Consider the following 72,089-nt stretch of genomic DNA (forward strand, 5'->3'; position numbering starts at 1 on the left):
TAGGGTATTAGGAACCCTAAGAACATATGTTATCATGAAATGGGTCAAAATTTAACCCATTAGAGCACAACACACATGATGATAAGGGTCCTAGGACCCCTAGCAACATATGTTCTTGTGTAATGTGTCAAAAGGGGTCATAAAATACCCTATGACCCCTTTCTACCCATTGGAATATAAGAGGCATGTCACTAGGGGTCATAGGATACCCTATTACCCCTTTCTATCCATTGGAACACAACATATCTATCCCTTGGGGCCCTAGGATCCCTAGGAACATAAGTTGTCATGTATTTGATTGAAATGGGTCACAAGTTATCCTATGACCCCTTTCAATCCATTTCAACACAACATGCTTGTCCCTAGAGGTTGTAATGTCCCCTTTCTAGCATTCATAGAATGATGTTGTCATTAGCCTATTTCCCCATAGTATCATAGGCTAACTAGGACATTAAAGGGGCTTAGAGGCCATTTGGCCTAGATAGTTTCAATTGCAGGTCTTTCTGAGGGGTTCTGGAGAAACTTTGGGCATACTTACTATTTATAGTAAGTCATCTTGGACATGGCCAAGCATTCAGTCACAGTGGTATGTCGATGGTAATTGTTTAAAATCGATAGGAAAACTTATTTATCATTGATAAGATTTGTTATGCATTGATAAAGCCATTTTATAAAGTTAAATTTAAATATTTATCTTTATTAATGCATAGACTATAGTTTGTGGGAAATATTTAAATTAAAAAAGTTCCCTTTATTTTTATAACACATTGGAGACATAAGGTACATAAAGGGAGTTATGTTTTATCCCACATTGAGAAAATGAAGGATTGAGCTCTTGTGAGAACACTATAAAAGAGATGGAAGAGTTTTTTTTTTGTATGCTTGGATGAAGATTAATGTTATGTTGCTGGATATCTAATTATCGGGCTTGGAGGACGGAATTCCTCTTTGCTAGCATTCTCTTCGCTGTTGGAAGACACATTCGAGAGGATCAAGGGTGTTTTCACTTTAGGAAACACACTGGGTTTCATTTGGGGCGTTCACATAAAGAAATTTACAAGGGTTTGAGGTGCAGATCTGAAGTTAGTTATCGCTATAGTGCCGCATGAACAATATTTTGCTACAGTCGGCATGAACAGTATTTTGCTACAGTACGGCATGAACAGTGTTGGTATCAAGTTTACTTGTTTTTCTGGCTGATTAGAAGTTTGGAGGGCTGCCGACTACATCTGCAAAATACTACAGAAACTAATTTCAGGTTTCTTCTGTCAAATTTTGATACTTTGCATAATAATTTTTGAATACAAGTCTGAATAGTTGGTGCAGCCTTTAAGGCAGCTGTAAGTGCACATCTACATTTAAAAATCACCCTTTATCAGTATATTGAAAGAGTTTCTAGGTTTTTCATATACTGTTGAATGTGTGCCAAGTGTTTGTGAAAATGTTATGATGTGTATTATGCATTTTAATGTCACTTCATAGTTGTTCGTAAATCTACTCATTGGAAAGCAATTTATTGAGGAAATCAGCTTTATGAGTTTTCATACAAAGTGTTTGACAATATTCCTTAAGTTAAATTTCTACAAGTCAAAGTTCAAATCAGGGGAGGATATTACAGTGGTATCAGAGCTATAATTCCTGCCATCCTGTGGAGGTCTTATAGGAAATTTGAAACTAGCGGATAGAGGGGAAAGTGTTTGATGAAATGTCAAAACACTAAAATTAGAGCATTTATGTTTGAGCATGTGATAGGGGCCTTATAATTTCTGCAATACCAGAGCAAGACAAAGTCAGAGTTCAGACTTGCAAAGCAAACAGTCTAGTTCATCCGTACAGGGGGGTATAAAATCCAGTCATACAGACACAGCAAAGGTATTCTTTGATCAAGATAGCAATATGGGTGATCGAGATGACAGGAATACAAGATTAGGTGGAGGCGAGAATGCCAGTCTAGAGCTTGGAGAGGAAAGATTCTTACAGTTATTTGAGACCTTGGTACAGGGTCAGTGAGTAGCAGAACAAAGGGCACAGGAACAGAATCAGAGATTGGATCTTATGATGCAGATGATGGCTCATCAAATGGGGTTGAATGATAACATGGGTGGAGGAAATAATCAGAATGGTAACAATCAGAATGGAAATGATCAGGATGGGACACATAATGGAGATGAACAAGTTGGGAACAATTTTGGTCATGCACCCCAGTGAGCTAGGACAGTGAGTTCAAGGCCCATGATTCCTACATTTCCTCCTAGAGCTCCAGAGTAGCTTGTACCAGAGCCCTGGATTACTGATATACAGGACTAGTTGAGGAGAGATTGGGAAGTCAGAGGGCTAGATTTTACTGCTGCAATTACCTTTAGGGAGTATATGGATGTGTGGATGAAACATATGCCACGTGGACATGACAGGAACCAGAGCTATGAGCTATGGAAGAAAGTAGGGAGACTTGAGTTACCATATTATGATGGCTCAGGAAAGTCTACAGCAAGAGCTTGGGCTCAAGAGCTTGACACATACTTTCAATTGAACCCTATGCCCGAGGAAGAAGCTATTAAGTACGCAGCAATTCATCTGGATGGGTTAGCACATGACTGGTGGCATCATGGTATGGTCACTATGGGACATGCACACATTACCTCATATGTGGAGTTTACAGAGAGGCTGATTGAACATTTTGATAGGAAGGATCCAGAACTCCATTTCAAGGAGTTAGCTCAGCTTAAACAGTGGAGATCATTGGAAACATACATTTCAGAGTTTCAGAAACTTGCAGTGTTAGTAACAGATGTATCTGAACAAAGGATACTAGTTCTATTTATGGATTGGTTAGCTGATCCGTTGAGAGGGTGGATTAAAGCTCTTAACCCTCCCACTTTGCAGGAAGGCATTAAGAAAGCTCATGACATGGATTCCTCCTCATCTTCAAAAAATAAATTCCAAGCAAAGAGTTTCCCTTCAAGGAAAGATAAGGACAGGAAACCTTTTCATAAAGAGGTTCAGCCAGCTAAGGAGGAAAGTAAGAGGTTGGACAATGAGACACTTAATGATCTTAGGAAGAAGAAGCTTTGTTTTCATTGCAGGGAGCCTTGGGATTTGTCACATAAGTGTCCATTGAAAGCAAAAGCTAAGCAGATGGAGTACTTTTCAGCTGAAGAGTCAGTAAATGGAGATTAAGAGCAGCCATCTGAATCAGATGGAGATGATGATAGTTCTTCACAGGAGGAAGCACGTGGTGATAGCATGATAGCTCAGCTGTCAAGTATATAGGAGGCCATCACTTTCAAATTTAGGGGAACCTTGGATGGACAGAGAGTTGTGGCACTTATTGATACAGGGGCGACACATAACTTCATTGATGAGAAGTTTGTGACACGCAGAGGGCTACATATAGAGGAGCGTAGGGGATTTAAGGTGATGGTTGCCGATGGCTTCAAAATTGAATGTACCAAGAAAATCTCCAACTTGCAGCTTCGTTTGGGAGATTATGACATGAAAAGAAAATTCTTTGTGGTCAACATTGGTGATCAGAATATGGTGCTTGGGATGAACTGGATGAAGTATTTGGTAGAGTTTACATTTAACCTTGAGAAAATGGAAATGAGGTTTGACGAAAATGGTAAGAAGATAGTGCTCAGAGGTTTTTCAGATGGGAGACTTCGAGTGGTGTCACTCAAGTGGATGCAGAGTTTCTTTAGACATGATCAGGTGCAGTGGGCAGCAGAGTTTAGAGTAATGCCTGAGATGACAGAGCAGCATAAACAAGAGTATCGATAGGGAGACCCCCAGATAGGGGAATCGAGCATGTTATTGAATTAGAGGAAGGGGCTAAGCCAGTTATCATCACACCTTACCACCATCCAAAGAGATGTAAGGATGAAATAGAAAAGGCAATTAAGGAGTTGATTGACATGGGGCACATACGGACAAGAAAAAGTCCTTTCGCTTCTTCAGTAGTATTGGTGAAGAAGAAGGATGGTACAATGAGGATGTGCATTGATTATAGGGAGCTAAACAAGAAGACAATCAAGAACCGATACCCTATCCCACACATCGATGAGCTTATTGATGAATTGCATGGTGCATGCTACTTCTCCAAGATTGATTTGAGATCCGGCTACCATCAGATACGGGTTAGAGAGGTGGATGTGGAGAAGATAGCTTTTAGATGCCACTATGGACATTTTGAGTTCTTAGTCATGCCCTTTGGGTTGACAAATGCCCCTGCCACTTTCCAGTCCTGTATGAATAGAGTGTTCAGAGATTAGTTGAGGAAGTTTGTGTTGATATTTTTTGAAGATATACTGATATACAGTCGTACTTGGGAGGAACATTTGAAGCATATTGATGCAGTGCTTAGTATTCTAGAGAGGGAGTCATTATATGCCAAGATGATTAAATGTGAGTTTGGGATGACAGAGTTGCTCTATCTAGGGCATATTATTAGTGTAGGAAGTGTTTGAGTTGATCCAAACAAGATCAGGGCCATTCTGGATTGGTCACCACCGAGGAACACTTCACAACTCAAGGGATTTCTCGGGCTTTGTGGGTTCTACCACAAATTTGTGAAGGGATTTTACAGATAGCAGCACCACTTACAGATTTGACATGGAAAGATAGTTTCAAGTGGTCAGAGAGGGCTCAGGATTGTTTTGACAGGTTTAAGGAGCTGATGAGTACATGTCCTATTTTAGCCATTCCAGATTTCACTAGGCCCTTTGAGCTGCAGTGTGATGCCTTGGGAGAGGGCATAGGAGCTGTTCTCATGCAAGAAAAACATCCCATCGCATATGAGAGTAGAAAATTACGAGGTGTGGAGAGAACCTATAGCATTTACGACAAAGAGATGCTAGCAATCATGCACGTGCTAGCTAAGTTCAGGCAGTACTTAGTGGGAAGCCGATTCACAGTAAAAACAGATCATAATAGCTTGAAACATTTCCTTGGACAGAAGGACCTTAATGACAGGCAACAAAAATGGGTGAGTAAATTATAGGCCTATGATTTCGACATAGCCTATGTCAAAGGGAAGAAAAATATTGTTGCAGATGCTTTATCTAGAGGGCCTCATTTGCTTGTTGTTGGCATAGTCATGGATGATTGGAGAGAGATGATCTTGGCAGAATATGCTAAGCATAGTTGGGCATCTAGCATTATTGAGGGAGCTATTCAAGATAGTCGATACACTATCATAAATGATCTGATCATCTACAAGGAAAGGATTTATTTAGTACCCGGGTCTACTATGAAGTAGAAGATTTTGAGGGCATTTCATGATTCACCAATGGCAGGACATCCCGGATTCTTTAAGACATATTGGCAGGTGAGAGAGCGCTTCACTTGGAAAGGACTCAAATCAGAGGTGCTTTAGTTTGTAAGGGAATGCCCTGTGTGTCAGCAGAACAAATAGGAACATTCTTTCTCGGGTGGTTTACTACAGCCCCTACCCATACCAGAGAAGAAGTGCGATAGCATTTCCATGGATTTTATCAGAGGCCTCCCCAAGGCATAGGGTCGGGATTGTATCTTTGTTGTGGTAGACAAATTGATGAAATTTGCACATTTCTTTGCAATTTCGTCTACATATTCAGCAGCACAAATAGTAGAACTATTTTTTTGAGAGGTATTCAGACTACATGGGATACCACAAAGCATAGTCAGTGACAGAGACAACAGATTTATGAGCCACTTTTGGCAAGAGTTGTTCAGGTTATGTGGAATAGAGCTCACTTCGAGTACCAGCTACCACCCCCAAACTGATGGGCAGACAGAGATAGTGAACAAATGAGTTGAGGGGTACCTTCAAAACTACATTGCAGGAGAGCAGAAGGCTTGGGTGAAGTGGCTACATCTAGGGGAGTACTACTATAATACCTCTTTCCATATGTCTATTCAAATGTCCCCTTTTATGGCACTGTACAGGTATGATGCTCCTAATTTTTTGGATTTGTTATTTGGGGACAGCAGGGGTATCCGATTTGGGGAATGAGTATCTGATTTATGTTCCCAAATTATGGCACTAAATTCAAATGCAAAGGGAGTAGGGACCAATTTTTAAGATAAATATTGATTTTTGTTTACCAAACTCAAAGAGTGGACCAATTTTTAAGCTGTATAAGGTCCTAATATAATATAGTTATAACATAATTGAGGGGGGGACCAATTATTATATATAGTTACTAAAATTTATTATATAGTATTAAATAATTATTATTATTTATTATATAATTATTTAATATATAGTTATTACTTATTATATAATTATATAATTATATATCATATATATAATTATTATATATTATATATATTACTAACCTAAGTTAACAAACTATATGATGATGTATGTTCCTAGGGATCCCCATAGGGACATACATGTGTTCCAATGAGTCCAAATGGGTCATGAGATACCCTAATTATATATCATATATATTATTATTATATATTATATAAATCAGTAACCTAAGTTAATAAACTATATGATGATATATGTTCCTACGAGTCTCACTAGGGACATACATGTGTTCCAATGAGTCCAAATGGGTCATGTGATACCCTATGACCCATTTTGACCCATTATACAATAACATATCTTCCTAAGGGTCAAAGGATGCCTAGGGACATATATCTTGTGTTTTGATGGGTAGAAAGGGGTTATGCAATATCCTATGACCCCTTTCAACCTAATACATGATAACATATGTTCCTAAGGGTCTTAGGACCCTTACAAACATATATGTTGTGTTACAATGGGTTGAAAGGGTTAATAGAGTATCCTATGACCCTTTCAAGCTATTACATGATAACATACATTCCTAGGGGTCCTATGATCCGTAGGAACATATGTTGTCATGTAATGAGTCAAAAGGGGTCATAGGGTATCTAATGACCCCTTTTGACCCATTGGAACACAACATGTAGACCCTAGTGTATTAGGAACCCTAAGAACATATGTTATCATGAAATGGGTCAAAATTTAACCAATTAGAGCACAACACACATGATGATAAGGGTCCTAGGACCCCTAGCAACATATGTTCTTGTGTAATGTGTCAAAAGGGGTCATAAAATACCCTATGACCCCTTTCTACCCATTGGAATATAAGAGGCATGTAACTAGGGGTCATAGGATACCCTATTACCCCTTTCTATCCATTGGAACACAACATATCTATCCCTTGGGGCCCTAGGATCCCTAGGAACATAATTTTTCATGTATTTGATTGAAATGGGTCACAAGTTATCCTATGACCCCTTTCAACCCATTTCAACACAACATGCTTGTCCCTAGAGGTTGTAATGTCCCATTTCTAGCATTCATAGCATGATATTGTCATTAGCCTATTTCCCCAGAGTCTCGTAGGCTAACTAGGACATTAAAGGGGCTTAGAGGCCATTTGGCCTAGACAGTTTTAGTTCCAAGTCTTTCTGAGGGGTTCTGGGGCAACTTTGGGCATACTTACTATTTATAGTAAGTCATTTTGGACATGGTCAGACATTCAGTCACAGTGGTATGTCGATGGTAATTGTTTAAAATCGATAGGAAAACTTATTTATCATTGATAAGATTTTTTATGCATTGAAAAAGCCATTTTATAAATTTAAATTTAAATATTTAACTTTATTAATGCATAGACTGTAGTTTGTGGGACATATTTAAATTAAATGAGTTCCCTTTATTTTTATAACACATTGGAGACATAAGGTACATAAAGGGACTTATGTTTTATCCCACATTGAGAAAATGAAGGATTGAGCTCTTGTGAGAACACTGTAAAAGAGATGGAAGAGGTTTTTTTTGTATGCTTGGATGAAGATTAATGTTATGTTGCTGGATATCTGATTATCGGGCTTGGAGGACGGAATCCCTCTTTGCTAGCATTCTCTTCGCTATTGGAAGACAATGTCAGGAGGATCAAGGGTGTTTTCACTTCAGGAAACACACTGGGTTTCATTTGCGGCGTTCGCATAAAGAAATTTACAAGGGTTTGAGGTGCAGATCTAAAGTTAGTTATTGCTATAGTGCCGCATGAATAGTATTTTGCTATAGTCGGCATGAACAATATTTTGCTACAGTATGGCGTGAACAGTGTTGGTATCAAGTTTACTTGTTTTTCCAGCTGATTAGAAGTTTGGAGGGCTGCCGACTACATCTGAAAAATACTATGGCAACTAATTCCAGGTTTCTTTTGTCAAATTTTGATACTTTGCATAATAATTGTTGAATACAAGTCTAAATAGTTGTTGCAGCCTTTAAGGCAGCTGTAAGTGCACATCTACATTTAAAAATCACTCTTTATCAACAGATTGAAAGAGTTTCCAGATTTTTCATATACTGTTGAATGTGTGCCAAGTGTTTGTGAAAATGTTATGATGTGTATTATGCATTTTAGTGTCACTTCATAGTTGTTCATAAATCTACTCATTGGAAAGCAATTTATTGAGGAAATCAGCTTTATGAGTTTGCATACAAAGTGTTTGACAATATTCCTTAAGTTAAATTTCTACAAGTCAAAGTTCAAATCAGGGGAGGATATTACAGAGGTCTTAGGGCCCACAAAAATATATTTTGTCATGTAAAGGGTCAAAATGGATCATGGGATATCATTTAACCCAATTCAATTCATTGGAACACAACATGTATGTCTCTAGGGGTCCTACAAATCCTATGAACATATCTTGTCATGTAATATCGTGTCATGTAATAGGTCAAAATATATCATGGCATGCCCTATGACCCCTTTTTACCCATTATAACACATCATGTATGTCCCTAGGGGTTCTAGGTCCCCTAGGAACATACATCATGCCTTTGAATGGGCTAAAAAGGGTCATAGGGTTCCCTATGACACCTTTTTACCCACTAAATGATAATATATGTTGATAGGGGTCCTATAACCCTTATGAAAATATATCATGTGGTCAAATGAGTCAAAAGGGGTCATAGAGTACCCCATGACTCCTTTCAATACATTATATGACACCATATGTTCTTAGGGGCCCTAGAACTTCTAGGGACATAAATCATCTATTTAAATAGGTTGAAATTGGTCATAAGGTCACTTATGACCTATTTTGACCCATTAAATGACAACATATGTCTCTAGGGGTCCTAGGACCCCTAGGAACATATTATAATTATTTATATGGATCGAAAGGGGTCATAGGATAACCTATGACCCCTTTTGACACATTTTATTGCAACGTATGTCTCTAGGGGTCCTAGGACCCCTAGGGACATATTATAATCATTTATATGGGTTGAAAGGGTTCATAGAGTAACCTATGACCCCTTTTGACATTTAATTACAACATATCTCTCTAGGGGTCATAGGACACCTAGGGACATATTACAATCATTTCTATAGTTTGAAAGGGATCATTGTATAATCTATAACCCCTTTCGACACATTTCATTACAACATATGTCTTATAGGTCCTACAACCCCTAAGGACATATTATAATCATTTATATGGGTTGAAAAGGGTCATAGGATAACCTATGACTGCTTTTGACACATCTCATGAAAAGATATGTCTCTTGGAGTATTAGGACCCCTAGAGAATCATTTATATGGGTCAAAAGGGGTCATAGGATAACCTATGAACCCTTTCGACACATTTCATTACAGCATATGTCTCTACGGGTCCCAAGACCCTTAGGGACATATTATAATTGTTTATATGGGTCAAAAGGGGTCATAGGATTTCAACACTTTTCATGAAAAAATTTGTCTCTAGTGGTCTCAAAACACCTATGGACACATTATAATCATTTAGATGGGTTGAAAGGGGTCAACGAAAAACCTATGACCCCTTTCGACACATTTCATTGCAACATATGTCTTTATGGGTCCCAGGACCCCTAGAGACATATTATCATAATTTATATGGGTCAAAAGTGGTCATAAAATAACCTATGACCCCTTTTGACACATTTCATGACAACATATGTCTCTCAGAGTCCTAGAAACATAAGAACATATTATAATCATTGATATGTGTTGAAAGGAGCCATAGGATGACCCATGGACCCTTTTGACACATTTCATTATAACATGTCTCTAGGGGTACTAGGACCCCTAGGGACATATTATAATCGTTTATATGGATTGAAAGGGGCCATAGGATAACCTATGACTACTTTCGACACATTTCATGACAACATAAGTTTCTAGGGGTCCTAGGACCCTTAAGGACATATTAGAATTATTTATATGGGTTGAAAGGGGTCATATGATAACCTATGAACCCTTTTGATATATTTCACTGCAACATATGTGTCTAGGGGTCATAGAACCCCTAGGGATGTTTTATAATCATTTTTATGGTTTGAAATGGGTCATAGTATAACCTATGACACCTATCGACACATTTCACAACATATGTCTCTAGGGGTCTTAGGACCCCTAGGGACGTATTATAATCATTTTTTATGGTTTGAAATGGGTCATAGTATAACCTATGACACCTATTGACACATTTCACACCATATGTCTCTAGGGTCTTAGGAGCCCTAGGGACATATTATAATCATTTATATGGGTCAAAAGGGATCATAGGATAACCTTATGACCCCTTTTGACATGTTTCATGACAAAATATGTCCCTAGGGGTCCTACTACTCCTAGGAACATATTATAATAATTTATATGGGTTGAAAGGAGTCATAAGATAACCTTATGACCTCTTTCGACATGTTTCTTGACAAAATATGTCCCTAGAGGTCTGAGCATTCCTAGGAACATATTATAATCATTTATTTGGGTTGGAATGGGTCATGGGATAACCTATGACCCCTTTCAACACATTTCATTACAATATACATTTATAGGGGTCCGAGGACCCCTAAGGACATTATAATCATGTATATGGGTCGAAAGGGGTCATAAGAAAACCTATGAAACCTTTCGACACATTTCATGAAAAAAAATGGCTCTAGGGGTCCTAAGACCCCTTGGGACATATTATAATCATTTATATGGGTCAAAAGGGGTGATCCAAAAAGCTATGGCCCCCTTCAACACATTTCATTACAACATATATTTTTAGGGTTCCCAAGACCCTTAGGGACATATTATAATTGTTTATATGGGTCAAAAGGGGTGATAAGATAACCCTTTCAACACATTTCATTACAATATATGTCTCTAAGGGTTCTAGGAGTAATGAAATGTGTCAAAAGGGATTATAGGATAACCTATGACCCATTTCGACACATTTCATGACAACACATGTCTCTAGGGGTCCTAATAGCCCTAGGGACATATTATAATTGTTTATATGGGTCGAAAGGGGTCATAAGATAACTTATGACCTTGTTCAACACTTTTCATTACAACATATGTCTCTAGGGTTCCTAGGAACTCTAGCGACATATTATAATCATTTAAGTAAGATCCTATGACCCCTTTCGACACATTACATTACAACATATGTCTCTAGGGGTCCTATGACCCCTAAACCCCTAGGGAAATATTATAATCATTTATATGGGTCAAAAGGGGTCATAGAATAACCTATAACCCCTTTTGACATATTTTATTACAACATATATGTCTAGGGGTCATAGAACACCTAGGAACATATTACAATCATTTCTATGGTTTGAAGGTGGTCATTGTATAACCTATAACCCCTTTCGACATATTTTATTACAACATATGTCTTATAGGTCTTAGGACCCCTAGGTACATATTATAATCATCTATATGGGTCGAAAGGGGTCATAGGACAACCTGTGACCCCTTCCAACACATTTCATGACAACATATGTTTCTAGGGGTACCAAGAACCTAGGAACATATTATAATCATTTATATGGGTTGAAAAGGGTTATAGGATAACCTATGATTGCTTTTGACACATCTCATGACAAGATATTTGTCTTGGGGTTTTAGGACCCCTAGAGACATATTATAATCATTTATATGGGTCGAAAGGGGTTATAGGATAACCTATGAACCCTTTCGACACATTTCATTACAAGATATGTCTCTAGGGGTTCCAGGACCCTTAGGAAGATATTATAATTATTTATATGGGTCAAAAGGGGACATAGGATTTCAACACATTTCATGACAACATTTGTCTCTAGTGGTCCTAAGACCCCCAGGGATATATTATAATTATTTAGATGGGTTGAAAGGGGTCAATGAAAAACCTATGACCTCTTTTGACACATTTTATTGCAATATATGTCTCTTGAGGTCCTAGTTATTATGGTTTATATGGGTCAAAAGGGGTCATAGGATAACCTATGACCCTTTTTGACACATTTCATGACAACATATGTCTCTCGGGGTCCTAGAACCATAGGAACATATTATAAACATTGATATGGGTTGAAAAGAGCCACAAGATGACCTATGAACCCTTTTCACACATTTCATTATAAAATATGTCTCTAGGGGTCCTAGGACCCCTAGGGACATGTTATAATCATTTATATGGGTTGAAAGGGGTCATAAGATAATCTATGACCCCTTTCAACACTTTTCATGACAACATAAGTCTCTAGGGGTCCTAAGACTTCTAAAGAAATTAGAATCATTTATATGGGTTGAAAGGGGTCATATGATAACCTATGACCCCTTTCGACATATTTTATTACAACACATGTTTCTAAGGGTCATAGGACCCCTAGGTACATATTATAATCATTTTTATGGTTTGAAAGGGGTCATAGTATAACCTATGACCCCTATTGACACATTTCATTACAACATATGTCTCTAGGGGTCTTAGGACTCTTAGGGACATTATAATCATTTATATGGGTCAAAAGGGGTCATATGATAACCTTTTGACACCTTTTGACATGTTTCATGACAACATATGTTCCTAGGGGTCCTAGTACTCCTAGGAACATATTATAATTATTTATATGGGTCAAAAAGAGTGATAGGATAACCTTATGACCCCTTTCGACATATGACAACATATGTCCCTAGGGGCCAAGTACTCTGAGGAACATATTATAATCATTTATTTGGGTCAAAATGGGTTATGGGATAACCTATGACCCCTTTCAACACATTTCATTACAACATACATTTATATGGGTCCAAGGACCCCTAGGGACATATTATAATCATGTATATGGGTCGAAAGGGGTTATAGAAAAATCTATGACCCCTTTCGACACATTTTGTGACAACAAATGTTGCTAGGGGTCCTCAGACCCATTGGGAAATATTCTAATCATTCATATGGGTCGAAAGGGGTGATCTGAAAAGCTATGGCCCCCTTTGACATATTTCATTACAACATATATTTTTAGGTATCCTGAGACCCCTATGGACATATTATAATAGTTTAAATGGGTCATAACCTATGACCCTTTTGACACATTTCATTACAACATATGTCTCTAAGGGTCCTAGGACTAATGAAATGTGTCGAAAGGGGTCATAGGATAACCTATGACCCATTTCTATACATTTCATGAAAATATGTCTCTAGGGGTCCAAGACCCTTAGGGACATATTATAATTTTTTATATGGGTCGAAAGGGGTCATAGGATAATTTATGACCCTTTTCAACACATTTCATTACAAAATATGTCTCTAAGTGTCCTAGTAACCCTAGGGACATAATATAATCATTTATATAAGTCAAAGTGGTCATAGCATAACCTATGACCTCTTTCAACACATTTCATGACAACTTTTGTCTCTAGGGTTCCTAAGACCCCTAAGGATATTATAATCATTTATATGGATTAAAAGGGGTAATATGATAACCTATGACCCTTTTCAACATGTTTCATTACAACATATGTTTCTATGTGTTGTAGTACCCCTCGTGACATATTGTATGCATTTATATGGGTCGAAATGGGCCATAGAATGTCCTATAACCTCTTTTGACACATTTCATTACAACATATGTCTCTAGGGGTCCTAGGATCCCTAAGGACATGTTATAATTGTTTATATGAGTTGAAAGGGGTTATAGGGTAACTTATCACCCCTTTAGACACATTTCATTACAACATATGTCTCTAGGGGTCCTAGGACCCCTAGGGACATATTATAATCATTTATATAGGTTAAAAGTGGTCATAGGACAACCTATGACCCCTTCTGACACATTTCATGACAACATATGTCGCTAGAGGGCTCGTGACCCCTAAGGACATACTAGAATCGTTTATATGGGTTGAAAGGGGTCATAGAACCTTTCAAAATATTTTATTACAACATATGTCTCTAGGGGACATAGGATCTCTAAGGACATATTATAATCATTTCTATGGTTTGGAAGGGGTCATAGTATAACCTATTGTACACTATATTTGTGTAACACTCAACCCTTCTATCCAAGGTATTCCATGAGATTGGAATGCTTAGATGTTGGCCTAGAGCTCCCTATCCATGGAGTGCAAGGATACATAAAATAACATGAAATGAGCTCTCAGTTGAGTTTTAGTAATGTAGCCCTTGCTAGTAAACCATGTAATGTGAGATTCCAAAGACAAGATGCAAGTATGAAAATGTCCACAAGGAGCTCCTCAAGGATGCAATGCAAAATGTAAAGCAAACTAATATGAATACACAAGACGCAACTAGATTAAACAATATGAGAGTATTACAAATCCAACTAATTATTGTGTGAGCTAAATTATTGAAAATGAAAGTTAAACTATATTGATCTAAGCTAAAATGCTTATGGATGATAGAATGAGACAATGAATAGAAATTATCCATAGGCTCTTAAGAATTCAAATGATAGACCATCAGTATAACAATATTCAAGAGTGTCTTTTTTCATATGAGGAGAGAGCCCTCTTTTTAAAGAAAATCAGATGGTTAAGATCAAAAGACAAGAAATGGCTAATCAAGGGTGGAGAATAATCCTTGCCTAATATTTTGACATTAAAATGTCCTTAGTCAAAATAAAAGGATCCATTCATAGAAAAGTATGCATTTTTGTACAAAATAATTTTGTTTTGTCAAAATGGGAGGCTCTCAACACATGAAAAATTACAACTTCATGTGTAGACAATTTTTTTGTCAAAATATGAGGCCCTACACATGGTACGTTACACCTTCATGTGTAGATAAAACATTTTGTCAAAATAAGAGGCTCTACACATGGAAAATGTCACCTTCATGTGTAGACAAAATGATTTAGTCAAAATAGAAGGCTCGTTTTTACACAAAAATGTATTGCTTTTATATATGAAATAAGAAATGTGTGGATGGATTTTTGAGAATTATATTTGAATTAAAAGGGAGAAAATTATTTTAATCAAATATGTGTTTAGAATATGATGCTCAAACTATAGGTTAAAATTAAATAAATTGATTTTACCTTATTTTTGAAAGTTTACATATCAAATGCTTGATAACATTAGCAAAAAATCCTAGAAGGTGGTTTATGGTCTAGGTAACCATTTTTAGGTGATTACATTTGCCCCTCTATGACTAATGTGTGATCGATATGGAAACACATGAGGTCAAAGAATGGAAGAAGATAAGCATTCCTCATCTAATATGTGATCAATATGAGAACACATCAAATGAAGAAGCCATGATAGTAAATAGATATATAGCTGTAACTTCATAGAATGAAGCCATTCTCTAACTAATGTGTGATCAATATGGGAACACATGCAGTCAAAGAATAAATAGACTATAATAGTAATGGATGTAGCAAGCATTGACTAGACTGATAGTGATAGTCTAGAACACTAGTAGATAAATCAAGAGCAAATGTACATCTTGTACATATTTTCAAGCATAGCAATGATAGAGTATGTCGGCCCCCTCAGGATCAAAATTGAAATGATAGAGAGGAAGTGTAGAAACTAGAAAGATATGAGGAAATTGAGATATAAAAAAGTCCATAATGACAAATAGGTGAATAGAACCAAATGTTTACCATAAAGAAGTGATGGAATACCCCAATTTGACAAGAGTTGACCATGAATGATAAAATATGAAAATGAGGTCAAATCAATCAAAAAGAATGATGTAGAGGTGAAAGTTGTGAATTGAAGTAGATATAAAGCATGGTAATCCCCCAATGGATATTCAAAGAGTAGACCTCCTAAAGTCAGCTAACTATAGAGAAGAGGGTAGAATGTGAAAATGTAATTTTGACCCGAAAGATAAACTCAAATTTTGATTTTGATCCCGACAATGTATCCAGGATGTCCAAATTAGCTAGAGTAAAAACTAATAAGAGATACAAAAGGGAAAATAGATGTGATGATAGAGTTAACCCTTTTGATGATAGAATATCAAAGAGACAAAGTGAAAGATCAAGAGGGTGAAAAGATATGATCAAGAAGAAAGAAAAAGATGAGATGAAAGTAGTTAGCTAAGATGTCTGGAAAAAAGATAAAAAGAGAGCTCTCCCCATATGTAGGAATGCAATACTATGAAAACTAATATGCAAATTGATTTACTAGCAAGGAACACAAAACATTTAGACTCTAATTTCATCATCGAGCATTTATAAGATCATACAATCATCACTAGCATGAGCTATGAAGATATGAATATGACCTTATCCGAATGTTAGAATTAGGTGTAAGTAGTAAGGCACATGAAGCCAAAATGACTAGAACACTTATCCCTTTTAATTTAGCAAGGGAATATAAGAATCAAAGTAGAAAGGCTAGGATGACTAGAACATTTCTTGTAGACAAGCACACCAAACACATGAGAGATCCTTCTCATGTTAAGTAATCAAGAAGTTTTCTATCTACAATGACCCTTGCATTTGTAACCTTTGATAGAGGTTTGTGAAGGATACTCGCAGTGACCCATACATTCACTAAGAGGATGAGTATCAATATGTACTATAGCATAAAGAACTCACTCAAATAAATAAGGAGAAGAACCAACCTTACTAAAGCATTCGTATAAAATGAGTCGAGCTATACATGGCCATCCAACACAAGATAGAGGCTCTTATAGTAGACACCCCTTTTATATGGATTATTTAGATCATTGGAACTAAACCATCAAGCAAAAAACAAAGAAAAAGATCATGTCCCATAGTCCTTCCTCCTCTAGTTTTGAACATCATTGAGTTCTAAGAGACATGTGACTAAAGAAAAGAAAACATCACATAGTCTTTGTTTATTGCATAATAGTGTGTGATAGTGTTTAATAGTGCATAGTTTGTTCTTATCCTATTTAATAAAAAAAAAGTAGGAGTCAATTTGGACCATTAAAGGATAGTGGAAATTTAAAAATCATGGCATATCATGAAAATTTTAGTATCAAATGAACAAATCGAGTGAAAAGTGTAATAACAAAGGATGTGTGAGACACCTATCCACAACCATCCAATTTAATATTAATAATTCAATGGACAACTTCACCTACCCCCAATATTAATTTGATCCATTGCAATGACAAGACAAATGAAATGACATTTAGAGAAAACAATGTATGTTAAAGTTTTTTTATAAATAAGAAACTACATTGATTGAACCAATTCACAAGTCCGCAAGATTATCAGTAATCTTGGGAAATTGAAGTGAAGTAAATAGAGCTTGTGAAGTATTACAATCATGGCTAGTGCTCAAGATAAAGTGCAACAAGAACTAGAGATGGTAGATACTGGAAAGGGGGGATTGATTGATGAGGGAAGTGATAGCTTGGTGGATGGAATGGGGCAGAGGGGATAGAAAAGAGAAAAGTGCAATTGGTTAGAACTAAGAGGAGCATCGTCTCATCAAAGGGTTCGTAGATCCAACCAAGAAGTGGCTGGAGCAAGTCAAGTGGAGCTACCAAGCCAAGGTCCAATGGAGGACAACATACAGGACCCTACCTTACTTCAATTGTTAGAGAAGAGTGCAACACAACTCATGGAGCAAGAGAAACCAGCAGAGGAAAAAAGATCACCAAGCCTGCAGAGACTTAGTGAGACTATGGATGTGCATATTAGTTTCACAGATAGTCAAGTAGAGGAGCAAATGCTGATGGAGGAGCCTTCCCAAGATATGGAGCAAGTAACAGTGCTAAAGCCCATTGCATCATCATGGATGTGGGCAAAATGCATCCTAGGGGGTATAATCAACATCCCCGAGGAGAACACAAGTGGTGTTCTTAGGTCTCCATTTCATCCATTTAAGGAAGTAGAACCTCGCGTGGTTTTGCCACTAGTTCATGATGTAGCCAAAGTGATAGAAGTGGAGCTAAAGAAAGCACTAGTAGTGGAGATGAAGTGGGCTAATAATGTAGAGAAATATGTTGAGTTCTTCCAAGGTTTTATTGAAAGAGCTTGAGAAGATGGAGCACAGGAGGAAGTGAAGCGAGTGAAAGCAACACTATTAGTAGAATGAGTGTGAGCAGAAACTACAAAGGCATCTTTGGCAATAGAGCGAGTAGTGGTGGAATGAATTTTTAATGAGATGGTGTTGTTACAAGCTTAGGTGGAAGTGTTTAGAGAAATGATGGCAAAGACTAATTCCATAGCATACCGATCACAAGATTAATTGAATGTTGCCAATGCAAGGATCGCTCACTTCATGAACTAGATGCATGAAGTAAAGCATGAGAGGGAATCATGGAAGATGACTATGAATATGTATAAGTTAGAATGAGACATTGCTCAATAGGAAATGACAGTACCTAAGGCAATGAAAATGCAAGTGAATATGAATGAAGTTAGGGAGATGTCAGAAAAGTTGGCACAAGAGGCTGCATGCTACATGGGATTGTACCATCAGGTAGTCCCCCCAGAGCATAGGAGAAGATTATCCTTCTCAAATAGGATGTTTATTACTTAGATGAATATTTTGTTAAGACATGGCCATATCCAAATTCCAATAGATACAATCTGGGCAGGTACAAGATTAACTCCAGGACCTTCATCATCTAGGACTGCACAAACAAGAATACCCCCAACTAGAAGCCCAAATGACCCACCTCCATGAGGAGGACATTGACGAGCATTATATTGATGTTGTGACTTTGTGTATCATGTTGTAATGCCCCACCTAGAGATCCTTGGAAACAAGGATTCAAATCAAGCCAAGATTTTTTTTTTTTTTTCAAGTATGAATGCACAAGACAACATCATACAGGGATCACAAAGATCGCAACGGAAGACTTCAACACAATCCTGGCAACCAACAAATCTCCAAATGCCACTACCCAACTGACACACCCAAAAGAAAGCCAACAACCACCACAACAAGATGAGGGCACAAGAAATGACCACTCATCAAAAAAACACCATGCTGGGGTAAAATGCAGAATCTCAAAATTTGGCTAAGCCTGAAATCCTAAAGCCCTGAAAATTGGCTAAGTCTGGATTTCTGAAGCCCTAAAATTTTCTAGAATCCATAACTTATCTCTGAGAGGTCTTAAACCTATCTCAAATGAATTGTCACATATATTAAAATATATCTTAAGTATAAGGATACTTAAACGATATATTTTAAACCCCGAAGGACTACAACAGAAACCAAAAAATTGAATTTCAAAAGAAACCTCCTGAATAAAAAATGCAACAACATAAGGTCGAAGAATGCCCAAAAGGGTATCCAAAACCACTCTCAAAAATATCGGATCATGAAGAAAAGTGCCCGCTGATGGCCCGAACAGGTTTTTCACAAAAACCGTGTGACACTTTTCACTAAGGGAGGGCGACACTTCTCCCTTACTGAGTGCAACACTTCTCAAGAAGGCATGCAGTACTGGAAAAATCGCGTGACATTTCTCAAAAAGCCGTGCGACACTCTTCCAGTGTCGTACAACACTTCCCTAGTAATGCATGCGACACTTTACAGTCTTGTGCAACATTCTTTCTATAGGCATGCAATACTTTATAAGTGTCGCACAATGCTGAACAATGTCACCCATAAAAAGTAAAAACACTTCCAAAACTCAAAAATGGGGAAAAAGCAACAAAAAACCCTCCACACCGGGGAGTACCGGATCCACAAAGGCTCAAGGAATGAACACTTGAGTGCAAGAACAACATAGAAGGAAGAAAATCAAACCATCTAAATTACAACAGCATAGAACACACTAAATATAAACATCGTAGAGAACAAAAGCAACATCGCAATGTACATAAATACATTTCAGGAACAAAACAACCAAACTAAGTACACGGTTCCTCCCAACCGTCAATAGCATCATAAGACCATCGTGGGTCCTAGCCATCCCCCACGCATAACATCCCAAGCCATCGACCAGATCGTCGGTACTATCGTAATAGGGACGTCACTACTAAAAACATGCATCAATAACAGCATAAGAAAATCTAACATGCTAGTGATAACGCATAAGATAATCCTATAGTAGATAACATCACCTATCACATGCTAAACAACAGTAAGCAATAGATATACTACTAAAGCAAATCAAATCATCTAATCATATGCTAAACATCATAATAAGGGAATGCACCGAATAAAATAACATCATCTAAACATGATATACAAGCATCCCAATGAAAGCATAAATCACAAGAAAGCATACTCCAGAACTCGAAGTACCAAGTGAAGACATCCAGCAACGGTCACACTAGGACAAAAGATCATCTCTGTACACCGATCCCTAGCAGTGGTGAAGGTAGCTATGCCTCCCAACCACGTGGAACCCATAGGTCCACACCCGCCATGCTGATTGAGATAATGATCCAACCAAAAACACACATAAAGAACAACATCCAAGGCTAACACTCACGCCAGACGGTATGATGGATGAACCAAGAATCTAAGACAATGCAAGGAGTACAGGTCCTGGTTAGACACTCAATAGGCTACTATGTAGGGGCTGACATCATGGACAGTCACTTGGCATCAACAAGCCCAAGCTAGTATAGGCAGCTACTCTTCTCAATAGAAGGTGCACAACCTAGGGCAGCTACTCTTTACAACAAAAGGCACACAATGCAAGGCAGCTACTCTTCTCAACAGAATGTGCACAACCTAGGGCAGCAACTCTTCACGACGAAAGGCATACAACCCACACATTTTAATTATCTTGTATTTATTACCACCCAAAGTTTTAATTTAAATATCACTTATATAAAACTTCCTCTGCCAACCAGGAAGTAGTCACCAGGTTACAGGATAGAAGCGCCCTCCATATGCTACCCTACCCTACCCATGCTCATCCTATGACAAGTGCCCGTGGGCATGCATACTCCCATCCCAATCCCAATGATCATAACTTTCGACAAATCCATGGAAGATTGGGCCTCGCAAGTCGCCCAACAAATGTACGTGTATGTACTCGTGTGTGGCGCACCACCATCACGAAGATAATAACACAAGGACAGGAATGAGAACACAATGCAAAGAAAACACCCAACTGAAAGCAACACGGGAAGGACAGATTCTACACGAATCCCAAACCCAATAAAACCATACATCATTAAATCACTCAATCGGCCTCAATCTGAGAGTATGGATTCTACAAGAATCCCAATGATGCAATAAGACCAAACATCATGAACTCACTCAATCGGCCTCAATCTAAGAGTATGGATTCTACACGAATCCTAGCGTTCACGAACAAAAGCAAAGGTCCAAAAGAAACCATAACAAGTATAAAATCACTCAACTGAACACAACGTCTGGAGTACGGATGCAACATGCATCCCAATGCTACAAAAGGTGCAATAGTGGTCTGACTAATATCCAAATGGATCATCCAGGTCCACGAACCACAATGTGCCAAGAAAACTCGAGAAAACAGAGTGGCACGCAAAATGAGGTGGAAATTCCAAATTTTGGAAAACTTTCAAAATTAAAACCCATTTGGCCTTTGGGTTCAAAAACCCCAAAAATCCAAAAATAAATGGAATTGGACATAGTATGCAAAAATGGCCAGCATAACAATGTAAAATCTCAAACCCTCATCCCAAAAACCAAGAAAATGTTCATACCTGCCCAACCGAGTAGAACTAACATACAAAAACGGAGGGGAAGACTAGTTCTTAGCCTCCAAACAAACGGCTACCAAAAAAAAAAGCTAAAACGGAGCAGAAACAATAAAATGGGAAAGCCCTACCTCATAGCCAAAAGGGCAAAATGAGAATCTGAACCATAAAATAAATATCCCGCAGAAGTAGCTAAAAATTGTGGCCACCCAAGGTTTCCCCAAGCTGGATCCAACAAGCCCAACCTCGCGGAGATCCCTCGCCTGTAGCTCCCACAACGAAACAAAACAGTAAATCCTCATAAAGAGGATTTTGGGTTTTACTCTCCAACTTTCCAATTTGAAAGTGAGAAGTGAGGAATTAAATTCCTCTTTGGATACTTATTCACTTTTCGGGTGAATAATCGATTAGGGCATTTAACCAACCAATCTAGTTAAACCCCAAATCAACCCAAACGAAAACAGGCTATTCCTATAAATAGGAATTCATCTATGGCAAAGCTGCCAGAAATTAAAATAAATCAATTAAAAAGCACAAAAACCCAAAAACACAAAAATCACCTTAACAACTTTCGTGACAATGCAAACCTCTAAATGCACAGACACGCTTACTAGTCTAATCACATAATGAAAATGAGTTTGAATTTAATAATCACCGAAAGGTTTAAATTAAAAATTTAATTAAGGATACGTCGACCATACAAGGGCGACATTGGTAAAATATGAACGGCTGAATCACTAACTCCATGTGCCACTGCCAGGGATATAAATCCTACACACTAAACAACACGATCAAGTGCAATTGCATATAATAACATAGCGGAAGCAATAAATGCATTAAATCACCTAATTTAACCATTTATTTAATTATATTAAAATAATCTATTTACACCACTCACGTTCGCAAAAGGCATAGCAACGCAGGAATGAAGTAAATAACCATAGCATTAAATCCATCACATAGCATAATCAGAGGTATGTTCAAATACCAGATAACCAGATATCATCATAAGACACACTATCATCTCAAAATGGCATCATCATGCAATATGATTAACTGAACAACATAGTAGTCTAATATCTATGATACTGAAATCAAAGAGTAACATCTGACCCTCAGGTCATCTCAAATGTAAAACATCACATGAGTAAAAAATATCTCTCTAATCAGAAATATAACAAGGTAAATGTCCATAGCACATAACCAAGTAATCCAACAAGAACAATCCATTCTAATTACTTAATCATTTAATAAGGCACTTAAAACACATAAGCGAACACAATCATAAACATGACTAACCACTGCTACAGGAACCTAGTCCAGTGTAGCATGGTAATAGTACACAGTGCAATCTCTGCACACATCTCAAGGTAATCATGAAGCAACCTCATGATACCACATCGATCCTGGTAACCACTGGCACAAACCCTAGTGAACCAAAAATCACATCATAATCTCAAAGATCAGTCAAAAGCATAATCAATGCAACTGATAAAGAAACATAAATCCAAACATCTCAACGGTGTAGACCACTCAGGGTCACAATCATGATTTATCACAACAAAAGATCAGCAAGGTGCATCCATCAGGACAACTTACAAAAGTCAAATGGGAGAGGCACTACAGCATCCCCCCCAAAGACTAGGCTTACTCCCGAAAGCCTACAATCCAAGAATAGAACCCAAAACACACAAGAACCAAAATCCAAAACTGAGCGAAAAGATTGGCTTCAGAAACTCTCCATAGTTAAACCAAATCACTCCAACATTCTCAACCCATCACGTTAACCCCCAAATAGGTTAACCACAAGAGAATGGGTGTCACATAGACACAAGGTCCTCCAACAAGGAACCTTCTATGTGCTAGGAAGAACCCATCTAGTCATAGAGTCAACAATACAAGGTAAGGAACAAGCCACTCTACCTTGTCAATAGGTGCCCAACAAAACATGCACCTACCAAGAGACCGCAAAACTAGGTCAAAACACTAAGCACTTCCAACAAAATTTGGAATCATGGGGAATAACCATCCCAAACTTCCCAAGAATGCTATCATGTCACACATGATCATTCTGGAATCCACGTAAACTCACCCTTAGAACAAAGCGGATGAAATTTTACCAACAAAAGGACACACTCCAAAGGACTACTCACCACCAAGCATAGGAGCACAACACCTCACCAAGGCACAAAAGCTCAACTAATACTGGGAACTAGGGTAACACAACCCAACCAGACAAGATATCACCTTCTCACAAGGTTCAAAGACTTTCGTCAGTGAACACAATCATGAAATGTCTACATACCAACTCACGAGATGGTAACATGTGTCCAACGATACCATGTCCCTCTAGCACCATGCTAGGAAAACTACACCCAATCTACCACTAAACTCAATCTCTAGCCTCAAGTCAATAGTTAAAGAGAAAACTTGACTGAGACAGTCCACATGAAGATATAAGCTTAGGGAGAAGGATACTGCAGAGTATTAGGATTGAGAGGGAGTCACTCTCAACCTCTGCACAAAATCAGCCCAAGACGCATTAGGGAACTTACAATTTCCCCAACCATCAACATACTCACAAGTGAACACTACTAAGCTAGTGGCATAACCACACTAGCCTACTCTCACAAGAGAGAAAAGGATACGGAGATGTGCCAAGGTCAACATCTATAAAGGAGAATGTAGACTCATCAAAGAATTGAGTCACTCCCAAACGATAAGGCAACATCATCCACATACTCAAAAACTACACTACACCTCACAAGGGTGGGTCAGTGCAATAGGAAACACAAAAACCCAAGCACGAACCCCACCAGGTACCTAGTAGATTATGAAGACAAGATACTCTTCCATTATGAATAACATGAGGAGTTAAACTTCTCCAATGGCCATAAATACGATATGTCATGATTGAATTGGCCTCTACTCGAAAAGGTACTCAAAACATCAATCAACAACTCCAGAAGCCATAGCTTTCACGTCCGAACTTGGATTGAATCCATTTGAAAAGCATCGAAAAGATATCGACAAGGACTAAAACAAGATGGAGCTTAGAGAGACCTAAGACCTACGATTTGAGTCACCACTCAAATCAAAACAACAAATACAAAACCAACAGCCTTGGTCACCAAGACAAGCAACAGACGAAATGTCCAAATCCACACAAGAGCACACATGCCCAAAACAACATAAGACAAGGAATGAAAGGTAAATCACACATTGAAACCATCATTAGTTTTCTTTCATAAATTCATTAATTAAGCATAACATAAGCACTAATTCATAATGAACTAAAATATTTTCAAGCAAGGGTCCAAGAGTCACTATAGAACAATTACACACCTTTCAATTTCTTTCAAAAATAACAGTAAGTTTAATCACCATTTAAACCATTCAGTTACAATAAAAAATTTAGATCTAACAAAGACACACTAGCATGTTCTCCATGATATTATCCCTTGAACGTACTACTAGAGGTTCGAGATGAACATGATAGAGTCACAACACACAACTGGGCAACAGTAAAACACATCCCGAATAGTCATCATGAAACAAAATAAAAAGCCCAAATGGGAGAATTGCCGATTCCAACAGTAAGTACCAAAAAGAGCTCATTTCAATAATAAGTCAAATGTGACAGCTGCCACAAAGAGAGCGATAGATAAAATTTGATGACTACTCCAAGAGAGGAAAATACTAAAAACCAATGCTAGCCCAACAACATGAGGAAAGTACCTCCAGCCAAATAAAATAAGGCATCAAACAAATCACATTATAGGTGATGACTGAGTACAGTCACACAAGAGGGATAAATCACCACACAATGCTAAGGAATACATCATCCTAGCATCATTAGAGAACACACTCACACACATCAAACAGTATACCGTCAGTAATCTCATGCATATGCAAAAAGCAATAATTTCCATGCAATGCAACATTTAAATATCCATCAAATTAATACAGTTTTACATAAGCTTAAGAAGCAAACAGATTGGGGACTTAAGTCATTAACCCAAAGATATAATGCAAAACTACAACTTTGCAATGATTCACAATAAACACTCATTTCCAATGAAAGGAACCATTTCATCATTATAACAACAAAATAACGAATCACAATAAGATTCATTCATCAACTTATAATCAGGAGAAAATAGGGAAACAATGCACCCACTCTGCAAGGAGAAACAAAAAAAGGCACACAAGCTAACACATGGACACCAATCAGTGGTTCTATCCAAAAGGAGTCACACAAGCAACCAACCAACAAGGCGCAACAATCCCGCCACCAAACCAGGAACACTCACATCCCTCTCCATAAACTCCTCTAGTCACATCTACTGGACAAGCAAATCCATCCCAAGTAGATACCAAAGCAACCAAGATCACGAGTTCTCACCAAGACACTCGCACTCAACCAATGCAGCAACAACTACAAGGGCAACATAACACAGAGATCCCAATGTTTGAACATGGGCTCTGATACCAGATGTAATGCCCTGCCTGGAGATCCTTGGAAACAAGGATTCATATCAAGCCAAGATATATATATTTTTTTCAAGTATGAATGCACAAGACAACATCATACAGCGATCACAAAGATCACAACAGAAGACATCAACACAATCTTGAAAACCAACGAATCTCCGAATGCCACTACCCAACTGGCACACCCAAACAAAAGCCAACAACCACCACAACAAGATGAGGGCACAAGAAATGACCACTCATCAACAAAACACCACGCTGGGGTAAAACGCAAAATCTCAAAATTTGGCTAAGCCTGAAATCGTGAAGCCCTGAAAATTGGCTAAGTCTGGATTTCTGAAGCCCTAAAATTTCCTAGAATCCATAACTTATCTCTGAGAGGTTTGAAACCTATCTCAAATGATTTGTCACATATATTAAAATATATCGTAAGTATAAGGAATTAAATATTTTAAACCCCGAAGGACTACAACAGAAACCCAAAAATTGAATTTCAAAAGAAACCTCTTGAATACAAAATGCAACAACATAGGGTCGAAGAATGCCCAAAAGGGTATCCAAAACCACTCTCAAAAAGATCGGATCGCAAAGAAATGTGCCTGCTGATGGCCCACGCAGGTTTTTCACAAAAACCGTGCGACACTTTTCACTAAGGGAGGGCGACACTTCTCCCTTACTGAGTGCGACATTTCTCATAAAGTCGTGCGACACTCTTCCAGTGTCGTACGAGACTTCCCCAGTAATGCGTGCAAAACTTTACAGTCTCATGCAAAATTCTTTCTATAGGCGTACGATACTTTATCAGTGTCGCACAATGCTGAAAAAATGTCGCCCATAGAAAGTAAAAACACTTCCAGAACTCAAAAATAGGGAAAAACCAACAAAAGAACCTCCACACTGGGGAGTACCGGATCCACAAAGGCTTGAGGAATGAACACTTGAGTGCAAGAACAACACAAAAGGGAGAACATCAAACCATCTAAACTACAGTAGCATAGAACACACTGAATATAAACATCGCAGAGAACAAAAGCAACATCGCAATGTACATAAATACATTTTAGGAACAAAACAACCAAACTAAGTACACAGTTCCTCCCAACCGTCAATAGCATCATAAGACCATCGTGGGTCCTAGACATCCCCCATGCGTAACATCCCAAGCCATCAACCAGATCGTCGGTACTATCGTAATAGGGACGTCACTACTAAAAACATGCATCAATAACAGCATAAGAAAATCTAACATTCTAATGATAATGCATAAGATAATCCTATAGTAGATAACATCACCTATCACATGCTAAACAACAGTAAGCAATAGATATACTACTAAAGCAAATCACATCATCTAATCATATCCTAAATATCATAATAAGGGAATGCACCAAATAAAATAACATCATCTAAACATGATATACAAGCATCCCAATGAAAGCATAAATCACAAGAAAGCATACTCCAGAACCCGAAGTACCAAGTGAAGACATCCAACAACGGTTGCACTAGGACAAAAGATCATCTCTGTACACTGATCCCTAGCAGTGGTGAAGGTAGCTATGCCTCCCAACCACGTGGAACCCGTAGGTCCACACTCGCCGTGCTGATGAAGATAATGATCCAACTGCAAACACACATAAAGCACAACATCCAAGGCTAACACTCACGTCAGATAGTATGATGGCTGAACCAAGAATCTAAGACAATGCAAGGAGTATAGGTCCTGGTCAGACACTCAATAGGCTACTATGTAGGGGTTGACATCATGGAGAGTCGCTTGGCATCGACAAGCCCAAGCTAGTATAGACAGCTACTCTTCTCAACAGAAGGCACATAACCTAGGGCAGCTACTCTTCACGACGAAAGGCGCACAACCCAAGGTAGCTACTCTTCTCAATAGAAGGTGCACAACCTAGGGTAGCAACTCTTCACGACGGAAGGCGCACAACCCACACATTTTAAATATCTTGTATTTATTACCACCCAAAGTTTTAATTTAATTATCACTTATATAAAACTTCCTCTGCCAACCGGGAAGTAGTCACCAGGTTACAGGATAGAAGCCCCCTCCATATGCTACCCTACCCTACCCATGCTCATTCTACGAAAAGTTCCTGTGGGCATGCATACTCACATCCCAACCCCAATGATCATAACTTTTGGAAAATCCATGGAAGATTGAGCCTCGCAAGTCACCCAACAAATGTACGCGTATGTACTCGTGTGTGGCGCACCACCATCACGAAGATCATAACACAAGGACAGGAATGAGAACACAATGCAAAGAAAACACCCAACTGAAAGCAACACGGGAAGGATGGATTCTACACAAATCCCAAAGCCAATAAAACCATACATCATTAAATCACTCAATCGGCCTCAATCCGAGAGTATGGATCCTACACAAATCCCAATGATGCAACAAGACCAAACATCATGAACTCACTCAATCGGCCTCAATCTGAGAGTATGGATTCTACACAAATCCTAGTGTTCACGAACAAAAGCAAAGGTCCAAAAGAAACCATAACAAGTATAAAATCACTCAACCAAACACAACGTCGAGAGTACGGATGCAACACGCATCCCAATGCAAAAAAAGGTGCAATAGTGGCCTGACTAATATCCAAATGGATCATCCAGGTCCATGAACCACAATGTGCCAAGAAAATTCGAGAAAACAAAGCAGCACGCAAAACGAGGTGAAAATTCCAAATTTTGGAAAACTTTCAAAATTAAAACCCATTTGGCCTTTGGGTTCAAAAACCCCAAAAATTTAAAAATAAATGGAATCGAACACCGTATGCAAAAATGGCCAGCATAACGGCGTAAAATCCCAAACCCTCATCCCAAAAACCAGGAAAATGTTCATACCCGCCCAACCGGGTAGAACTAACATACAAAAATGGAGGGGAACACTAGTTCTCAGCCTCCAAACAAATGGCTACTAAAAACAAAAGCTAAAATAGAGCAGAAACAATAAAACAGGAAAGCCCTACCTCACAGCCAAAAGGGCAAAACGGGAATCTGAACCATAAAATAAATATCTCGTAGAAATAGCTAAAAATCACGGCAATCCAAGGTTTCCCCGAGGTGGATCCAACAAGCCCAACCTCGCGGCGATCCCTCGCCCGTAGCTCCCACAACAAACAAAACAGTAAATCCTCATAAAGAGGATTTTGGGTTTTACTCTCCAACTTTCCAATTTGAAAGTGAGAAGTGAGGAATTAAATTCCTCTTTGGATACTTATTCACTTTTTGGGTGAATAATCGATTAGGGCATTTAACCAGCCAATCTAGTTAAACCCCGAATTGACCCAAACGAAAACAGGCTATTCCTATAAATAGGAATTCATCTATGGAAAAGCTGCCAAAAATTAAAATAAATCAATTAAAAAGCCCGAAAACCCAAAAACACAAAAATCACCTTAACAACTTTTGTGACAATGCAAAACTCTAAATGCATAGACATGCTTACTAGTCTAATCACATAATGCAAATGAGTTCATATTTAATAATCACCGAAAGGTTTAAATTAAACATTTAATTAAGGATACGTCGACCATACAAGGGCGACATTGGTAAAATATGAACGGCTGAATCACTAACTCCATGTGCCACTGCCAAGGATATAAATCCTGCACACTAAACAACATGATCAAGTGCAACTGCATATAATAACATAGCCGAAGCAATAAATGCATTAAATCACCTAATTTAACCATTTATTTAATTATATTAAAATAATCTATTTACATCACTCACGTTCACAAAAGGCATAGCAACGCAGGAATGAAGTAAATAACCATAGCATTAAATCCATCACATAGCATAATCAGAGGTATGTTCAAATACTAGATAACCAGATATCATCATAAAACACACTGTCATCTCAAAATGGCATCATCATGCAATATCATTAACTGAACAGCATAGTAGTCTAATATCTATGATACTGAAATCAAAGAGTAACATCTGACCCTCAGGTCATCGCAAATGTAAAACATCACATGAGTAATAAATATCTCTCTAATCAGAAATATAACAAGGTAAATGTCCGCAACACATAACCAAGTAATCCAACAAGAATAATCCATTCTAATTACTTAAGAATTTAATAAGGCACTTAAAACACATAAGCGAACACAGTCATAAACATGACTAACCACTACTACATGAACCTAGTCCAGTGTAGGATGGTAATAGTACACAGTGCAATCTCTGTACACATCTCAAGGTAATCACGTAGCAACCTCATGATACCACATCGATCCTAGTAACCACTGGCACAAACCCCAGTGAACCAAAAATCACATCATAATCTCAAAGATTAGTCAAAAGCATAATCAACGCAACTAATAAAGAAACATAAATCCAAACACCTCAATGGTGTAGACCACTCAGGGTCACAATCATGATCTATCACAACAAAAGATCAGCAAGGTGCATCCATCAGGATGACTTACAAAAGTCAAATGGGAGAGGCACTACACATGTGGTAGGAAGGATTGTGTTGATCTCATGACATATTTGGATGTTTTTGTGGGTTTTTGGGAAAATGTTTTAAATGTTTTGTAATTTTTTGTGAATATATGGATGTTTTTGGAATTTTTGAAAAAATATGTGAATGTTTTTGGAATTTTTGAAGAATATGTGAATGTTTTTGGAATTTTTGAATAATAGTGGAAAAGGTAATTTCTACAAAAGTGGGAATAATACAATCCATAGAGTAAGGAAAACCTTTACCTATATGCAAGAAACTGAATGTCTATAGATTTGCATGACATTTGAAGAGTTGTGGTGTGTAAAGCATAATTTTATGTGTACTAATAGCCCATACAGATGATTACAAGGCCAACATTGGGATGTTTCTCTAAGTGTGTGCCGAGACAAAAATTCTCAAGGTCTATAAAAAAAGCATTTTGGGGGCCCAAAAGGATACCTAAGCCTCGAGAAAGATGAAATAGGCCTTTGAAAAGGTACTTTGACCCAAAAAAAGGTGTTTTGGGGGCCTAAAAAGGATGCCTAGGGCCTTGAAAAGGAAAAATAGGATCTTGAAAAAGATGCTTTGACCCAAAAAGGATGCTTGGGCCCTTGAAAAAGGCTCTTGGGCCTAAAAAGGCACTTGATGGGCTTTTGAAAAAGGCCCTTGGGCCTAAAAAGCCACTTGATGGGCCTTGAAAAAGGAGCTTGGGCTTAAAAAAGCACTTGATAGGCCTTGAAAAAGGTGCTTGGGCCTAAAAAGGCACTTGATGGGTCTTGAAAATGGTGCTTGGGCCTAAAAAGGCACTTGATGAGCCTTGAAAAAGGCACTTGCGCCTAAAAAGGCACTTGATGGGCCTTGAAAAAGGTGTTTGGGCCTAAAAAGGTGCTAGAGGGGTCCAAGAAAGGTGCTTTGGGCCTAAAAAGGCACTAAAGGGGGTCCAAAAAGGACACTTAGGCCTTGAAAAAGGTGCTAAAGGGGTCCAAAAAGGACACTTGGGCCTTGAAAAATGCACGAGAGGGGCCTAAAAAGGTGCTTTGGCCTAAAAAGGCACTAAAGCAGTCCAAAAAGGACACTTGGGCCTTAAAAAAGGTGCTAGAGGGGCCTAAAAGGGGGAGCCAAGCTCTCACGCTTACGCTTACTTATTATGTGCCTCCAGCTGTATGAGGATGAAAGAGTCTGATAGATATCTGGGCTTTCGAGATAGCATTGATATATTTGTTGAAGGTGGCTAGACTAATCATGGCCACTGCAACTTAAATAAGACTTATGAGCCATGGGGAATTCTTGCTCTTGACAAGAGGAAGGAAATAGGGTCACCTCTTCTGCTATCTGCATTGTGCCAAATTTTTCAAAGTCCCGCAAAATGTTTTAGGACATTACTATGCTACTTCTTAATTTCAGCGAGGCATGTAGGGTTCAAATACCTGATGTCCTATTGTGTAGCCTAATTGGGCTAAAGTGAGGCAGGAATTGATAGGAATTTTAGGGTGTTGTTAATGTTTTGAGCTTTTACGGCTATGTTTGGCAATTATGACCCCCTTTTGAATGCATTGGGATATTTTTGGAATTTTTTGATATTTTTAGATGATTTTTGAATTTTTTTGAATTTTTTTGACATTTTTTGGCAATTTTTGAATTTTTTTTTCTTGGATGACTTTTGGGTCTATGGGGGTGACACGAAGAATGTGAATGAGATTTGGTGGAATATGGGGGTAACCAAGACCATGTGAGGTACCTAAAGAGGCAATGAAGGGAGTTTGTGATGCCAAGTGGGTTGATTGATGGCTAAAATAAATATGGGAGATCATTGGCCAAAGTGGATAGCAGCGATGTGCATTGATTTTCCTACAATTCATGTCTATGATGTCTCAATACATAATCAAACTCCATGTTTCCTCCAAGCCACAACCTTCCTTCTCTCCAGCTACCCCTACTTCCATCCATTTCTATTGTCGAGCAACCACTGATTGGAAAAGTAGAACTTAAAACCCAAAGTGTTTGTCAATTGGGTATCTCTGAAATTAATTCGAGTTTGAATACTAGCCTGATAGACTACTCCAGTCTAGGCTATTAGCTTCTCAACCCCAGATAAACAAATAATTTTATACCAAATACCTCCAAATAATTCAATTGTAAATGTTATCCCTTTCTCTTATTCCTATCTACTATTAATTGCAATAGAAAGCCACAAAGAACCAAAATTTGTCTCAGAGATGGAAAATTAACCATTCAACTGTAGCCCCTTTTTAGCATTGAAGGCCTTGTGTTGTTTAGGGAAGTCCAAAAGTGTTGTCTCTCACCCCTTTTCAAATCAGAGGTGGCATTCTCACTTCTTTTGTACCTTTTTTTTTTGGACTTTTTGCAATTTTTAGAATTTTTTCAAGATCACATATGGATTTTTTTGGGTCTTTTAGAATGACTTAAAGATTGCTAGCTCTTAAGCAAGATCACATCATTTTCTCCCAATGTCTAGCAAGGTGTAGGACATGATGGGGCAATGAGATAGTGGATAAGAAAATATAGATAAGAAAGGAGTATGAAGTGAGTGAAAGGGATCCTCAAGGACTAACTCCTCAAGAGTACCCAAGCTAGGGAAAGATAACCATATAAAGTAGGTTTTGGATAAGCAATGGAAGTAATGAGCAAGATAGTGTATAGGATAAGTAGTGAATCCAACAAGCGAGATAGCATATGGCATACGTAGTGGGAGACAATAAGTGAGATAGCATGAAAGCATGTAGTCCAAAAGAGTAGCCATATCAAGAGACCTTTGAGAACCATGTTTTATTTATTGTAATCAAGACCAAGGGATCAACTAGATAGGATAGTGATGGGTTAGAGAAATATTAATAAAGCTCAAGATGGAGGCTATGAGTAAATGAGAAAGCACAATAGAGAATCTCACGGATAAGATAGCCAATATGCAAAGATAGCTCAACATTTCCAAGATTAAAGAGAGAAGAAGGGATAGATGGATAATGGAAGAATTATGCATGATGCCTATTTACCAAGTTTTCATCATGGTACTTATCCAAGGTGCCACAAGAAGTAGTTTTCACCATAGGATGAATTTTATTTCTCTTTACTTTTTCTACCAAGGTGCCACAACAAGTGGTTTTCACCAAGGCACATTCTCTCTCTCTCTCTCTCTCTCTCTCTCTCTCTCTCTCTCTCTCTCTCTCTTTGAATTTTTATCTTCCTACTTTTTTTAGAAAGAAGGCAAGTTTTTTAGATAATGCTCCTTGAAAGGATAAACCATGATAAAAGATGTTGATAGGGAAAGGAAGATGGAAGAGAAAAATGGAGGATAAGGTTTTATGCAAAGCAACTAAGGTTGGAAGATAGGAGACATAAGAAAATGAGGAAAAAGGATAGAAGGTAGAAGGATAGTGAATGGAAGGATTGTGAAAGTGTAGACAAAAAGGAAGGCACGATCAATGTCAACACACACCTTGAAGGGTGGCAAGAGGATGGAGGAAATGTAAATGAAGGAATACATAAAGGAATATGGTGAATGGATAAAAGAGGTTGTGGTTTAGACACATGGAATGGAAGAGTTCCTTTGGAAGAAAATGAAGTGGAAATCTGTCGAAGCTTGAATGTCAACTTCACTTGTTTCTCAACATTAGACTCTTTCAAGAGAGACTTTGGAATCCATATAGCTGTAGGCTTTTCATTTCTTTTTGATGATTTAGAGAAAATATCTTCACTGATGGATTTTGGAACCCATACTTGTTTTGTAGTTTTCTTCTTAGATATATGTTTTGACTTTGTGCCTCTATGTCGATTAGAGGAGACATGGTGATCATTTTTAGATGGATTCTCATATTTCTTCTTTTTCTTGTATTGAACATTCAAGTTACTTCCAAAAGACTTGGGAATTGTGGAAGAAGGATAATATGACTGGTTTAGATGGATAAATGGGTGAAAATTCATCAAGGATGAGTGTCTTTGTTGATCTTGAGGTGCGATGGGAGAGCTAGGGGATGAGCTAGGAGTGAAAGTAGGAGACGGAGGAACATTGATGGGGACACAACCCAACAACAGAATAGACACAATAGAAAGGGGAATTATATTAACTGAGAAAATATGCCAGTACAAACAGTGCAGAGAAAATAAACTTCAAACCATGCCCTGCGGGCTTACAATAGCATAAATCTGGAGAATATTTCTCCTTTTAGCACCTCCTCTCAAGCTCCAATCTGAACTGCCTTTTACAATGCCGAAAATCTCCTTAAATAGACCCCGGAGGGTTAAGGACTAGAAGTACATTCTAGAAAGTGCTAGTAGGCATCCACCGACAAAATAGAAGGTTCTGGAAGCTGCGTTAGAAGTCGGTGCAATTCTAGAAGAATCCAGAAACGGTAGCCGAACTTTCGGGAGGCATAACTTTTGAACCGTAACTCCGATTGACGAACCGTTTACATTTTTGGAAAGCTCTCGAAGCGCTCTATAGGCCTATGGACAAGCTTTGCTTTTCCCCCATTTTTCGGCCCTTTTTGAGGTCATTTAATGCCCCAAACCTGACTTTGAAGCATTCTTAGGGGGTCTCCAAAACCCAAAAAACTGCAATAACTTTCAAACCGTGGGGCCTTTTGACCTGATTCTTTTTCTGGAATGCTCTAAATCTCAATTAAATTCATCTGGCCAAGTCGTACCTTCTAGGTCACCAAAATGATGGTCAAATTGCATGCTCCTATTTTTTCGGGATTTTCAAATGCACTGATAGTTGAACTATGAGAGTTGGAACCTTTATTTGAGCCAAATGGGTATCCAAAAATGTAAAGACATAAAATAGAAACTAAGTCTAAGTACATTTTTTTGGGTGACACAGGATTGCCCTTATACCTCTGGATGCTCCTGCATCAGACACCCAGGGTAGATTGAAAAGTGACCCTGTCACTTTATGGATGGTAGAGGAAATCCCAAATGGGAAACCTCAGCTACTGAAATCCAAGTTGAGTCTTCGATCGGTCGTCCTTTCCATTTGACCAAATAATCTTCATACTGCCTGTTTCTGGTACTCCTACCCACACGATGATCTAGAATGTCTTCTATCTCCTCCTTCTTAGAAGCAGGAATTGGACATGGCTCTAAAACCAGCTCCTCATCAGTACCATCATCATGATACTCTGTCAAATCTGCAATGTTGAAAATGGGAGAAATGTGAATACCATCTGGCAGCTCAACCTCATATGCATTTCCTGAGTTATGTTTCTTCAAAATTTTGCAGGGGCCAAATTTCTTCATTTTCAGCTTGTTGTAAGTACCTACGGGAAATCTTTCTTTTCGTAAGTGCACCATGACAAGATCCCCTACTTGGAATTCCTTATGTCTTCTCCTTGCATCAGCCCTAGCTTTATACTCTTGATTCATCTTGATAATGTGTGCTTGAACCTCCTCATGTAGATGCTTGATGTGTTCAGCAAATTCCTCAGCTTCAGCACTTGCTCTCTCCCCTTGTTCTATCTTCCTCAATTCTGGTGCAGTCCTTGGGCTATTTCCATATACAATTTGAAATGGTGATTTTCCAGTACTCCTATTTACAGAGTTATTATAAGCAAACTCTGCCTGTGGTAGAATCAAATCCCATCCCTTGGGCTTATCTCCAACTAAACATCTCAGCAAATTGCCCAGACTTCTATTTACCACTTCTGTTTGGCCATCAGTCTGTGGGTGATGTGTGGAACTGAATTTCAAGTCTGTTCTCAACTTCTTCCACAATGTCCTCCAGAAATACCCCATAAATTTAGTATCTCGGTCAGAAACTATACTTCTTGGAAGACCATGTAGTCTTACCACCTCTTTGAAAAACAAGTCTGCAATATGGACAACATCATGAGTTTTGTGGCATGGAATGAAATGTGCCATTTTGGAGAACCTATCAACCACCACAAATATTGAGTCATTACCCCTTTGTGTCCTTGGCAATCCAAGAACAAAATCCATACTTATGTCCTCCCATGGCCTTGATGGAACAAGCAATGGCTGATATAGGCCAGTATTTTGACTAAACCCCTTGGCAACTTGACAAACCTGGCAATTCTGTACAAATTTCTTCACATCCTGTGTAATTTGAGGCCAAAAATAATGTTCTCTAAGAATGGCAATGGTCTTATCCCGACCAAAATGTCCTGCCATCCCTCCACTGTGTTTCTCCTTAATCAGATTTTCCCTCATGGAACTCCTTGGAATGCACAATTGACTACCTTTGAACAACATGCCATCCTGAATCAAATAGCCTAACCACTTGGTTCTATCTATAGCCACAGGTTCTTTACAAGCTTTCCATGCTTCAGCAAAATCAGGATCCTCGGAGTACAAATTCTTGAGTTCATCAAACCCAACTACTTTAACCTGTATTGTTGTAAGCAACAACTATCTCCTACTTAATGCATCTGCAACCCTGTTAGATTTTCCACTTCTATGTTTTAACACAAATGTATAACTCTGCAAGAATTCTACCCACTTCATATGCCTCTGATTCAATTTACCTTGGCTATTTAGGTACTGTAATGCCTGATGATCAGTATACAAAACAAATTCCTTTGGCAATAAATAATGCCTCCATTTCTTTAAGGCCTGAACTATTGCATAGAACTCTTGATCATAAACAGAATACTTCTTCTTTGCATCATTCAATTTTTCACTAAAATATGCAATAGGCTTACCTTCTTGGCTTAATACAGCCCCAATAGCGCTACCACTAGCATCACAATCCACCTGGAATACTTTTCTAAAATCTGGAAGTGCCAACACAGGCTATTCAGACACCTTCTTCTTCAGCAATTCAAAACTTCTTGCAGCTGCTGTAGTCCATTTGAACTCTTTTCTATCCCCTCTTATTGTATCAGTTAGAGGTGCACATATGCCACTGAAATTCCTAATAAACTTCCTGTAAAAACTAACTAGACCATGAAATGATCTTACCTCAGTAGCAGTCCTTGGAGTAGGCCATTCCAAGATGGCTTTTACCTTCTTTGGATCCATTTTGAGACCTTCAGGTGATATAACAAATCCCAAATAGACTAACTCTCTTTTTGCAAAGACACACTTCTTTAGATTAATTAATAGTTTCTCTTCCCTTAGCCTTTCAAGGACACTATGAATATGCAGTAAATGTTCTTCCAAAGTCTTGTTGAAAATTAAAATATCATCCAAATAGACAATAACAAATTTTCCCAAGAACTTCTTAAGTACCTCATTCATGAGCCGCATGAAGGTGCTTGGGGCATTCGTCAATCCAAAGGGCATGACTAACCACTCATAAAGACCCTCCTTGGTCTTGAAGGCTGTTTTCCACTCATCTCCTTCTCGAATTCGTATCTAATGATAGCCACTTTTCAGATCTATCTTTGTGAAGTACTGAGCTCCACTCAAGCAGTCCATAAGATCATCCATCCTTGGTAAAGGAAATTGGTACTTGATGGTTATCCTATTTATAGCTCGAGAATCTGTACACATCCTCCACTCTCCATCCTTCTTTGGTGCAAGTACTGCAGGTACTACACATGGAATCAGGCTCTCTCGAATCAAGCCCTTCCTCAACAGCTCCTGAACCTGTCTATTTAGCTCCTCTGTTTCAGTAGGAGTCATCCTGTGAGCAACCTTGTTAAGCAAACTAGCTCCTAGAATCAGATCTATTTGATGACTAATTTGCCTTACTGGTGGCAATCCATCTGGAACATTATCAGAGATAATATCTCCAAATTCCCCTAGTAAATCTGAAACTTCAAATGGTATTTCACTACTACCTTCTTTATCTTTCCTAGGAATCAAAGCATAGCACATACGTTGATGTTTCATGCCATCTAAAAACTTCCTTCCATCAACAAGACAAATACTAGCACTGCTACATACCTTTTCACCTTCCTTTTTCATGGGCTTCAATTTGTGGCGAACTCCATCCTTTGTCAGAGAGTATGTGTTTGCATGTCCATCATGTATTGCATGTCTATCAAACTGCCATGTTCTACCCAACAATAGATGGCAAACATCCATCGAAATAACATCACAGAGAACTTCATCATGGTAACTCCCAATTTTGAATTTTACTAAACATTGTTCACTTACCAGGACCTTATGATCATCTTTTACCCAAGAAATTCGATAGGGCTGGGGATGTTTCTCCCTCTTGAGCTTCAGCTTAGAGACCATCTCTTCGGATACCAAGTTATCAGTGCTACCACCATCAATGATCACATCACAACATTTATCCTCACACTTGCATCTGGTACGGAACAAACTCCTCCATTGTCCTAGTTCATTTTCATCGCTTAGTAGAACTCTTTTGTTTACCAAGGTCTCTCCTCTTTCTGCATCCTCTGAATGTGATGATTGTGCATCCTCATCCACATGAGCAATCCTAGCTTGGCCCTCAGCTCTCCTATCTGTCCTTCCTTGTCGTTGAGGGCATTCAAAGGCACGATGACCTTCTTCATTGCAATGGAAACAGGTACCACGAAAGCCTCCTCTTCCTTGTCCACGTCTTCTACCTCTTCCTCTTTGATTTCCAAAATCTTGATCACGGGAGCGGTTGAAACCATCATTCCTCTGGTTCCTGCTAGTACCCTCATCTTCATTTTTCTTTTGAGTTTCATTGCGGCCTCCAGATGATCTACCGCTTCCCCTTCCTCCTTGACCACGCCCTCTTTTTCTTCCTTCAAACCTTTTACTCAGCTTCTCTTCAACTCGTAGGGCAAACTGGTATGCTTCTTCAATGTTGGTCATTCTTACCAGACTTAATTCCTCCTGGATGCTAGGTCGTACCCACTAATATAATGAGCAACCTTCTCCTTATTTGCCTCTGCATGCCCCGCTCTAATCAGGAGTCGGTAAAACTCCTCTGTATATTCTTGGACTGACCTTCCTGCTTGCTTTAACCCATGCATCTTTTTAAACAGATCAAGCTCGTAGTCCACAGGAATGAATTGCTTCTTCAATTTGTCCACCATGCGATCCCATCTTGTGATCTTCTCCTTTCCTCTTCTAAGTCTTTCTAGTTGAACCTCTTGCCACCAGATTTTGGCATGGCCTTTTAGTTTGGCCTTCGCAAACTTAACCCTATCTGGGTCCCTTATATCCTCATACTCAAAGTATTTGTCCAGTTCATTGATCCAATCGATCAACTCATCTAGTTTCAAATTTCCCAAAAATATACCCACTTCAATTGTAGGTCTTTTCCCAAACCTAGAAATGGCCCTAAAAAGCCTTTCCTCTACAGGATTCAGAACTTCCCCGTCAACTTCCATTACTTCCTCTTCATTGTCATCCTCACTATTGTCATCTGCGGCAATATTTGCTCCTCTACGAAGCTCCTCTTGCAATGCTGGTACCTGTCTCTGGAGGGCTCTAACCTCCTCAGGATCAATAGCTCTAGCCCTTCCACCACGCTCTCTTTGTGGAGGCATCTTCTAACTCAAACCCACAACCACACAGTCCTGGTGCAAACTGCCTCACAGTCGGCGCTCTGTCTACACACTCAGGAAAACCCGCTCTGATACCACTTGATGGGGACACAACCCAACAACAGAATAGACACAATAGAAAGGGGAATTATATTATCTGAGAAAATATGCCAGTACAAATAGTGCAGAGAAAATAAACTTCAAAACATGCCCTGCGGGCTTACAATAGCATAAATCTGGAGAATATTTCTCCTTTTAGCACCTCCTCTCAAGCTCCAATCTGAACTGCCTTTTACAATGCCAAAAATCTCCTTAAATAGTCCCCGGAGGGTTAAGGACTAGGAGTACATTCTAGAAAGTGCTAGTAGGCATCCACCGACAAAATAGAAGGTTCTGGAAGCTGCGTTAGAAGTCGGTGCAATTCTAGAAGAATCCAGAAACGGTAGCCGAACTTCCGGGAGGCATAACTTTTGAACCGTAACTCCGATTGACGAACTGTTTACATTTTCGAAAAGCTCTTGAAGCGCTCTATAGGCCTATGGACAAGATTTTCTCGTCCCCCATTTTTCAACCCTTTTTGAGGTCATTTAATGACCCAAACCTGACTTTGAAGCATTCTTAGGGGGTCTCCAAAACCCGAAAAACTGCAATAACTTTCAAACCGTGGGGCCTTTTGACCTGATTCTTTTTCTGGAATGCTCTAAATCTCAATTACATTCATCTGGCCAAGTCGCACCTTCTAGGTCACCAAAATGATGGTCAAATTGCATGCTCCTATTTTTTTGGGATTTTCAAATGCACTGATAGTTGAACTATGAGAGTTGGAACCTTTATTTGAGCCAAATGGGTATCCAAAAATGTAAAGACATAAAATAGAAACTAAGTCTAAGTACATTTTTTTGGGTGACACAGGATTGCCCTTATACCTCTGGATGCTCCTGCATCAAACATATAGTCCCAATATGGATGGAAGGTTGGAAGGCTTTAGCTTAGATGGATAAGGACCAATGATAGACTTAAGAGATGTAAATGGATAGTGTAAAGGGATATCAACATCTTTAGAGTGAGCAATGTGGTCAAAGCCATCAATACACTTACAAGTAGCTTGGATAGAAGCAAAATCTCTAGTAGGAGCATTTAAAGCTTGAGCATATGTTTGAAGTGGACTTTGAGAAGTGGAACAAGAGGGGAGATTTTGATCTTGACAAGTTTCTTTAGATAGCATACACATGGAAAGTTTCTCATAATTTTTAGTAAGCTCAAATATAGTGTCATCATCATACTTAGGAGGTGGAAGGATGACATTTTGGAGGATATAAGCAAGTGGTTGACCTTGATCTTTATGCTTTAGAGATTCCTCTTGACTTGGAGGCACTTCTAATGAAAAGGGGGAGTGCAGAGAGAGCAGAGAATTAGCAGAAGTAGGAGAAGAAAGTATAGAGTTGCATGAAGGTTGAGCATTTTTAGCTTTAGTAGCATGGAAAATGTTTGCAGCCAAGTGTAAATTAGCTTGGTTCTCTTTCAGAGGTAACCCTTGAGGATGGGAATAGCTAGTGTGGAAAGCATTAGTTTCTTTGTTTGATGGAAGCATGTTGGGAAGCTTTGAAGCTTTAGGAGACACATTAATGTTGGAAGAAGTAGAGGTATCAACAAAACCACTACTAGACATAGGTTCATTAATATGATCTTGCTCAAGAGAAGTATCCTCATCACACAAGTCATTAGAAATATCAACAATCCCATCATCAATAAGATCTTGGACTCTATGTTTTAACTCAATACAATATAAATTACTATGCTTATTATTTTGATGATAAGCACAATAGATATCCAAGAATAGGTTTCCATATGGGCTAGACTTAGGCAACATGAGGAGCTCATTAGAAAGGAGTATTCACAAGATGTTATAATAAGAATCTTCCAAGGGAGTAAAATTCCTCTCAAGAGTATTTCTAGAATCATTTTGTTGTTTCTCAAGCAAATAACATGCATCTCTATCTTCATCATTGTCTTGGTTAAAGAATGACTTGTCATGACAGTTTGGAATAGGCTCAAAGGGGACATCATTTTTTTTCTCTCTAAAGAGGTATTTATATCTAGTAGATAAACACAATTGATGTTTTTAAGTAAAGCATGTAGACATAGAAGAAGATGATGTAGGAGAAGAAGGTGTATGCACATGCAAAGGCCTTAAGAAGGATTCATGAGAGAATTCTCTTCTCTCTTCTAGAATTTTCTCATACTAAGAGTATGTGCTCATTATTTCCCTAGAGAGACTAATGTAAGTGAGATTATTGGTCCCTTCTATTTTGTTGCATTGTGTATACAAATATTGAAACTTCTTAGCAAGAACAAGCAACTCAGGATCATCGGGAGGTATTTGTAGTCTAGTGTCAAAAGACTGGAAGCCCATAGTGGTAGATAAAATATCAATTGTGACAAGGGATAAAAGGAGCTAATAGGATAACACAAGGTATCTTGATGTCCAAACTAGAAAGGTAGAGTATTCACTTATCAAGTAAAGGTAGCAATGAGCGCTGACTTGTCAAGAAAAGTGTCCAAGCATCTTATGACACTAGCGACTTAAGTCAAGAGCAAGGAAAGAAGCCAAATAGCCAAGTAGGCAAATTGATAGATAAGTAAGGACAAGTGAACAACTATCCTAATCAAAGAGTGTAGTCAAGAGATCAAGGTGATCATTTTAGCCTGAATGAAGGTCCTAGTATGCTAACATAGACCAAGAAGGTGGAAAAGATCAAGAGAAGCTAGACCAAAGAGCCATTTTAAGAAAATTAGTCAACAAGTATTTGGTTTAAAAATAGTAGGGGTAATTACATGTCTCAATTGGTTAAACAAGGGACAAAGTAACCTTGCCAAGACATAGTTGTGATATTTGAAAGCAATGAAAGCTTATGAAAGCTACCATTGTGTTTGATGTTCAAGAATGTTTACATGGGTAATTCACAATTGAAAAAACATGGCAAGTAGATCTACCTAAAGGTCATGAATCATTACTCAACAACTTGGCCCACACTAAGTGCCCTCAAGGGACACAAATGGTGAGTGTAAAATCTTGGGGAGATCTAGGTAACCCACTAGGATAAACCTTGCACCAAGAAGTTGAGCAGATAAATAGGGTAGCTACTAGCCTAGGTTGTCTAGAAAGGATTTACGTTCATAGCACTCCTCTTGCCTCTGATATAGGGCACCTTGCCTTACAGTGAGTAACTAGTCTCATGACCACAAGAATACCTTAAGCATTCTTCCCTAGTGATCTCATCATGGTTGAAATCCCACAAGTGATCACACTAGGTCAAAGAAGTGCTACATCTACCAAAGTTTTGTGTCCTTGATAGCCTTGAGTTTATAGTGTGTTGGAATAGCTAGGTTCACTTATCCACACTTGGGTCGTTCCTCTTGGTTGCCCAAGAGTAGGCCCACTAAAGGATCTTAAATATAATAGATTGGATCCACTTTTAAGGATTAAGATTTTTGATTCATGTAAAGGGTGAAGAGCATACTCTCCTATCTTGATCATTTGTCCCAAACATGCCAAAAAGACTCAATTATCCCCTTGCTTTTGAAAATCCAAAGGTGGGTCAAGATTTTTGATTCACCACAAGGGTGAAGAGCATACTCTCCTATTACCAAAGAACCTCAATCACAAGTTTAATGTGCCTAAGAAATGAAAATAACTAGTAGAGTGTCACACATGAAAGTGAATTAACCCTCCTAACTTAGGCTAGATTTCAAAAATGAATGCAACAATTTAAGCAAAGAACAAAAGTTTAGGCTTACTTTGTTCAAAGTTAGCAAAGGCTAGGTGAATTTCTAAGGGTCTTCATCTTGTTTGTTTGATTTTTAGTCTTTGACATGAGTTATGCAAGAAATATTTAGCAAATTCATTTAAGAGTTTTTCTTTGGCATGCGTTCCTTTCTTTGTTGATTTGCTTTGTGCCTAACGAGCAAGTAATGAGCTACAAAACAACATGGGTTAGGGCATAGTGACCAAATAAGATTGGAAACACAAAGTGGTTAGCTTCCTCAAACATCCAAGTTATCCCTTCTTACCAAGTGTATGCAAGGAATTGCAAGTTAATCACAAAATGATCTCTTTTTCACTCTATGTTTTTTACTACTTAAAAATATTTGATTTATTTCTTATGATTTTGGCTTCAAAAATAGAAGCAAAAAGAAGAGACCTTGCTAAAAATGAGAGAGGTTTCTAAAAATTTAAGAATTTTAGTTGTATCTACTCATTTTCTCATGTGGGACCCACTTTGTCAAAATAGACCATTTTTAGTAAATCGACTTTTTGAGCATTGATATGACATAGAAATTAAAAATTCAAAGAAACAACCCCCTCTATAATTTGCAGATCTATTGAAAAATGTAGAGTTTGTTGAAAAATTAGTTGATTTGCACCCAAAATCATTTTTTTATGAAAAAAAGGAAATCATTACAAATCATGCAAATCTACATGAATAAATCTAAATTTATGACTGGAGTCTCTCTAGACTATCGTCACTCTCCAAAAGAAAAAATCAAACTCGTATCATAAATGGTTTGGAAGATATGAGTAGATCTTTCAAATTTTTATTGTTTTGATCCTCAACCAGCCTGCATGAGAGTTAGCCTTAATAAAAAAATGAGAACCAAGTGAAAAAATAATTAATTAGATCCAAGGAGTTGCTATAAAAATCATAAATGAGAATGCAACTAACATTTAAACAAAAAAAATGGAGCTAAAAACTTGGTTTCTGCCCCATAGTGGGTGCTAAAAATGTACACTGTATTTGTGTAACACTCTAAACCCTTCTATCCAAGGTATTCCATGAGATTGGAATGCTTATATGCTAGCCTAGAGCTCCCTATATATGGAGTGCAAGGATACATAAAATAACATGAAATGGGCTCTTAGTTGAGTTTTAGTAATGCAGCCCTTGCTAGTAAACCATGTACTGAGAGATTCCAAAGATAAGAAAGTATGCAAGTGTTCAAAATGAGCTCCTCAAGGATGCAATGCAAAATGTAAAGTAAACTAATATGAATACGCAAGATGCAACTAGAGTAAACAATATGAGAGTATTATAAATCCAACTAATTGTTAGCTTAAAGAATAAACTTGACATCTAAGTGTCAATACACTTAACCAAGATCAAAAAAAAGTGCTGAGTGCAACAGGTGCCGAGTGATAACATGTGCCGAGTGCAATAGGTGCCGAGTGATAGCATGTGCCAAGTGATAACATGTGCCGAGTGCAATAGGTGCCAAGTGATAACATGTGCTGAGTGCAATAGGTGCCAAGTGCAACAAGTGTCGAGTACAACATGTGCCAAGTGATATAGTTTTTGTTCAAGTGTCGAGTTATCTAGGAAACAGTATGTGCCAAGTATCAGAAATACTTCAGGAGCCGAGTAACTCAGTAGAATAGCATAAAAGTTTGGAATTACACAAGCTATGATGCAAACAGTTTTTGCAGCCAACAAAAGGCAAATTTTGAAGGATTAAATGATAAGATCGAATCTTTTAATTTTCCTATGCAATTTCATGCGGCCAATAAGAAAAATGCAAAAGGAATGCAACCAATCAACAAAAGATAAGTATTGAGCAGGAAATTGAGATTCAATATGGATCGTAGATCCAAATCAAACCCTAAGTCTTTGAAGTCTTTATAAGGAAGATGAAATTTCATTGTAAAAGAGAGAGATGCGATATATTGAAAGACATACAGGGTGCATAAGAAAATCTATTTTCAGAAGCAAGAGTTATAAGATCACAAAGGATCAAGATCAGGAGAAGGCAGAAAAGGAGCCTGTATTCAGCAATCAAGGATTGTAATCTATCAGGTTTATTGCATCTAATACTCTCTAGCAATTGTATTAGAATGAAAATCCTATGGTGATAGGTTAGCTTTACAGCTATTTTGTAAGTACCTTTTGATTAGGTGATTAAAATCCTTTAATCGGGTGACACTTCATGTTAAGTGTTTGCAAATCCTCTAACCAGGTCACTATTAACATAGTGTAAAGCCTTTAACAGGGTAGGCCTTTAACAGGGAAAACCATCAGAAGTGGTTGAACTATATTGCTGTAGTAATTTTTGTGGGTATCATCCCCACCCCAATTTTACCTTCTTATTCCTGGAGGGTTTCTGGGTTACCAAAATTCTGGTGTTATGAGTTATTGATGCATGAGTTTTTATTTGATGTATTTACATGCATGCAACTTATTTTTAGTTAAAATTTTATTGGCTAAAGTGTTATACTTATGATTCACCCCCCCCCCCCCCCTCATAAGTACTCTTTCCATATTTGAATATTTCAACAATTGGTATCAGAGCCAGCCAGGTTCTCACAAGGAAAAGCCTAACAACTTGGAGGGAAAAGATCTAAAGATGGAAGCTTTCAAACTTGGAAAGATCATTGAAAATCAGGTGATAGATGTGCAACTTGCTCTGCATAGCTTGGAGGAATTCAGAAACAAATTGAGAAACTCATTAAAAAAGAGGAAGGATCTAGCCATAGCTGAAAATGATATACACAACAAGGAGATTGACACCACCAACATATTTTTCAGTGGAGACACTAAAGAGTTTGATGCGGCAATAGCAGAACTGATGGAGAAAAATAAAATTCAAGTAGAAGAAATAAGAACTCTCAAGATGGAACATGAATCACAGGCTATAATGATATGTGAAATTACTGATCAAAAGAAAAGAGTAGTTGATGATAAGGTCATGATGGAAAATGACAAAAGGAATCTTGCAAACAGACTTGAAGAAAAATGTACTGAACTGACAAGGATCTCAAACATGCAGATGGATACACTTTCACAAATGATGAACCTTCATCATGAACTCAATGTAAAGGATATTGAGATCTCTACCTTGAAGATGCAAAATGAACAAATGAAGAATGAATTGAATAGGGAAAAAGAGGTAGTAGAGAATCTCAACAAATCAAGTGAAGCAATCAAATATTTTGAACAGTTGCTAAAATCACCAAAATCTACTCATGATACATCAGGACTAGGATACAATAGCACTGAAGTTGGAGAATCATCAAAGAGTGCTAAACAAAGAAGTGATAAAGGTAAGAATTCAAAACCCACTTGTCATTTCTGTAATAAGAAGGGACATACAGCTAATGTGTGCAGGAGTAGAAGATTCAATCAATCAAACATACCCAAAAGTTTTTGTCACAAGTGCAACATGCAAGGACATATGACACAAAATTGCAAATCCAATGTTACAAGGACTCAAATATTTGATGGACATTGTTATAATTGCAAAAGATATGGACATAGGGCATTTGAATGCAGATCAAAACCTATGTGGATAGTAAATCAGCCAGCAAAGACATCAAACCATGAATTTTGGGATTACAACACCAGGAACAGCTGTCACTATTGTCAAGAATATGGACATATCCCATAGAATTTCATAAGAACACATTTTAGAGGGAACTACAAAAGATGGTTGAGTCAAACCACATGTTTCAATTGCTTAAAAACTGGTCATGTTAGCAAGAATTGCCCAACAAGGTCAAAGGCATCAAATTCTGAGTTCAGCAATGGAAAGGCAAAGATAGATGTTGGACATATCAGAAGTGAAATGAATAAGACATGGATGAAGAAAAATGAGTCTAGCACATCAAATACAAAGATCACTTCACCTAAGAGGTCAAGTGATCACACTTCATCAAATTAAGTAAAGAATAAGTGTGAGGGATTGATAAACCAAGTTACATCATAAATCAGTCCCAAGATGTATAAGTACTGCAAAAATGAAATCAGCATAAATAAAGATGCTAAGTCAAAATTGAGAACTTTGTGAAAATATGTCAAAATTTTCTTCAGAAGCTGAGTTGCTAACAACGACCGAGATAGTTGATGCCGAGCTATGAAATATCAAAAGGAGCTGAGTAAAGTAAAACATAATGGGAGCTGACTTATGACAAAACCTTTCAAGAGCCAAGTAGATAGTTGGCAGCGTACTAAGCATTTATTACTCTATTATGGAGGGTACATAAATCCTATTTCTGATCATTTTCCCACCATTCAAACAAGAAGAAAAGTCAAAAAAGAGCAAAGAAGATCAAGATCAGCTCAGAAGCCATTCATGAAGATTTCAATAGTGATTCAAGACAAATTTCGTTGATTTAAGGTATTTTACTTAAGTGTCGACCTACATAGGACTCATAAACTTGTTTAAATTATAAACCCTAGTTTGGCAAACAATGGCATCTGGGTCAGGAACCACCAAGGGTTTAGAGAGTCATGAAGTTCAGTTGGTCAGTAACGAAGTAAAACAACTTGAATTTAAGCCCATTCCAGAAGTAGCATACAAGAATGATCCTGCAGGAGCATTATCAGTTATTCTGGATAAGGTTGTTATGGTACAAGATGTTCGCAGATGTTACAATTGTAAAATTGGTGCTATAGGAGACTTAGAAATTCATAATGCATATAACAAACTATGTGAAAACAAAGTACTAAAAAATGAGTTTTCAATAGTAGAAAGAAAAGGATTGACCAAAACCCTAGCATTTCTAACTGTTTTCAAAATAGAATGGGTACGGATAATTTTGAGCTGAATACATGATAGAGATTTTTGGTTAGAATCAGGGCCAGTAAAATTTACCAAGAAAACTGTTCATAGGGTTACTGGTATTCCAACCCTAGATCGGCCAAAGACCCTGCGAAGTGACAAAAGGGAAATAATAGAGAAAAATACAGGTGCCAAATGGAACAATAGAGGAATGACTATCGACACAGTCACAAATCCCCTACTAGATTTTTCTATGAGAATCATTTAAAACAAATTCTATCAATCAAGCAGGTTGAACAATGTACCTTGTATAGTAGTTGATGTTGCATACAAGATAATCAAAAGGAATCACACTTATGATCTGGCAGAGCTTGTGTTTCAATAGATTAATGAAAATCTGGGAGCTATAAGGAAGAGCAAGGGAGCTCAATGCAAATTTGGATCAGTTTTGATGTGTATGTTCTTCTATCTGATCAAAGAATTTCCTTCTATGGGGAAAGTAAAATGGAATCCAGATAAAACAATTGTTGAACAAATTAATGGATACATTGAACGAATGGGTGAAAATTTTGATGCCCAAATGACAGGTTATTTTGAGGACTTCAAAAAGTCCATGAAATAAAGAATGAGAATTCTAGTCTCATTGATTGAGAAATATGAAAAAGATATTTGTTTTCTTGTAGATATAGATTATACTTACATACAAGCAGTTATAACTAGAATAAGATGGCTTAGGCCACTAGGTTATGAACTTGATGTTGATCAAGCCTCTGTAGCAATAACAGCTCTACTTGCAGAAGAAGCTGATAAAAATGCATAAATTTTTGGAACCTATGATGTTGTCAAATCAAAGGTAATAATAGATTTAAAGATTGCTTTAGTAGTAAAGAAGAAAGAGAAAATGGTGAGACCAATCAAAAGAAAGTTTGGTGTGGAAGAAGAAGAAGGAGAAGACATTGAAGAAGAAGGAGATAAACTTCAAAGTTAGACTCAAGGGTCAAGAGAAGACAAAGAGGAAAGTGCTAAGGTAGAAGAAGCCAAGGAAGCACCAGTAAAGAGAAAGACCACAACTCCTTCTACTCCTAAATCCAAAGGAAGGAAAGTAGCTGCCCCTGCATCAAAGAGACCTACCACAAGGGCTATAGCACAAAAAGCCCAAGAAGAGGCAAAAGGAAGGAAGAAAGACTCAAAGAAGACTACTGCTGAGTCAAAGAAAAGGAAGTTCATTCCCCAACCTGAAACAGATGAGGAGAAAATAGAGTCGGAGGACAACAGTCAATTTCAAGTGGTAAGACACAAACCTCAGACTGCTATTGACAAATTATGTTCAAAAATTAGAAATAATGATTTAAAAGGTCTAAAGAACCTAAATTTTTCTAAGCTCACCAAAGAAGAGAAAAATAAACTAGAGGAATCTGTGTATGCTATGATGGCTGAGTATAAGCACACACCTCTAGAATTAGATGAATCTATGCCAAGAGAATTGTATAAAATTGTAGAGGATAAATGGCATTTTTGTTTACAAATGGAAAAAGAAATAAGGGAGTCTACATTAGCAAGATTGTTGCCTGATCTGACTAAAGATCAAATAATAAATGCCGTAAAAAGGCATAATAAAAGATTCACTCCCAAGTATAGAGCATTCAGCATACTACAGAATAAAATTGAAGAGGTAGTTACTAAATCCACAAGATTGTGGAAAATAGTTTACAAGAAAATTGAAGATGTATATAATGAAGAATATAAGGCAGTAGAAATTGCCAAGACAAAAGAAAAGAAGGTGAAAGAAACCAAAGAAAAGGGGAAGAAACTAGTGGAGGAAAGAAAAGAAGAAAAGGAAGAAGAGGCACACAATGAGGAGAAAGAGGAAGATAAAAATACAGTTGAGCCACAGGATCAAAGTATACAAGATATACAGACATCTCCTCCTAGTCCTCCTCATGCCACCATCACACCTGCAGATATCATAAAAATAAAGGATGTTACAGATACTTCAAATCTAAACATCAATCCATTAACTGTAGAGGATTTGGAAATCCTTGACCAATCATCACTTGTAGCAAAACTAAGTTCAAATCCTGTATTGGTTAGTGTTGATGAATTACAGAATCCAAAAGTCAAGGTAAAAGCACAAGTGCCACTTTTGACCACACAAACTACTGGTATTCTATTCCTTCCACCACCACCTCCACCAAATATAATCACTAATACACTCCAAGTGCCGAGTACAGCAGTAGGGGAACCAAAAGAAATATCTGAACAACCAACAAGTTCAACCCCACCTAGCATTCATAAAAGGGATATTCAAGCTGAAGAAAAAGAGACACAGAAAAAGGAGGAGACTGCAATACAAACATTGGTTGCATTACCAAAATTTGGTACTCCTACACAAACTCTTCAGTAGCTAAGCATAGATGGATTACAATTGCAAATCAGGACACCAAGCTCGAGCTCATCAAAGGCAGTCAAGAAACTTCACTATGGAGTTCCTGAGCTTGATGAAGAAATAAAAATCCCATATTATGAATCTAGCACTCTTACTGAAGAAAAGATTAATGAAATTCAGAGTGCATTAGACAAAATAAGGAGACAAGAAGCACTAAGAAAGGAATACAAGGATAAGCTTACATTAAATGAAATTAAAGACATATTCACAGAAGCTTTTTGCTTACAATCTCCAGATGAGTCAAGATCAATCATGGAACAACTATCTGATATAGCTGACCAGGTGACTAAGGAAGACCAGGAAACAAATGCCAAATTGCTTGAATGGTCAGAAAAGAAGTTCCAAGGTAAAGTAAATAGTAAAATATTCGGTGATATAGCACTGTCTAAAGAAGAACTGGCAAAGAAAGTTATAACAGTTAAAATTGTACTAGGAAACATCTTTTCCCTATACAACAAGTTGTGTGATTTTTCCACATTCACACAAGACACTAGCCAGAAAATACTGAGATTGGAAAACAATCTGAAAACTTCTAGCATGCAACTCCCCATAGATCCAACTCAGAGTGAGAAGCATTTTGTCCAATCACTTCACACACAAAGAGAGCTAGCTATTTTAGCAGCAAAGGAGGCAACCACAAAAGCCAAATTGATACAAATTCAATCATCAATTACTCCTTATTTGGAATTACTTCACAAGGAGCAGATAAATGCAGAGATAGTCCTCAGGAAAGATCCCAACCTTTCTTCATCTGATGGACTTGTACACCTAGCAGCAGAGATTGCCATCCAGCATAAGACATGGGATGTCACATTAGCAAATTGGGATGCAGCTCTGAAGGTACTCCTTGAAGTAAACAACACATTTTTGGCCAAGTATGGCATTTCATTGTAAAGACCCTTGACATAAGTGTCAAAAAGGGGGAGAATAAGTATGATAGTAATAAAAGTTGAGTATAGGAATGAAATGATAAGTATAATAATAGGGGGAAATAGCAGAGATAGAAAATTTTGTGAAATTTTGGGGGAGATAGTAAATTTTGGGAGCAAAGTTTGAATAAAGGATAAATTACTGAGTCACATGGATCTTAATTAAGTGTTTTTTCCACTCATGTCAAAGGGGGAGATTGCTAGCTTAAAGAATAAATTTGACAACTGAGTGTCAATACACTTAACCAAGATCAAAAGCAAGTGTCGAGTGCAACAGGTGCTGAGTGATAACATGTGCCGAGTGCAACAGGTGCCGAGTGATAGCATGTGCCGAGTGATAACATGTGCCGAGTGCAACAGGTGCCGAGTGATAACATGTGCCGAGTGATAACATGTGCCGAGTGCAACAAGTGCCTAGTACAACATGTGTCGAGTGATATAGTTTTTGTTCAAGTGCTGAGTTATCTAGGAAATAGTATGTGTCGAGTATCAGAAATACTTCAAGAGCCGAGTAACTTAGTAGAACAACATAAAAGTTTGGAATTACACAAGCTATGATGCAAACAGTTTTTGTAGCCGACAAAAGGAAAATTTTGAAGGATTGAATGATAAGATCGAATCTTTTAATTTTCCTATGAATTTGCATGTGGCCAATAAGAAAAATGCAAAAGGCATGCAACCAATCAGAAAAATATAAGTATTGAGTGGGAAATTGAGATTCAATATGGATCGTAGATCCAAATCAAACCCTAAGTCTTTGAAGTCTTTATAAGGAAGATGAAATTTCACTGTAAAAGAGAGAGATGAGATATATTGAAAGACATACAAGGGTGCATAAGCAAATCTATTTTCAGAAGCAAGAGTTATAAGATCACAAAGGATCAAGATTAGGAGAAGGCAGAAAAGGAGCCTATATTCAGCAATCAAGGATTGTAATCTATCAGGTTTATTGCATCTAATACTCTCTAGCAATTGTATTAGAATGAAAATCCTATGTTGATAGGTTAGCTTTATAGCTATTTTATAAGAACCTTTTGATTAGGTGATTAAAATCCTTTAATTGGGTGACACTTCATGTTAAGTGTTTGAAAATCCTCTAACCAGGTCACTATTAACACAGTGTAAAGCCTTTAATAGGGAAAACCATCAGAAGTGGTTGAACTATATTGCTGCAATAATTTTTGTGGGTATCATCCCCACCCTAGTTTTACCTTCTTATTCCTGGAGGGTTTCTGGGTTACCAAAATTCTGGTGTTATGAGTTATTGATGCATGCGTTTTTATTTGATGTATTTACATGCATGCAACTTATTTTCAGTTAAAATTTTATTGGCTAAAGTTTGATACTTATGATTCACCCCCCACCCCACCCCACCCCCCCCCCCCCCCCCCCCCCCCTCTCTCTCTCATAAGTACTCTTTCCATATTTGAATATTTCAACACTAATTACTCTGTGAGCTAAATTATTGAAAATGAAAGCTAAACTATATGGATCTATAAGCTAAAATGCTTATGGATAATAGAATGAGACAAGAAATAGAAATTCTCCACAAGCCCTTAAGAATTCAAATGATAGAGTGTCAGCATAACAATATTCAAGAGTGTTTTTTTTCATATGAGGAGAGAGCCCTCCTTTTAAAGAAAATTGGATGGTTGAGATCAAAAGATAAGAAATTCCTAATCAAGGGTTGAGAATAATCCTTGCCTAATATTTTGACATTAAAATGTCCTTAGTCAAAATAAAAGGCTCCACTCATAGAAAATTATGCATTTCTGTAGAAAATGATTTTGTTTTGTCAAAATGAGAGGCTCTCAACACATGAAAAATTAAACCTTCATGTGAAGACAAAAAAATTGTCAAAATAGGAGGCTCTACATATGGAAAGTTACACCTTCATGTCTAAATAAAACATTTTGTCAAAATAAGAGGCTCTACACATGGAAAATGACACCTTCATCTGTAGACAAAATGATTTAGTCAAAATAGAAGGGTCATTTGTAGACAATTATGCATTGCTTTTATTTCTGAAATAAGAAATGTGTGGATGGATTTTTGAGAATTATATTTGAATTAAAAGGGAAGAAATTCTTTTAATCAGATATGTGTTTAGAAAATGATGGTCAAACTATAGGTTAAAATCAAATAAATTGATTTTACCTTATTTTTGAAAGTTTGTGATCAAACACTTGATAACATTAGATAGAAATGCTAGAAGGGGGTTTATGGTCTAAGCAACCAGTTTGAGGTGATTACACCTATGACCCCTTTTGACAGATTTGAATACAACATATGTCACTAGGGGTCTTTGGACACCTAGGGACATGTTATAATCATTTATATGGGTCTAAAGGGGTCATGGAATAACCTATGACCCCTTTCGACACATTTGATTATAACATATGTTTCTAGGTGTCCTAGAACCCCTAGGGACATATTATAATCATTTATATGGGTCGAAAGGGGTCATAGGTCATAGAAAAATCTACGACGTCTTTCAACACATTTCATTACAACATATGTCTTCAAGGGTCCTAGGACCCCTAGGGACATATTATAATCATTTATATAGGTCAAAAGGGGTCGTAGTATAACCTATGATCACTTTCAACACATTGCATGACAACATGTCTCTACGGATCCCAAGACCCTAGGAACATATTATAATCATTTATATGGGTTGAAAGGGGTCATAGTATAGCTTATGACCCATTTTGACACATCTCATGACAAGATAAGTCTCTAGGATCCTAGGTCCCCTAGGGATATATTAGAATCATTTATATGGGTCAAAAGGGGTCATTGGATAACCTATGACCCCTTTCGACACATTTCATTACAACATATGTCTCCAGGGGTCCCAAGACCCCTAGGGACATATTATAATCATTTATATGAGTTGAATGGGTCATAGGATAATATATGACCCCTTTTGACACATTTCATTACAACATATGTCTCTTGGGGTTATGGAACCCCTAGGGATATATTATAATAATTTATGTCAGTCAAAATTGGCCATAGCATGTCCTATGATCTCTTTCGACACATTTGATTACAACGTATGTCTCAAGGAGTCCTAGGACCCCTAGGGACATATTATAATTGTTTATATGGGTCAAAAGGGGTCATAGGATATCTTATGACCCCTTTGCACACATTTCATTATAATAAATGTCTCTAGGGGTTCTAGGACCCCCTTGCAGACATACTATAATCATTTATATGGGTCAAAAGACTCATAGGACAACCTTATAACCCCTTTCAACATGTTTCATTACAAAATATGTCACTAGTGGTCCTAAGACTCCTAGAAATATATTATAATCATTTATATCAGTCAAAAGGGGTCACAGGAAAATGTATGACACTTTCAACACATTTCATTACAACATGTCTTTAGGGGTCCCAGGACCCCTATGGACATATTATAATAATTTATATGGGTCAAAAGGGATCATAGAATAACCTATTACCCTTTTTGACACATTTCATGATAGCATATGTCTCTAAGGGTCCCAAGACCCTAGGATAATATTGTAACCATTTATATGGGTCGAACAGGGTCATATGATAACCTATGACCCCCTCCGATACATCTCATGACAACATATGTCTCTAGGGGTCCTAGCACCCCTAGGGATATATTATAATAATTTATATGGGTCAAAAGGGGTCGTAGGATAACCTATGATCCCTTTTGACATATTTCATTACAACATATGTCTCTAGGGGTCCAAGGACCACTAGGGACATATTATAATTGTTTATATGGATCGAAAGTGGTCATAGGATAACCTATGAACCCTTTTGACACGTTTCATTACAACATATTTCTCTATGGGCCCCGAGACCTCTAGGGACATACTATAATTATTTATGTGGGTTGAAAGGGGTCATAGGATAACCTATGAGCCCTTTCAACACATTTCATTACAACATATGTCTCTAGGGGTCCTAGGACCCCTAAGGACATATTCTAGTCATTTATATGGGTTAAAAGGGGTCACAAGATAATCTATGACCCCTTTTGACATATTTCATTATAACATATATCTCTAGGGGTTCTAGGACCCTTAAGGACATATTATAATCATTTATATGTTGCAAAAGGGGTCATAGAATAACCTATGACCCTTTCAACACAGTTCATGACACCATATGTCTCTAGGTGTCCTATGATTCCTAGGGATATATTATAATCTTTTATATGGGTCAAAAGGGGTAGGACCACATATGTTCCTAGGGGTCCTAGGGCCCCTAGGGACATACATTATGTGTTTGAATGGATTGAATGAGATTATAAATTTCCCTATGACCTCTTTTGACTCATTAAATAAGAAAATACATTCCTAAGGGTCCTAAGAATATATATTGTGTATAAATGAGTTGAAAGGGGTAATAGAGTATCTTATGACCCTTAAGAACACTTAGTGTCATCGAATGGGTCAAAAAGGGTCATAGGTTATTCTAAGGTTATTTTGAGTCATTAGCTCACATCATTTATGTGGTTAGGGTTCCTAGGAACCATAAACACACATAGTGTGATTGAATGGATTAAAGAGTGTTAAAAGGCACCCTATGACCCATTTTGATCCTTTGGAACCATTATATGTATGGCTAAGGGTCCTAAAGCCTTAAAATCCTAAAAAAGGGTCATACTATTATAGGAGATTTTTTTAAATTTTTTTAAAATTGAAAAAAATAAAAATAAAATAAAATTATTTTAATTATTTTAAAAATGGGTATCCAATTTGAGAACGAGTATTTGATTTGAGAACGCATATCCAATTTGGGAACGAGTACCCTATTAGGCTTGGTTTTTCTTTGGATGCCAACCCTCCATGGTCAATGCCAAAAATGATCCAAAAATGTGTTTTTGGTGTGTTGTTGTGTGTTTCTAACTTCGATGATGTAGCTAACGACTTTTTTTTTCATCCAAATTTGATGAAATGAAAAAGGTTTCTTGAGAATGTTCTCAACTTTCCATGGATATAATGTCTGTCAAATTATGAGCTAATTAAGTAATTATTACTTATTTTCTAATGGAGTTAGCTACAAAGTGTTGATTGACATACTGATTAAAAAATAGCTATAACTTTCAAACCATATAAGATTTGTGAAATCCAAAAGATGTGTCACATTCTATTCTTTGACTAGTATAAAGAAGAAAAAAAGAAAAAATTAATTTTGATTTTTTTTGAACTAGTTAAGAAGGTCAGACATGGAAGTTTTTAAATTCTAAAAGCAATATAGTATAAAATTCATAATTAATTATTTATTTGGAATAAAAATTTCCAAAAATATGTGTCACATCCGAGCATGAGTCTAATTTTTATATCTATAATTATATTTTAAAAAATATGATTTTATTTTGATTAAAGTAGTCAAATATACACCTAATTTTTATTTTCGCCCTAAATTTTTTGGAATACTATATTAAAATCCAAATTTTTGACCAATCAAATATATTTTTCTCTAGAGAAGGCCTAGTAGTTTAGAAACTAGATTGAATTTCCTATAGATTATTTTCTTACAAACTTTTGATATAAAGTTCAGAACCACTTTAAAATTATGTGTCAAGTTGACATAACCCTAATTTGCTAGTTTTCTGCCACTTAAGGCCATAGTTTGGTTGACCATGATCCTACACATACCCTTTTCCAAGACACAAGTCTTTTTACTAAGAAAGAATGCTCCATCACTAGTGCTTTTCCCATCATCAAGACTTCCTTCCCAATCAGCATTAGTAAATAATTTTAAGTCCAAATTGCCTCCAAGTTTATACCGTAAGCCATAGTCAATACCTTTCAAATATCTCATGATTCTCTTAATTTCCATCATGTGATTTTCTCTAGGATTTGCTAAGAATATTGCCACTATTCCAACTACTAGAGCAATATCATGGCTTGTATGTAGTATGTACTACAAGTTTCCAATCATTGATCTATATGTGGTCTGATCTTCTTATTTGGAATCATCATTCTTGGAAAGCTTATGTCCAATAGACATAGGGGTTCCAACTAGTCTTGAATCTTCCATTCCAAACTTCTTCAGTATCTCCTTGATATACTTACATTTAGTGATGTAGATACCATTATTGTTCTACTATATCTTCAACCCAACAAAGAATTTTATCTCACCAAACATGGACATCTCAAATTCTTTACTTTTTTTTAAAAAATGCTTTGGACCGATCATCATTTCTTGTGAGTAAAGTATCATCAACAAATATTTTTGCCACTACAATCTTCTTGTCTAATCCTTCTTTGATATATAGACTGCATTTATCATTTTTTATTTGAAATTTAATCTATACCATGTAATTATGAAGTCTTTCATACCAAGCTCTAGGAGCTAGCCTGAGACCATGTAATGCTTTGTGTAATTTAAAAACCATGTCTCTTTTGCAAGGATCTATAAAACTTTTTGGTTGTTAAATGCAGACTTCCTCATCAAGAATTTCATTCAAGAATGTAGATTTAACATTCATTTGATATACTTTAAATCCTTTGTGTGATGCATATGCTAGTAAAGTTGGAACACCTTCTAATCTTTCCACATGAGCAAAAGTCTCACCATAATCAATACCTTCTTCTTGAGAATAACCTTTATATACCAATCTTGCCTTGTTTCTTGAAACTTTTCCATCTTCATTCAGCTTATTTTTGAATATCCATTTTGTTCCAATTACATTTTTATTTTTGGGTCCAAGAACAAGGGTCCAAGTTTTGTTATTTTTTATCTATTCTATCTCTTCATTCATTGGTTCAATCCAACTTTCACTTTCTAGAGCATCTTTAACATTTCTAGGTTCAAATTCAACAAGTAAACATGTACCTTTTAATTTTCTTCTTGTCATTGTTCCATCAGATTTGTCTCCAATGATTTGATCTAATACATGCTCTTTGGGATTTGAATGAGTTATGTGCTATCTTCATCATGGGTTTTAGTTTCAAGCTTAGGTTCCACTATTTGTGGCTCAAGTCCATTAGACTCAGTTTGAACTAGCTTAGTAGCCTCTGACTATGACTTGGGTGCTTCAGATTGAGACTCAGGTTGAACTATCTACAACTTGATAACCATTGGAGATTTCAGAGACTCGAGAGATGAAACCTCCTTTCTTTTAGATAGATTTGGTAGGGTATTAGGTTCATAGTAAATGAATATTTTATAATCTTTTGGCTCCTTTTTGCTTTCTTCTTCACTCTTTTTTGCAAATTCATTAACTAACATGTGCACTTTCTATTATTTTATGAGCAAACAAATTCAAACATTTGTATGCTTTACTTCTGTAGGAGTATCCTAAGAATATGTCTTCATCACCTTTGACATCAAATTTTCCTTTTCTTGATTCTTTCAAGATATAACATTTGCTGCTAAATATTTTCAAGTAACTTACATTAGGTTTGTAGCCATACCATAGTTGATAAGGAGTTTTTTTTTAATCTTTCTTGAATTGTATTCTGTTCAAGGTATGAATTGTAGTGCTAATAGCTTCTTTCCCATATTTGAGAGAAACATTCTTTTCAATCATCAATGTTTGTGCACAATCCATGATGGATCTATTTCTTCTTTTAGCTATACCATTCTGCTATGGTGTACAGGGGCTAATACTTGTCTTTTAATTCCTCTTTCAAAGAATAAATTATTGAATTCATTTGAGATGTATTCACCACCTCTGTCTAATCTTAAACATTTCAATAGATTTCTAGTTTATTTTTCTACTTTTTCCATATACCACTTGAACATTTGAAAGGCTTTTAATCTTTCTTTTAGATACATTGCAGTTATCATTCTAGAATAGTCATCAACAAAAAGAATAAAAAAATATTTTCCACTATAACTCTTTATTTCAATGGGTCCACATAAGTCAATATAAACAATTTCTAAGACTTCTTCTAATTGATAGTTTTTTCTTTTTAAAAAAAGTATTTCCCTTCTTACTAATTTGGCAATTATTGCATAAACCCAAATTAGGTTTCTTCAAACTAGGAATACCTCTTACTCTTCTATATTTTCTTATTTTAACCAAATTATCAAATTTTACATGACATAGCCTTTTGTGCCATGACCATCTTTCCTCTACTTGAGAAATAAAACATGAACATTCACTAAGATCAAGATAATATAGATTACCTTTTTCTTGTTTGCTAGATCCAACCAAATTTTCTTTTCCATCCAATTTTTTGGCCTATCCATTCATGAATTTTACCTTGAATCCAATGTTTTTCAACTATGCCACACTTAGTAGATTATGCTTTAGTCCTTCAACCCAATAAGAATTTTCATATATAAGTTCTTTAGTCAATTAAATACATCATTTTCCTTTTATGTTACAAGGTTCATTGTTTCCAAATCTCCTACTACCTCAATTACAATATTCTATGTGCTCAAATGTTGTTTTATCTCTAGTAATATGATGTGAACAAACACTATCAACAATCCATATATCATTTTTTCTAACATGAGAGATAAGTTTCATCTTATCTCCATCATCAAATTCATCTTTCACAATAATATATACCATTTCATCTTCACTGTTATTAGAATCTTTAGATATAAAACAAGATTTCTTACCTTTATCCTTGTAGTTCTTGGAATCCTTATTGGCTTTGTGCTTATTGATTTTATTTTCATATTTGATCTCTTTATTTGGACACCTTGCAACAATGTGACCAACTTCTTCACAAGAAAAGTAGATCAAAGGAACTTTATCTTTGTACTTTCCTCTACCTTTGGAATATTTCCTTGCAAGTAGGGTTTCAACAACTCCAAAATCACTATCTAAAATTTCTTCTATTTCTTTTTCTTCACTTTCTAATTGACTAGACTTTGATTTCTTACCCTTTTCTTTGAGTGAGTTTAGCTTTAAAAATAGTCTCAATAACTTTTGAACTAAGAACATAGTTATCAAAGTTATCTAACTCAAAAGCTATCAATCTTCCAACTAGAGCATCCAAAGATATTTTATTATTTGGATCAAATCTCATTTCTTGAATAGCAGATACTCTAATTGCATTAATAGGAAGAAGAGTTCTAAGTACCTTGCTTACAACTATTTTCTCTTCAATGTCTCCTCTAGATGCTTTGATTCTTTCCACATATTTTGCAATGCTCTTATCTTCTCTCATTTTTATCTTATCAAAATGACCTCTAAGACTTTCAACCTTAGCTCTTCTTAGATTTTCATCTCCTCCATATATATCTTTTAGTTTGATCCACATCTCATGAACTATTTTGCAATCTTTGACTTCATCAAATTCAACATAACTAAGAGTAGATACAATATTAATCATCATGATGTTATGATTCTTCTTTTCAATAATATCTTCAACTGATAATGTTCTAGTGGGAGTCTTGTATTCATTATCAAGATATTTGCACCCTAAGTCACTAATGGTAGCCAAGTGTAACCTCATAAGTCCTTGCCATGCTGCAAAATTATCTCTATTTAGCTTGAGGATCTCTCTTCTATAAGACATCTTAATCTTTAGCTTAGGTCCTTGAAACTTTCTCTACAAGCACCAAAAGCTCTAAAATCAATTGTTGGAAATATAAGAGGACTAATTGAGAGAGAAGGGGTGAATCAATTACTACTAAAATAAATTCCAAATCCCTTAGATGTCAGTACAAAAATATAATCTAAAAACTAAATACTGCTAATGGTTGGTAAACACATATAAAATGTTGTAACTCAGTAATTACTGAGTATGCTTGGTAAATGAAAACTTTATATGTTATCTATGATTATCATTGCTTTAACTTAGTTTCAAACACATGAAAGAAAATATCATGAACACATTTGACACCAGGATTTAACATGGAAACCCAATTTGGGAAAAACTGCTAATTGCAACTAGTTATTGTTTTCACTCTTTTGAAGTGAGCCTAGTTAGGAGCCAACCCTATTAAAGGTTACAAAACACACTGTTAGGTGTGACCCTATTAGAGGATTTAATCACTCTATTAGGAGTGGCCTTGTTAGAGGTCTTAAGAGAATTCAATAGAACTGTCACCTTGTTATAGGATTTACAAATAGTTGTTAAGGCAACTCTGTTAGGAGATTCAGATCACTACTAAAATGGTTAGAGAGTAATAATGAGAAGACCTAATTTGAATGCAACTAAATTCTTGATTATTGATCTCCGTTCTAGCTTGTACTTGATCCTTCCTAATCGAATATAGCTTTTTTGCTCCACAAGGATATTATGGTTATCCTTCAAATTTGCTTCCTTTCTTCATCATTAAATCTTCAAATATATTCATCACATCTTCATTCATTTTTTTGAATCCACAAATTGACCTTATATATCTTTCATATTGTCAAGTTGGCTCATATACAATTTAGAATTATTTATATTCATCATCTTAGTTAGCTTGAACCAATAAATAACACAATTGTAGCTTCACAAATAAAATATGGAAAGAAATAAGAAACACAATGACACAATATTTTTGGACAAATTGTCCTTGGAAAAACTCCTAAGGGAACACTAGTTTTATGGATGAAAAATTATATTAACTTAAACAAATAAAGAGATACAAAATTCCTTGCTTCTTGCTTGAAGAACTTTGACAAGCTCCCAATTTCTTCTCCTAATAATCCTCTCTTGTTATCCACAACTCTATGACTATACCCTTGCTAACACTACAAGGCTATTTTCTATCACTATGAATTCATTAGCTAACATTGCAAATGCTTGTCCAACTTGTGTTCTTTAAATGCATCCCTAACCCCCTTATATAATATTCTTGTTAGAAAACCAATGGTCGAGATTGATTCTCAATCAATGGTTGAGATTAATATAGGATAACAAACAATAACAAAATTGGTTTCTAGTTGCTTCTAGAAGTGGTCAATTATTTAACAAATAATTGTCCCTACTCTAACAAATTAGTTATTAAAACAATTATTTTCTTATTACTCACACATAGACAAACAACTGTCTAAGCTAACCAAACTAAAAAAATACACCCCCACTAGGACTCCAAACAACCCCAATATAAAGGACACAAGCTATGTGGATCCAAATGCCCTTGCTAAATAGAACACCCACAAAACATACATTACCAACATTTTCACCATAAGCAACCATGTTATGTAATAGAGGAGAAAATGTTTTCAAACATGTAGCAACAACTCATGAAATATCGTTTCTTCATTCATACAATTTTATTTAACAAATATTGGAATATCTTAATGATGCTAAGTGAATTGGAATGTAATAACCATTATTTAAAAAAAAAAAACCTTCATAGTATAAATTCAAGGACAAAAAATCAAATACTCATTTCAATTTACACATTCATGTGAAAGCTTTATTTTTCATCACAAAATATTGGTAGGAATTTTTCTTGTTTACAACCTTGTTTTTAATCCTTCCATGTATCTATTTATATATAGAACAAAAGATAGTTTAGAATTATTTTTCTTTGTGGTGCTTTTATTTGTCATAGTAATAATCTTTGTCTTTTACTTTCATTGATAAAATTTTGATTACTCATACTCTAGTTAATTCTTCTAGTTATGAAAAAATTAGCAAAACTATTTTATTATTATATAACTAAAAAGGTAAAAGTAGGACTACGTGGGCATATGCATCGAGTTGTGGTGCCAAAAAGGTGACATGTTTTTTTTTTCATATTTTCAATAGCACGTACATGCTATAGCGTGTATGCACTATGGCTTGGGTAACTCGAGCCATAACATGTATGCGCTATAGCTCATATGCACTATTATAAAAATCAAATTTTTATATATGATGGGTTGCACAACCACAACCCATCATTTTCATCAGAGGTTTTTACTATTCCTATAGAGCAGCGCATATGCGGGTTGAAAAATCCAACATTTTCACCATCCCTTGCCAATATGCCTCCTCTCGGAAAAATCCAAGATCACAAGCACACCCACACCGATGCCATATGTGATCTAAACTTAACTTTGCATTGTTTGATATGTTTTTCATATTGTTTTGTAGGGTTTTTACAAATTTTATTAAGATTTGTTTATTTATTTGGATTTCAATTGATTTTTTATCAGGAAATGTCCATAATCAACCGACAAATCCACAAAACCCTCAAGAACCTCAAAACCAAAACCCTCCTCAAGAAGAACAACAAATTTCACAACCTGAACCAATTGCATGACCTTTGCTAGGCACACAAGAAAATATAATAAATGAAATAGATAGAGGCAAAACTAAATTAGGACTCATTTCTCGGTTGAAAGAATTTGGACAAACCAATCTAATGAGGGCTCAATTGGCATCATCCCTCGAATCCATTAAGACCCAGATAGCCTTAGTTAGTGGTCAATTAGATATTTGGTGGGTTAAGAGGGATGAACAAAAAATATTTTATGCAAATAAATTGTCATATGAAGACGTTAAAAAAAGAAATACCAAAAGGTAGAATATGTGCATTATTTAGAAAATCTGGTGAGCAAAATACTGTTAGAGAGGGTACTAAATGGTTACCCATCCATTGGTGCATACACGATGCTATTAGAAATAATTTTTGGTATAGATGGTGGATGGTTTTTGATGCCCCTCCTTGCAACAATCATGAGGTCCCCATGTATTTTTTGAAGAAATTATATTGTGAGTTTTTCCTTGTGGAGATACCTAATTATTTTGATATATTAGACTCCCAGGGTAGAGGCGAGGGTTCATCATTTGAGAGGTCGGGAGCACGTCGTAAGCCTAATGTAGTTAGGGCAGCTATGGTTAAGCCACAATGTGAGCATGTGACTATTCCTTCAGTTGTGAAGGAACATGTAGAGGCCAACACTCTAGGGACCATTAATGCTTTGACACAAACCCTAATCTAGTCCACGAGCCCATTAGTTGAGAGGGATCCTTTTGTGCGTCATGGTCACATGTGCACTTCATGCGGATCCCTATGCACAATTGGCACTCGTGCTAGAGATGGGGTAGATGATGGGCTTATCACTGATCAGTTCCTAAATGACACATTTGGCATTGACGCACAGGTAAGTTACAATTATAATTTAATAATCTGATCACATTTCATGTGCATAGTGAATGATTAATTAATTAGCATCTATTAACATTGTTCAAAATTTAAGGTCAGAGTATTGCCAGGCCTAGCAACGATCCTTCAGGCCCATTTTTTGTACCCTCCATGAGTCTAGAGGTATGTACCAATTTAATTATTTTAATTAATATATATATATTTATTAAGTAATCATATTAAGGATTGACAAAAAAATTATGCATGTGCATCAGTTCTCCACAAGACCCTCAACCTTTACTACGGACTCGAAGCATAGACATCGTATGAGCTTCGTATAGGTTGTTTCATGTTAATTTAATTAATTTGATTATATTTATTTCATGTTTCATGTTACATGTAACATGTATTGTATGACATGCAGCTCATGACATTGGACACACCTCCTCATCTCTGACAGTCTATTGATTATGGAGTGGCCATAGCTATGGCTAGCTCACAGCCATTGATTGAGGTATGAAAGAATTTTCTTCATTTTAGTTTTTTTTGATAATAGTTAGTGTCAAAATTTCTAATGTTATTTATAAGTCATTATATTTATTAAATTGTTGTAGGGTCTCATCATGCTTGATCATCCACGAGCCTTTGAGGTAGACTTACATAGTGACTATTTGATGATAGTAAGAAAATAATTGATTTTGTGTGTACATATATTTGATTTCAATGTATAATAAATATTGATTCATATCTACTTTTTTTGTATAAGCTTGAGTTGGAGAAGAGCCTCAAAAAGAGGATAAGTGAGTGTGTTAGGAGGACCCCCTCATCTCCACCATCTCCCTCCACATGACGACAGAAGAAATCAAGAGATTTGTTTCCTTCCCCTCGTGGGAAGGAAAAGATATAGTTGATCTAGACATGTATATATATAGGCATCAGTGGACATATTCGATACACATTTGATGTATATGAAATTTTATATTTGATGTATGACATTTATTTGATATATGATTTTATTCGACTTATGACATTATTGGTTAATATATGATATGTTTGTTCATATATGACATTATTGGTTATCATAATATATTATGTGTTTGTTAATGTACATGACATTATTGGTTATGATTTTATATTATATGTTTGTTCATGTATGACATTAAATTAGATATGTTTGTGTATGACATTAAATTAGATATGTGCATGTATGACATTAAATTCGATATGTTTATGTATGACATTAAATTCAATACCTAATCTATTCAAAACTTTGATAGAATATTGATTAACAATAAAATTTATCACTATTTAAGCATAAGTTAATCATTTGCAATATGTCATCGTCATATGATTTATGATCTTGTTCATGTTTAAAGTTTTCCTTCTCTATCATTTGTTTATCAAGTTTAATTCAATACCTAATTAGTTTGAATTTTTGATACAATATTGATTTGCAATAAACTTTATCAGTCAAGATTGATTAGGACCTTCTAGCAATAAACTTTATCAGGCAATATTAGTGGACCTCCTAGAAATTGGTCACCTAAATGAGAACCTTGAGATTTATTAGGAACTCCATGAAAGAAATCAGTAGCTTGAGAAGCTCTCCATTTTTAAAGCTTCAATACATAACCACCATTCTTTATCATCAATTAAAAAATGTCAGAGATAGTAGAGAAAGGATTGATTATTTGCAAAAAAAGTCATTTTAAAAATCATAAATGTAACATAATCACTGATAGTTTTATGTGCTTTCATAGATTAATGATTGTAACATAATCACTAGTTGATTGGAATGTGTTGTTATTATTCTATAGTAACTAGATTAAGGTAAAAATAAAAGTTTAATAAATAGTTATGATGTATAGGAAAGAGAGATATCTCACATGAGAGGGGGACGAATCTAAGATGACACATAAGATACTCGTAAGAGGGAGCTATGCTTGTTAACGAATTTACAATGCATGTTATGGAAAATCATAGAGCATATTTAAAAGGAAATTAAAGAGTATGACAAGTGGAAGGAACATGTTGTTTTGTAGACTTGTATTCAAATTTGGGTGTCAATTTTCTAATGAAGGATTCAAGCACTGCAATTTGGTAGTTTTGGCTCATGTTATCCTTGTATCTCAAACTCTCTTATTCCCCCCCTCTTTATATTTCTATTTTTTCCATATCTATTTTTTTTCCATATCTATGTAGCCATCTATCCTCTTTATCTCCCCCTCACTAATGCGAAGATGTTGAGCAAGAAGTGAGGTTTAAGCACTTTCTTCTTCCTAATCTACCAAACTAAACTTGTGGCCTTCCTAATATCTTACACCTTTAGGATATCATTTTTGTGGCCTATCCAAAGTGATAGGGTCATTTGTGAACTCCTCCAAGGTGAGTACTTCTCCAATCAAGATCTTGCACCTTTTTGTTTTAGAGACACTAGCCCTATTCCAAGCTAATAACTATAACTCTTCACCAATGGCTTCACAAACCCCAAGTTTCTATTGGGACACCTTCCTTATGTTGAACTGATTGAGAATCAACTCTTGGTTTAACCCTCCAATTGTCATATAGTACAAAATGTTGACTATCATAGAATTCCTTGTAGGTCTCCTACTCTAATTTTTTTGACTTAAATTCTTCTTAGGTTGAAATCTAACTATTCTATGGGTAGATTTAGACACCCTTTTGGAATTTATTTAAGACTCCAAAGCCTAGATTCCCAATTCCATTCCTGTAGCACCTAACCCATGTAAAGTACATAGACCTAATAAGGTCACACTAGGTTTGGTTTTCAAAGTAATTACTAGATAATTGTTAAGTGGCCTCAGACCTCCTCTACTAACCAAAAATAACTCAAATCCACCACTAAACTACCCATCAATTCAATTCAACATTTTAAAATATTTTTGGTCTCAATCCTACCTGAATACACTAAGTTATTCAACTTAGGGACTAATGCAAACATGGTTTTTCCATCAAGACATTTCTTGAGCTCTAGGAATCTATAATTATACCTTCCTTACTTGAATTTTCTAGAATCTTAGAGAATTCCACTGGTTCAAATACAAGTTAGGGCTTTATTTGTGGAATGAGCTCTTAACAAGCCTTTTCCTAGATTGTTTCTAGAAAACTTGCCTTAAACACTTTAAATCAAAACTAAACTATCTCAAACCAATTTAAAATATCACAATAATACAACTTAGGATCTTCAAAAAATCAACTTAGTTTGTAAGAATCGCCATAGATACGATCACACAACTAAAAACATACTCCCTAAGACACTTCTCTAACATGTACCATGCTTACTAAGCTTGTAATGAGCATTTAATCTAAAGAATTGGTGGCCACCAAGCAAGAAATTTGTGAAAACAAGGGTTAAAGTTCAGGGGACAAACCTATCCAAGAGATTTGTCTTAATAAGGATAGTGTTTGAGTTTGGGAAGATGCTTGTGATGAAAAAACATTGTTGTTTGCATCTTTAATTGGTCTGAAAAGTGTTGGCATGTGTGGGATTGACCAAGCCCTAGGAACAAGGGTTCTGAAAGGGTGAATTGGGGCTTTTGGGGTTAGGGAACTCTTAGATTGAAATTGAGTGTGGAATCTCCTAATTAAAGGCATTTTAAAAGACTGTGCAAAATTTGGAACCCAGATTTTAAATCTTCCTATCAATTGCTTTGTAATTGCATCATTCTTACATTGTTGGAAACAGGCGTAGCATGAAGGATCTCTGATATTTTCCAAAGGAAGGGTATCTAAGTTTTATATATGTTTTGTGCAAGGATAAAGGTTATCCAAAACATCTATTTCTTCAAGGATTATTTTGGGAAAAAATATTTATTGATTAATTTATCTTGTTGTTGTCACCAAATTAGAAAAACTTGCATTGACAACATTTGGCTACATTGAGCATTTTGGCTTAGAAGGTATTGAAACTAAAAGGTATTGATTCGAACATGTTAGATATGCCAAAAAAAACCTATTTAATATGTTACTAATATTTATAACATTGAAATAAATTTATTGCTTATCAATTACTATTTTAGCAATTACCTCGTTTGATCTCATCAATCATAACTTACTCAATTATTTATATTAAGAGGTACTCTCATAAATATAGCATCATTATACATAGCATAATCAAACTATAGGATTGAAACTCCTAAAACATTCTACAGTGCATACTTTATTCAATCAATATCTAGTAACATGATAAAAACACTAAGTAAAATATTGAATATTAATGACAAACAAAAAATGGATTCACATATTATCAAATCTATACCAATATTAATCAATAAATCAAGTAGCAGTGTTGCATAATTTATGCCTACAATCTCCTACTTTCACATTAATGGCAACACTCATCTTAAAACATACATTAATGGCAACAATTACATATCATAACAATACTCACATATCCTCTTGACTTATTCATGGATGAGCACACTCATATTCTTCAATACTCACCAATATTTATCATCTTCAAATTATGATGAAACACAATAATGTTTCCACTTTTTTCTACTATATATTCCCCCTTATGAAAATACTCATAGAACTAGATTGCAACACTTCTCTACTTCATGTCTCTGCTTGACTCATATCTTAACTATAACACTTCTCTCCCTGAGTAGCATTCGCCAATAGTTCATTTCTCCCACTTTGATTCATATCTTCTATTTTTACATCACTACCTTTGATATAAGTCCATTAAATATTTTATCTTTGTCTCCATATAAATAATCTCCCTATAACCAATCTCCCCCACTTTGACAAAAATTCCAAAGGTAACAAATAATTCATAATATATGCCCCTTTACTTTTTATTATTCTTGATTATAACTTTCTTTCTCTTTACTTATCTTGGCATAACAACATCACACTAAGAATTCTCCCATAGTCATGCTAAGAATTCTCTCTAAGTCATGCTAAGACTTCTCCCTTAATGGATTATACCACTACATCAATTCACACATATGATATTCTTTATAAGTACATATGAAGTGATACAATCAACATATTCCTTTAGTTAACTTTTGATAGGACAATGGCCCCAAATCTACCTTTGATATCAACATACCAGATCTTAAGTCTTCCTATCAGTTGCTTTGTAATTGCATCATTCTTACATTGTTGGAAACAAGGGCATCATCAAGGATCTCTAATATTTTCCAAAGGAAGGGTATCTAAGTTTTATATATGTTTTGTGTGAGGATAAAGGGTATCCAAAAAATCCATTTCTTCAAAGAGTCTTTTGGGAAAAATAAAAGTTATTGATCAATTTGTCTTGCTACTGTCACAAAATTGGAAAAACTTGCATTAAAAACATTTTGGTACATTGAGCATTTTGGCTTAGAAGGTATTGATTGAAACAAGATAGATATGCCAAAATAAACCTATTGATGCCTTGAAACCTCCTAGAGTTGACTATTTGTAGATTTTTCCCATCAAGACCTAGAAGGGTCTCTTGGAACACTTCTACACTTTTGCTTATTTTTGGTTGTCTAAAGGGCTCATCATACTTTTGTCTACATAAGAAGGGGATAGGATGAGGTTGGGGATAGGGTTTACTCAGCCACCTAGAGCTAATGGAGCAAACAATTTGATCCCATGATGAAAGGTGAGAGAGATTTGGCAGTTGGAAACTTTGTACTAGCCAACACTACAAGTTACAGCATCACCCAGGATGGCAGCGTAAAATGAAAATGGAGTGTGATCTCCAAAAAGAGAGAGAGGTTATTTTAGGTCTCTGCAACACAGTCTTGTAGGAATTAGAATTGCATCCATACCTTGCACGAGCTCTGAGATATGCCCCGTCAAAGATCAAAGCCCTATGGAATTTAGTGACCCTTAGGGATATTCCGGTTCGACGTGCCTGAGAATGTTTGAGCACTGAAAGGGACAGGATGAGGTTGGAGATAGGTTTTACCTAGCCACCCAGAGCTAACAGAGTAGACAATTTGATCCCACAATGAAAGGTGAGAGAGATTTGGCAGTTGGCAACTTTGTACTAACCAACACTGCAAGTTTCAGCATCACCTAAGATGGCGTTGTAAAAAAAAATAGAGTGTGATCTCCAAAAAGTGAGAGAGGTTATTGTAGTTATCCACAACATGGTCTTGTAGGAACTAGAATTCAATCCATACCTTGAATGAGCTCCGAGATATGCCCCATCAAAGATCGCAGCCCTATGGCATGTAGTAACCCATAGGGACATTCTAGTTCGGTGTGCCCAAGAATGTTTGAGCTCTAAAGGGGACAAGACGAGGTTGAGGATAGGGTTTACTCGGCCACCTAGAGCTAATGGAGTAGACAGTTCGATCCCATGATGAATGGTGAGAGAGATTTGGTAGTTGACAACTTTGTACTGGCCAACATTGCAAGTTTCAACATCACCCGAGATGATGTCGTAAAATGAAAACAGAGTGTGATCTCCAAAAAGTGAGAGAGGTTATTGTAGGTCTCCACAACATGGTCTTGTAGGAACTAGAATCACATCCATACCTCACACGAGCTCTAAAATATGCCCCATCAAAGATCGTAGCCTTATGACATTTAATGACCCTTAGGGATGTTCTTGTTTGGCATGCCCGAGAATGTTCGAGTGTTGAAGGGGAAAAGACAAGGTTGAGGATAAGGTTTACCCAGCCACGTGGAGCTAATGGAGTAGACAGTTTGATCCCACGATGAACACTGCAAATTTGAACTTCACCTGAGATGGTGTCATAAAATAGAAACAGACTGTGATCTCCAAAAAGTGAGAGAGGTTATTGTAGGTCTCTGCAACACAGTCTTGTAGGAACAAGAATTGCATCCATACCTCACACAAGCTCTGAGATATGCCCCATCAAAGATCACAACCCTATGGCATTTAGTGACCCTTAGGGACATTCTGGTTTGGTGTACCCGAGAATGTTTGAGCACTGAAGGGATAAGATGAGGT

The sequence above is a fragment of the Cupressus sempervirens genome, chromosome 2, assembly GCF_028749045.1.
Source record: "Cupressus sempervirens isolate cs-2001-9-10 chromosome 2, ASM2874904v1, whole genome shotgun sequence".
Taxonomy (NCBI): domain Eukaryota; kingdom Viridiplantae; phylum Streptophyta; class Pinopsida; order Cupressales; family Cupressaceae; genus Cupressus; species Cupressus sempervirens.